Source organism: Meleagris gallopavo, chromosome 1 (assembly GCF_905368555.1).
Source record: "Meleagris gallopavo chromosome 1, MGAL_WU_HG_1.1, whole genome shotgun sequence".
In the NCBI taxonomy this organism is placed as follows: Eukaryota; Metazoa; Chordata; class Aves; order Galliformes; family Phasianidae; genus Meleagris; species Meleagris gallopavo.
This window is the reverse complement of record NC_139404.1, coordinates 169260900-169325300: the sequence shown is the minus strand read 5'-3', so window position 1 is coordinate 169325300 and position 64401 is coordinate 169260900. Positions and strand designations below refer to the sequence as shown.

The 64401-nt window shown below is 38.2% G+C and overlaps 1 long non-coding RNA gene across 5 annotated transcripts; it reads left to right on the top strand.

The window, feature by feature from the left end:
* Positions 1-4094: 4094 nt before the first annotated feature.
* On the top strand, positions 4095-43013 carry LOC109365446 (uncharacterized). 5 transcript variants are annotated; one of them, XR_014881040.1, is made up of 6 exons: positions 4095-6190; positions 6755-10696; positions 12488-12754; positions 13461-13562; positions 14172-14272; positions 37921-43013. It is a non-coding gene; the product is annotated as an uncharacterized LOC109365446 (long non-coding RNA). The 5 variants fall into 5 exon arrangements; XR_014881038.1 differs by adding an exon at positions 37419-37482 and having other exon boundaries at positions 12488-13562; positions 37921-43012; XR_014881039.1 differs by lacking the exon at positions 4095-6190 and adding an exon at positions 6487-6575 and having other exon boundaries at positions 6755-6835; positions 10564-10696; positions 12488-13562; positions 37921-43003.
* The last annotated feature ends 21388 nt before the right edge of the window (positions 43014-64401 follow it).

Genomic DNA, 64401 nt, shown 5'->3' with positions numbered 1-64401 from the left:
ATATAAACTGATTAACAAAAGGTGCTGAGTTGGTTGGTTAAAAGTTAGGCAAAGTCCTGATAAACTACAGAACACAGTTAACACATAGTCGAGATTACACAATCATGAAATATCATCAGATGTTTGCAGCTAAGTATTTTTCTTACCTTGGATTGTATATGTTTTAAATCTTGTTAAAGGCATTTGAAATCTCTTCTTTTGCATGTCTTACCACTAATTCTTATTTTATTTTACTGTGAAAATGAAAAGGACAGTCTCACTCACACTGACCAAACACCAAAACGCCAGTAGACCAGTCCTAAAACAGCTTTTCTACTTTCATACACACCAATATGATGGCTGTAATTTCTAGACCATAGAGCTGACCATGCACAAAACTATAGATTTCCTGTCATGACCTAATTGTGTGATTAAAGAGAAAACTAAGAATAATTATTGTGATCAGTTTTTGTTTTTCTTTGCATTATGACTTTCATCCAGGAAATCTATACCACTTAGTGCTTACATAATAGTCTCACAACAGAGGGTAGAGTCTCCTCTTAACTGCCATCTGTTTTGGTGTATTGCACTACCTTATAAGATGGAGGATGTTTCTCGATCACTGTAATTAAATATGATTCCTCAAACAATTGGGTTTTATATTGCACTCATACTTCTTGGTAATAAACTGAAGAATAACATCCTACTTCAAATATTCTGCTTCAATTTTCTTTGGAAATAAAGTCTATTTAATCAAATTCAGCTTTATACTTACATTTCTTTTTGTACTGTGGTATTTGTAGGAGCAGCACTATGACTACCTAATGTACTGCTACAAACCAACATGAAGAAGGAAGTCATATCTGTTCAGAGGGAAATACAGGCTAGAAGTCAGAACAGATTTAAAGAAATTTTCTCTCTTTCAATAACTCTAATGCTTCAGAACAACAAACACAATTCCCAACCATACTTTTCCCCCAACATTTCTTGCCCTCTGTAGCTGTCCAAGGAATGAGAAATGTCTTGGCTTTTTTTCTGTGTCATTCATAATTGGTTTTTACTCTTTCAGGCAATGTATGTACCTCCAGAGACAGTTTGTATTTATTGTTGTATTTGAGCTGGACAATCTGCAGTGTTAACAACCAAGACATTTACTATATTAAAACATTTATGTGCAATTTTATTATCTTATTTATTTTCAGTCCCTCAAATGACTCGTGTCAGTGATGCCCATTCTCTTAACACTTTTGATTTGTAATGAGATTTGTTCTAGAAAGGTATATCCTCACATCTTCCCATCACTGGGTACCATTTCTTCCCTCTATTCAAATGATCTCAAAATAGTAAGTTCAAATCAGTGGTTTTGTTCACCATAACATAACAAACATGCTTAGACTATGGACAGCTTCACTGTCCTTACCTGTTCTCCTCTGATTGATGGCAAAAGCTGCTGGATAATCTTCTCCCCTCTCTTTCTAGTCCCAGCTCCCTGCAGTTTCGGGGCCAGCTTGATGTGGCTGTAGCTGGCTCAAAGCTGTTCATGGCCATCTCTTACAAGGTGCCCCCTCAGCTTCCTGCTGTCAGAACCTTCCCAGCTGTGTCCATACATCTCTCTTCAAGACATTAGTTGTTTTAGCCGAAAATCTACACCATTTCATTTGTTATCTAGGAAGGAACTGCCATGGTCCCCAGTGTCATACACTACAGGTGATTTCATGTTTTAAATGGCAGCACTGGTCTCCACTGTACACCACCAGTTGCATGCATTTCCTTCCATTATCTAAGGACACAAAACAGAAATGTTGGTTTTGATATAAGGTTCTATGCTAGGTTTTATAGATACTTATAAATGCTGTAATTTATTACCATGGGTTTCTGCAAAGTATTCTCTTTGCTTGTACTTGCTCAACATAGCAAGTGAATACAGGTTGGAAAGGGCTGAAGACTTTTCAAGTTACTCTGCAGAAATATTAAACATGGCAAGTTGCTGTAACCTCTTCTCCCAAAACTGCTCACATTTTTATTAAAACACTTGGGCAGCACAAGCCAACTATTTAAAGACACTTTTGATAAGTGCTGCTATACAGCCTCTAAAAGCTATCTAAAATATTAATTTTATTGGAATTTTCTTTGTTTAGGGATTCTATTTATGTTTTGGTTTGGAGGTAATTTATTTATATATATATATCATGATACGTTAGAGATGAGTAAATGAAAGAGTCACAAAAGAAGAGGAATTATCTGTTACTGAAAAATAGCTGTAGGAAGAGTTGACATCCAGACAGTTCATATTCATATGTAGTATTAGTACATCATCAAAATGATAAAAGTGTCACTGCTAGGCTTTACTACAGAAATTAAAAACCAGATAGATCAGTCAAATCTCCCAGAAGGAGACTAAAAGAGTAAGAAAAAAAAAAAATCCTTGAAGGGAAGCGTGAACATGGTAATTACTGAAAAACAAATGAAGAGGGGAGTTACCTACCTAGCTACATGGCTAGGAAAAAATCTAATAAGCAAGGTAAATCATTCCCAGCTTGTTCACAGATCCTCTGTCTCTTCTCCATCATTCTCTCTCTAGTGCTCCTGCTCCAGCATTCTTTCCACCTGCCCTCCAAGCCTACTCCAACTGTCCTGAATCCTTTTGCTCTACCTTCCTTCTCAATTTCCTTTCCTTAAGCACCAGATGGAGGTATGGAGTAGGTGAGAAACCTGTGGATTCCCCTGGGTTTTGCATCTGCTCTTAGAGGAGCCTGAATTTGAGATGTTTTCCTGTGGCTTCAGAGAGGATAGAGCAGCTCTGAGTTGGTTTGTGGGAACTGAACTACAAAGGAAAAACAGACTGTGTGGGTATTACAGTAAAAATGTGGTGAGGATGGGAAAGTGATGTTCTAGGGACAGCACTGCACTATGTATAATGGTCTTTTGGGAGCAGTTTTGCAATGATGTGTGTTAATATAAGCCTTGCCAAAATGATCTGGAAAGCCAAATGTATCCATGCCCTCAAAAAAGATGTTCCTTGTCTGTGAATATAGAGCAGATCTAGAAGGCAGAACTGGAAAAACATTTTGTTTAAAGCAGGAAAACTTGTTTGGAGCAAAAGGAAAAAAAGCAGGTACTTTAAAACATAGTATGGAAATTCTGCATTCTTTTTCAAGTGCTTTGAGATCAATAAGCAATAAGCGTTACGTAACTGCTGTCTTGTATTCAACTATAAAATACAGCTTTTCAAACAAGCTGTCAGAACTACTGTCATATGTTACCAGTCATTGCATTATTTACATGAGAGAAAAACAAAAAAAAAGGTAAAATCAAGTTCCCCCTAAAATTAATTGTTAAACCTTAAAATGGAAAGGCAAGGTCTGATTCTGAAGCCGTTTGCTGTTGAGACAGTTGGAAATGGAAGGGCAGATGTGGCAAGGTTTGGGCAGCGGAGTCGCCTTTATGAGCAGAGCCCCTTGTCAGATCAGAGCAGCTTCAAAAGGGACTGCTGCTGCCAGAGCTGAGCCGTGACTGATACTGGTTGTGCCTCTGGGAGAACAGATTTAACTAGGGACCAAAGTCAGTGCAGAAGGAAGGCAGGAGGTACTCCAGCATGGAGCAGAAGATCCTTGCACTCCAGGAAGAGCCCATGGAGGAGCAGGATGATCCCTGCAGCCCATGGGTACCCTACAGAGCAGATGTCCACATGCAGCCGTGAAGGAGCCTTTGGTGCAGTGGTGGATGAGGCCTGAAGGCCACAGCCCATGGATACCCCCACAGTAGCACCCCAGGCCAGGGCTGCAGCACATGACCACTGACCACAGCCCCAATGCCCTGTGCCACCTGGGGGAAGGTGGTGGTAGAGGGTGGATGGTGGAGAAGGCGTAATTTGTTTTTAGTTCTCACTTCTCTAGTCTGTTTGCAATAGACAATAAATTACATTAATCTCTTCACACTTAGACTGTTTTGTGTATGATGATGAGTGATCTCTGTGTCTTTATCTTAACTCCTGAGCTCTTTTCCATTGTATTTTCTTCATCTATTTCTTTGAGGAGGAAAAGTGAGGGAATGATGTGGTGGAGTTTGCTTGGCCTTTAGTGTGATATCACCTTAATGCTTCATCTATAAGATAGGAAAACTGTTTCACCAAAAAGTATCAAATGCTGGCATGGGTTGCCAACCCTAAGCAACCTGCTCTAAATAGATCTGCTCTGAGTGGGAAGTTGGACTAGAGACCTCTGGAAGTGTTTGCCAACCTGAATTGTTCTGTGATCCTACGGTATGTTCACATTAATCTACAGTAAGTAGGACTGTGAAGGTAAATTAGCACTGATAATTATACTGTAAATCCCTGAACCACAGGAAGCAAGAAGGACAGTATATTTTTCTAAGTCCCATCACATCTCCATTCAACACAACCCAGAAGACACTCATCAAGCAGGGCTGTATGAGGAAATGGAAGAGGTAAATTATCATGAGTCTGAAAAACTCGATGCCAAGTGACACTTGGGGGGAGGAGGTAAAAGTGGGTGGATAGAGATAAAGGTGTTTTTTGTTTGCTTTTAGTTCTCACTGCTCTACACTATTAGCAATAAGGAATAAATTACATTAATCTTTCTGTGCTGTCTGTTTTTCCTTGACAGCAATTGGTGAGTGATCTCCCTGTCTTTATCTCAACCTGTAAGTTTTTAGTCCTGTCTTCTCTCCCTGTTTCATTGAGGATGGGGAGCAATAGTGGTGTAGTGGAGCTTAATTAGCCATTAGTATGAAGCCACCACAAGAAGTCTTAAAGTATTAGAGGAAAAAAGTGAATGATGATCAACAAAGGCTTGTTTAAAAAATCAGGTTGTATCTAGCCAGAACAGAACTGAATAGAACAGTTCAGATGGAAAGGACCTTGAGAGATCAAGTTTAACTGCCTGACCAAAAAATAAAGCAAGAACAATGCATGTGTAATCTGTATGTGAATAGAATGAAAATCCAGTAATAGAAGAAGCACTCAAAATGCAAGAGTCAGACCTAGGAAGAGCATTTAAGTGTACAGAGGAGGAATCTTGTGTGGACTTACCAAATTATCAGTTTTATTCCTCTGCAACTGTAAAATTGGTTTTACAGGATTGAGGTTTCACCTAATCTGATAGTAAATCACCTGTGAGAGTGAACCTTACTTATTTATTTTGGAAGACTGTTCTGTAGGCTGATAGATCTAATTTCAAGGATGTAAATGCCATTTAGATTTTGTTCTGCAGTTACTTCTAGTTATTCGGAATTATTTTGTTTCTGCATTAATTTATGTAATTTGAAACTGCTTATTTTATCCTTATGATTCAGTAGAAATAGCATGTATTAGATCATACCAGCAGAAGTTGAATTCCGAATGCCCATCAACCGATATTTTTGAAGTGTGATGGAAGTAGCATGTAACACACCAATCAGCTATAGATACTGAGCTGCTCAGCTGGGCTCAGAGGTGACTTTTTAATTTTTCAAATCTTGGCTTATCTCATGAATATGAGAAGCCTTTTGATATTAGAGTTAAGATAAAATGAAAGAACACTGTGTCCCTACTTTTGTGCTAAGTTCATTTCTGTTTCCTCTGACCATTTTGCACCTTGGAGGCATGAAGTAAATACATGCTTACAGAGTTTCTTTGTAAGGAAAGGATATCAAGATATCAGAAGTTAGAAGGAAAGACCTGGTTTGTGTAGTTCCAGTGATTTTGCTATGCAAGGTAAATATTGCTACCAAACTAATTTTGCTTTTTTTAAATTACTTTTCCTCATTCTCCAAAGCTTTTTCACTCCCACATCCTATCATCTACATTTTATTTTGTGCCACTATGAGAAGAATGGAGTTTATAAGCTATTTTTCTTTATTTAAATTATGCAATAAGACAGGAGTTGGTAAAAAAAAAAATAATACTCATGAAATCTTAAATATTTTTACTCGAAGTCTACACAATTCAGGCAGGCTTTTCTTTTCACAAAAGCATTTCTATATATTGAACATAGTTATGTTGCAAGATATGATTTCTTCATAGTTAGTAGAATATTTCTAGCAGTATTTTACCCTGCATCATCTTTTTTTTTTTTTTAATCTTTTTATTTATTTTTCAGAGGGATCTGAAAGCTTTTAAACTGTCCTCTGTTGTAGCATCCTAACTTTAACGACATAATCACCATGTTATCCATGGTATGGACTGCTAATATCTGGCTGCCAGAGACAGCAGGTACGTTGACTCAATCATCTGTCTTCTGGCTCAACTCAAGGGCTGCTAAATTACAGATCACCACACTGGTAGTTCAACCTACCCCTAAGTGCATCATGTACCTAACTTGTTAAATGCCAATGAAAACTTAATGATGTGAAAGTCTGGAATTTGGCTTCACCATTAATGTCTACAATGATCAGCCATGCAGAAGAGTGTACCTCAGAATCCTCTTATCCATTACACAGATTTGCCTTTGCTCCCTGTTGAATATCTGTAGCTGAAATAGCCTGGGAAGCTTGTCAGCAAACTAAATATAGGTCACTCTAAAATAAGACTGCCTTTTTATGAACTCTGTTGACTATATGAGTCAGATATCAAGGAGTACGGGATATCTTTTGTTCTGGTACGTGACAAGCTTCATAACCAGTGTATCTCTATAGAACTCAGGGATATACCAACAGAACTCTCAGTTTTAGAATATTATGGCAATATTCTATACCCTCAAAGCCAAATGACCAGCAACTAATAAATGATTTCCTGTTTTTTTTTCTTTGTTTGTTTGTTTGTTCTCTTTTCTTTCAGGATAAAGGAGCTCTCCTGTCAATACAAAAGTTATTTCCTTCTGACAAAACTAAGATATGCATCAGGCGCTTTTGACTTACTGTAAGTCAGAAAATGAAATTAGCACATAGGCAGCTCTACTTCACTAACTGATCAAGGAGCTGGGAGAGCATGTCAGGGAATAGTTAAGCTTTACTATGCTTATTGACACAGTGCTAAAATTGCTCTTCTTTTGCCTCAACTACAATTTTTGTATAATGATAGCTAACCTAAATTAGCTGTTTCAAAAGCAGTGTGTTTTTGTCTGCTAGTGACACAGATTAACTACAAGGTGACAGCTATTATGTACTCGGGTAAGTAGAATACTTTAATAATACATTTGCTATTACTACACAGCACATGCACTCTCTCAGGTCTGCATGAGTGATCTGACTACACTAATAAATGTTTTGTTTTGACAAAACAAGTCTTGATTTTTAAATTATTGAATAATCTCTTGGCAAACTGACTTTTACAGTTAATATGTTCGAAATATTCACATCCATTACTTTCTGGTGGCATGGAATGAAACCATGGAAGATGAGCCCAATTCTCTAATTTTCATGTATGTCAACATACAGTAGCTCTGTGTTTGAGTCAAGACCTGCTGTAATGGTGTAAAAGAGGAACAAGAAGTGTCCATCCCAGTATGCATTTACTCTCTCTGATGTATGTTTAGTCACACAGAATTCTACTTTTCCTTCTTGAGGTGAGATAATTAAATGCAATACAATCATTTGCTAATCTAAAACAAACAAACAAACAACAACAATTCACATTATTTTAATAATCACTTTTAGTACTTAGAGATGTAATAGAAAAAGGCTTTCCCTCCACAACAAAAATTAAATTTGTTCTCAGTGTTCTCTTTTCAATACAGCATCCTCTGTGTATGGTGAGCAATATGTGCATAAAATGAAAATGTTACTAGAAACCTTTGATATATAACATTTGTTAAGAATTTTTTTCTTCCATAATGAGTATTTGACTCTAGCTGCCTATGTATTCAAATAAAATCTTTCCATAGTGTTGAGGAATATAACTGGGAGAAAATGTGTTTTGGACAGTATAAAATGCCAAAGCCATTTTGTGGAAAATTCCTTCAGCCACTACAGTGTTTGCAGCAATGGCATATTTGACCTAGTCATTTTTTATAGCTAAGACATGCTTTTGTCATCTTTTGAAAATAAGCAAGAGACACTGGTTTTAGTAATAAAATTTCCAAAGGATCCATCCTTTAGCGTTATTATTTCTCGCACTAAACAGACCTTTCTGTTGCTACCCATGACGTGTTATTATACTTGGCTTTCATAAAATGTGCATGAGAGTTTCTGAGCAAGTCATTTCATTTAGATTTTTTATGTAAAGCTACAAATTACACGTTTCTCATTTTTTGTATATCTAATGTGATACACCAAGTTCTGATTTTCAGATAAAGGCAATGGCAACTGCAAATGAAGTCCTTTTGCATATGAGATGGGGTGTACAAGCCCATATGCTCTGAAAAATGAGCTTCCAATTGCCAGTTGAAAACAGTGGAAAAAAAAAAAGAATTTTCTAATTCTCTTCATACCTTGGTTCCAGAGTTATAAAACTGAGATTTTCATCACCTCTTACTACACTGAAGTTTCCCAAAAGTACTGTATTACGGCATGAATCTATCTGTATGACAATAAGAAGAAAATAAGCATAAGTACTCACTAATTTGAGCGTAGTAACTATTCACTCTTGTACAGAATGGTGACCTTTTGATAATAAATAGTCATATACTCGCAGATAAAACTGTTAAAAAGAAAATTCTGGCAGTCGTCATTTTGTTACTTCCCTGCTTTTGAATACTAAGCTTTGTGATTCTAATCTTGTTCTTTTGATGTGGGGGTTGGGTTTTTTGTTCTGCAGTTTCAGCTGCTAAGACAATAGACTCTACTTAGTATGAAGGCTCTGTTTTCATATGATGACATGCAGTAATTTTATGTCATCTTAGGACATGGTTTTATTAAGAGACAAAGAGAGAAAAAAGACTGCCTTTCTTTTTTATCCACATGGTCTGAATCATTTCCTCTGTGTTGTCCTGATAAGTGGACAGTTCTCTAGGGGAAAGTATTTCTGTCTTCACAGAATAATCCCCATTCTTTGCCCAGCCTGTATTGGTGCTTAGGACTGCCCCAACCCAAGTGCAGGACCTTGCACGTGGCCTCACTGAATTGCATGAGATTCACACAGGCCCACCTCTCAAGCCTGTCAAGGTCCATCTGGGTGGTATTTCTTCCCTCCACTGTGTCAGCTGTACCACCCAGCTGGGTCTGCATCTGCAAACTAAGAATGAACTCAATCCCACTGTCCATATCACCAACAAATATTTTAAACAGCACTGGTCTGTATACTGAGAAACGCTACTTTCCACTGGTCTCTACCTGGACATCAAGACATTGACTACAGCTCTTACAGTGCAACCATCCAGGTAATTCCTTATCCACTGAGTGGTCCACCCATCAAATCCATGTCTCTTTGATTTAGAGACAAGGATGTTGTTTGGGAGTGTCAAATGCTTTGCACAAGTCCAGGTAGGTGATGTCAGTTGGTTTTTCCTTATTAGCTAATAGCTCTATAGCTAATGCTATAACTTTGTCATAGAAGGCCTCTTAGTTAGCCAGGCTCAATTTGCCCTCAGTGAAGCCATGTTGGCTGTTACCAATCACCTCTCTGTTTTCCATGTGCACAGTTTCCAGAAGGATCTGCTCCATGATCTTGCTGAGTACAGAGGTGAAACTGACTGGCCTGTAGTTATCCAGTCCTTTCCTTATTCCAGTTTAAAAATGGAAGTTATGTTTCTCTCTTTCCAATCAGTGGGAACTTCACTGGACTGCAACAGCTTTTCTAATGTGATGGGTAGTGGTTTAGCAACTTCATCTGCCAGTTCCCTCAGGACCTGCACATCTCATCTCACCAGATCCCACGGAGCTGTGTACCTTTAGGTTCCTTAGATGGCCTTAAACCTGATTTTCTCCTACAGTGGGTGGTTCTGCATTCTCCCAGTTCGTCCCTTTGCCTTCTGAGACTTGAGTGGTGTGGCTAGAGCACTTGCCAATGAAGACTGAGGCAAAAAAGCCATTGAATACCTCAGCTTTCTCCAGATCCCTGATAACCACGTTAACCAGGTCTGCCGTTGCTTACTTAAGAGTGCTCACACTTTCCCTAGTCTTCCTTTCATCACTGAAATACTTATAGAAGCCTTTCTTATTGCTCTTGATATCCCTGGCTGGACTTAATTCTATCAGGCCTTCAGCTTTCCTAACCTGATCCCTGGCTGCTCCAACAATTTCTCTGGATTCCTCTCATGCTGTCCTTGCTTCCATCCATATTAGGCTTGCTTTTTGTGTTTGAGCTTGTGCAGGATCTCCTTGTTCATCCCCAAAGGTCTACTGGTATTTTTGCCTGTCTCTCTCTTGCAGTTTGTGTTTGTTTTTCTTGACTTTTTTTTTTTTTTTTTGGAGGGGGGGGGTTGGGGGGAGAGGACGTTGCAGTTTTTGTTGTTTGGTTGGTTAGTTTTTGTTTGTTTTATTTATGTGTTTGAGTTTATTATTCATCTTAGTCCATGCACATGGACAAACTTGTTAGTGTGGAACCTACTGTTCATACTGTTTTTTAATAATATGTTTGTGCTATAATTTACACTGTATAATGTGATCAGAAAGAAAAACAAACCCCAGTGCTTTCCTCTCCCAGGTGAGTGCTCAATGCACTGTGATTCAATTCCAACTGCTTTTCATTTATTCTTGTTCTGGTTTCAGCTGAGACAGTGTTAATAGCACACTGATGTTTCGATTGTTTCTAAGTGATGGGCAGGAGATGACACATGGCATTACCAGCAAGGCATCAGTCAGTGAGCGCCTGTACTACTGGATGGGCATTGGTTGACAAGTGGTGAGTAATTGCATCGTGGAGATATATATATATGTATATATAGTTACCATTGCATTTTCTTTCCTATTTCATATTCTGTCTCAGTAAATAATTTTTGTTTCAACCCATGAGATGTGTTTGTTTCCAGTTCCCTCCCTCAGCCCACCTCAGGTGGGGGTGTGCAAATGAGTGGCTATGTGGTACTCAGCCTCCTGGGTTAAACCTAAATGAGCTTGAAGTTCCAAGTGCTGTGAACTCTGAATTTATGGGACTAAGTTATAATTGCAATTGAGATCTCCCACTGATCAGGTCAGAGCTGTGAGAGAAATGATGAGTTCTGTGTCCTCCAGTTTTAAATGAAAGGTGAATCTGCTGCTATTTGCACTGGAGATCTTAATCTTGCTACGAAGTGTGAAGACTTTGAAAATCATCTGGTAGGTTAAGATATTACAAAAAGAAGGAGGATTTAGTTTGAAAATGAGCTAGTACTGAGGCATGCAGACGGAGCCATTCTGAACAAACATATGGCTTCACAGGACATTGAAGGAGAGCACAGGCTCTCCTAGCATTCTGCCAACATACGTATTTAAGATATATTTAAGGTATTTCCTGAGCACTGACATTTAGATTCTCCCTCAATTTTTCTCTCCCTGTCTTTTTCAGGTTTGTTGTGCTCTATTCTGTGTCATGAATTTGCATTGTTACAAGTGGGTAAACTTTCCCAGACTTACCAGGTGTAGATCAGGTTAACTGGAGACAAAATGGCAGGTCTTCAACAAACTTTGCTGACTTTGTTGACTCTGGTAACCTAGACAAGCTGGAGATTGGGCTGTGAATCTAGGAGCCAGGAGCAGTTACAGCGTGTAAACAAAACATGTTATCTTTGTGTTAACTTAATTCTTGTTGGTTGGTCCATGTAGTCATAGTCCCTGTAGTATAGCAACATAAGTACAGCTGCATTTTGTCTAGCTGGCAGTATAACTCTTGAGACTACCTACTTAATCAAGTATTTGTTACTTTGCAGTGGTCTTTATCAAACAGCACATTTTTTAACCCTAGCTGAGATACATTTTCAAGACATCCCAAGTTTATAAGAATTGCTTGCAACTCTGAACTGCTTGAACTCTTGTTTATTTTGCATGTAGTAGTCATGGTTTTTTGGTCCCTTCTTTCAACACATAGCGTAAAATGCTGCATTCACAACTTAAAGACTGAATTTAGGAGAGTCCAGTGTTGCTAACTGGAATCCTAATGTACACACACAAAAATCATTAACTGAATTTTATTCTAGATAGTGAGTGCTTTCAATCTCAAATATTCAGGATTTACTGGTATCCTAGATACAAATGCAGTTTAATGATGTTAATCACAGTTCATGTTGAATCTTTCCATGTAAAACCCACACAAACAGGAAATAAAAATCCTATATTCACCAGACTCATTTCAGAAAGAAAATAATAATATAATGGATGTCTGATAAATACATTTCAGAAAATGCAGCCAGAGGTGTAATTTCTTCAAATTAATGCCTTCTACCTTGTTCCTTATTGGGGGCGGGGTGCGGGGGGGTAGATTTTACACTCAAAGTCATTGTACTAAAATTCCACGTCATTGAAAAAACATTGCTTTTAAATCAGTTGGTTTCAGTCCCACACATGAACCCCATCAGTCTTATTTTTTTGGTAGGTATAATCAATTTTGAATGTGCATTATGCTAAATAAATTGTATGACGTCTTATGCTTTATAGGAATTTGTACCCATCTACCATTCATACTTTGTTTCTTTCTTTTTTTTTTTTTTTTTTCCTCTAGAGTGATATGTTAAGCCATCCTAAGGAGAGGAGAAAAGACCAAGAGAAACACCAATGTCTGCAAAGTAAAATTTCTTTATTAAAATAACAGTGAGCCACAAATTTCTGGCAGTAATTGGAGATATTTGACAGTGGAGCCTGAGAGGGAGAGCTTCAGGCATTTGGTAACAGCCCAGAGAAGAGAGCATTTTAAAGAAGAAGTGCTGAAGCAAGCTATTACTGAATGTCTGGGTTTCTGTTTGCCCAAATTCTCATTACTTATTAGGAGGTGAGAAGCTTGAGGAGAACTGAGAGAGGTTGTCCTTAAGAAGACAGAAGCCTGAATTTATTTTTAAGACTAACCAGCTAAACAGCCTACTTTTAAATTTAAAAAGCAAATTTTTAGATGTTATTAAGCTTATCTCTGCCATACCTTTGACAAATTTGTCTGATGGTAATGCCCCAAAGAACATCAAATACAGAAGCTCACAAAAGTTGAAATACACCTGGAATTAATATTCTAACTCAGATTCAGATTGAATTTGTCTTCAACACCTAAATACCCAAAATATAATTCATCTTGCTTCCTGTAAGTGTACTGGCAATAAAAATCATATCAGTGCTTCATATGCTATCCTGTAAACACCATAAGAAACCTGCTTTGTTCTTCTAAAAAGAATTTCAAAGAAATTGTGACTCACAGAAAATATCAACTTTACAGTCTTTTTACAAAACTGAAATTTAAACGCAGCTCAAGCCTGTTGACTTATCTATGTCTTTACACCACTGCACATTCCACTAAAATTAATGAGATTAAATGTTGTGTGTATAGTTAAGAGCATGTTAAAATCTTCGTTACGTCAAAGACGTGTTCATTTATTTATTTATTTATTTTAGACTACTCTGTCACTTTTTTGAAAGAAGAGGTTTTAAACAGGGGGTTGTGGGGTTTTTTTGTTGTTGTTGTTATTTGTTTGTTTTTCTTTTGTACACAGATTTAAAGCAGATGTATCACACAATGGTTTAGGTTGGAAGGAACCACTGCAGAACATGTGATCCAGTCCCTGCCCCAGCAGAATGCCCAGGGCCATGTCCAGGTGACTCTGAGAGATCCCCAAGGAGGAGGCTCCACAGTCTCTGGGGCAGCCTATGTCAGTGCTTTGTCACTGCACAGCACCAAAGTACTTCTGGTGTTCAGAGGGAATGTTCCATTCTCCACTTTGTGCCAGTTGCCTCTGATCCTGCCAATGGACACCACTGACAGGAGCCTGGCTCCATCCTTCATGTACACTGATAAGATCCACCCCTGGAAAAAACAGACTAAATAGTTCCAACCCTCTCAGTCTCTTCTATAGAAGAGATGCTCCAGCCTCTTGATCATTTTGGTGGCAAAAATGGATCTGTTGGATCTGCTTCATTATATCCATGTATCCCTTGTGCTGGGGGGCCCAGAAGTGTACATATTATTCCAATTGTGTTCTCACCAGCGCTGAGTGGAGGTAAGGATCACCTACCTCCACCTGCTGACAGTGCTTTGCCTCATTCAGCCCAGGTTACTGTTGGTTCCTTTACCACAGGGGCACACTGCTGACTTTTACTCAACTTGGTGCCTACCAAGACCCCCAGGTCTTCTACTGCAAAGCCATTTTCCAACCAAGGGTGCCCCAGCATAGCTATGTTTTCACACTAGATTTCTTCCTCCCCAGGTACAAGACTTTGCATTTCTCCTCGTTGACCTTCTTGAGGCTTCTGCCATCCCATCTCTCCAGCCAGTTGAGGTCTGTCTGGATGGCAATATGGCCCTCTGGTGAGTCAGCCACTCTCCCCAATTTTGGATCATCTGAAAATGTACTGAGGGTGCACTCTACCCTATTGTCTAGGTCATTGAAGGAAATCAATGGTAATGATCCTGTATAATACAGGATTGGATCCATTGTTGATCCCCGGGGAACAGCACTCATTACTGACCTTCAGTTTAACTTTGAACCTGTGACCATCACTCTCTGGGCCTGGCAGTTCACCCAGCTTTTGATCCACTTTGTCTGATTATCAAGTCCTTTCATCAACAGCTTCTCGATGAAGGTATTATGGGAGACAGTCTCAAAGACCTAAGCCTGGAAAGAATCTAGTAAAGGCTGAGTCAAAGAAGGCATTCAGTACTTTTTCATTGTTATCAGAAACCAGATCTACCATTTCCTCCAGCAGAGGCCCAACGTTGGGAAATACAGGGCAGCAATCACAGCTATACTGTGGCATGGTTGGTGCCCTGGCTGATTACACCTGGGACAGTCAGGAGAGGAGATGGTTCTTCTCCTCCTTTTCTCTCACCTTTGTTAGAGCACAACTTGGGACATGGCCAAGCAGTGAGTGCCTGCTGGTCACACTTCCTTTCCACAAGCTTCCAGCCATGCTGGTCTTCATCTTGCTTGTAGTGGGTGAGGATTCCTGCAAATAGCACAGTTTCCCACTGGTGAATCAGTGCTCTGCCAGAACATCACAAGCTCTTTACTTTTTTTCCCTCCTGTATGTTGGTTTTCCTACACTGTGTGATATGTATCTGCTCATATTTAACTCCTCTGCTTCTGCATGGGAGATCTGCTCACAGATAGAAGGGATAAAGAACTGTTAATGCCAGAATCCTTTATACTCTGCATATGCTTTTTGGTTGGTTGGTGGTTTTGTTGCTTTTATTTGTTTTGTTTTGTTTTGTTGGCCATTGTTTTTGTTTGCTTTTCACTGAATCGCAGAATCATAGAACTAGAAAGGATCAACCCTTCTGCTAAAGCAGATACCCTACAGTAGCTGCACAGGAAAGGTGCCAGGGTTGTTTTGAATATCTCCAGAGAAGAAGACTTCACAACCTCTCTGGGCAGCTTATTCCAGTGCTCTGTCACCATCATAGTAAAGAATTTTTTTCTCATGTTTTCTTCCTTTTTTCCCCAGTTGTTCCCATCTTGTAAAGCTCAGAACAGTTCGCTTTCACAAGTACAGGAAGAGGTAACTGGCTGAAAAAAAATCATACAGGAACATTGAACTGAAATTACTTTCCTTTATGATAATATTTGAATTGATTCTAATAGAACTACTGCAAAAAAGGGACAATTTTCCTCGCATAAATGCCAGAGTTACTTATAACATTTTCAGTCTGATGATGTACTTAACTTTTTTTGAGGCTCTATTGAATGTGAGAATGTCTGCAAAGCAAGAGATCAGTAAGACCTGACCTTAATGTGCTACAATGCACTGTAAAAAATAAAGTGATTTAAGTTACTGTTACCAGAGTTACAGCTATTAGTTTGGACAATAGGCTTGGAATTGCTTCTATTCTCAGGACAAGTAATTTAAAATATCTGAGGAAAGGTTAATGATCCCAGGTAAGGATTCAACAATGAAAATAAAGAAGAACAGGCAGCTCCTGCAAAAGACATTCTGGAGGCAGGAATAGGTAACAAAGAAGAAAAGAACTGTTTTGGTGGAATTGTCAGTAAAAAGCTGCGTAGAAGACAAAATTTTACAAATTGGTCAGATGTACTGAGATGGTACCTTTGCTTGCATAGAAATTCCTTCTTTCAAACAAAATTCATCTATTTTCCTTAATTAATCTGAATTTATTTATTGTATTTAGAGGGAAATGCACAGTCCTTTCAGCTGGTATACTGCTGGTATGAGTCAGTCACAATGTCTCTAGAGATTCCATTGCTGCATAATCCCACTGCAGCCCTCCTCTGTAAACAAGATCTTTGCATAAGAGCTGCAGCAGAGCTATTCTTTAATGTTTTTGTAAGGAAATGTTTAAGGAAATGTGCACTGACATCTGGGTAATATATATCCTCTCAGCCATCTGTATGAAGGGACTAGTAAGTCATTTCCACTGTTAACATCTCATTTCACACTTTTATATACAGATAACTAAGATTCAGAAAGACACGCATCGTCTTAGTTTTTGTCAGAGTGGGTATTTCTTTCAAACAACACAGTCAGTAATGTTCCATGTAATGTTCTACAAGACTGTTCTTTCATTTTACTCTTAATTCTAACATATCTGCTTTTTATTTAGTATCCAGAGAGAACCCTTGTTCCCTACAACAGGCAACAATCCTATTCCTATATTTGATGAGAAACTTGTTAAGAGCAAATAGCAAAGAAAAAGCTGATGGATTTGGAAATTCATGGCTTTCTGAGAATTAGCAATAGAAGAGCTGCAGATGAAGCCCCTTGTGTAAGGGAAATCAGCTGGATAACTTGTGGCTAAGAAAGAAATGAGAGGGGTGAAGGATGAATCAGAAAAGCCAGGAAGTGGTAGAGTTGGTATTAGATAGACTGGTATTTGGAGGATGAAGTGTCCTTGGATTCAGCTTTAAATTAATACCTGAAAGATTGAGATCAAAGCCAAATATTGATCCAAAGCCAAACATCCGTATGTACCGCCTTTATGAAAGCATAAAGGCTTTAAGCAGTACTGCAGCAAGCTTCCAAGAAATACTTAATAGAGAATGATAGATAGACTGGCTCAAGTCTGTTCTCACTTTTGCCTAAGAGCAGAGAGAAAATGTAATCCCCAGTCTGGTATTCTCTCTTCTCTTTAAATGTATGATATAAATTTAAGCATAAGAAAAAATGGTTCTAAAATAAAAATTGTTACAGATACATGTTAAAAAAATAAAAAAAAGCTGGATTTCATTTTAGTTTAATTTAAAATAACCTTGACGTTACTAGACATATTTGAAGTTATGAAAAATGATGTATCCCAAACCAGTGATGTATGTACTACTTGATTTCTCATTTGATAACTTCCATCCTAGTAATTTCAAAAATCACTTTAAAAGATAGACACTTATCTTGAAATGCCAATATTAATGACTAATTTACGTCTATAATATAAAGTGAAATATATTGGAGGATTCAGTTCAAATGCTCTCACAGTGCCATCTGCTGAAAGGAAACTAAGACTGAAAAGAAACTAAAAAGCATTTAGCAATTCCTTCTTGCTAGAAGATCTGTAAATTCTTCGTCTCTCCTGGGTACTTTTCAGTCTTTATGCCCTTCAGTATCACTACAAAAAATTTGAAGCCCCAGAAAAGGAGGAGCTATAAACACAATATTTATCTATATCAATAAGTGTCAGTGGTTTCACTGATTTATCAAAGTGTCCTAAGTAACAGGAAACTAGAGATGCTTAATGTTTCCACTGGGTTAAGTGTATGACTGCTCAAGGTTTCGATATAAAGATCAGGATTTTTACCTTTTGTCAGGTTGCCTCTGATAAGAAAATGTCAGCCTGAATTTATTAAATTCTACTATATCAAAGAAGACATAGGCTGAAATATGTTGCCTAATATACTTTTAAATTCAATTCACAAGTCTAGAAATACTTCTCAAGCATATGAATAATCATTTTAAAACAAACAAGTCAGATTGCATGGATTAAAGTAAGCGTTTGTAGCCTGAATTTGGAGAACGAGTTAGCAGTGACAGCAGCCGATTGGTCTGAAATCAAAGATCATTTATTTATGTTTTAGAAATCATCAGTTGGACTGAGTTTCAGAATGGTTCTTAATTGTAACTGAGTACTTTTGTGTTATCTGCTGTGTTAAGAAAACTCAGGCTTCATTCTTTTTGCATTTATTTATAAATACTTATCACTTCTCAGTCCACTATGATTCATGTTTTCAACATGTCTCAGCTAAGGTCTGCTTAATAGCTCAAAGCACCGCTGCTGCACTTCCACCCGAATTCCAGCCACAGTTTGGTGTACACATATTTGTACTGTTTCCTCCCAGTGAAAATCAAGATTTCTTCCCACCCCTATGTGATAACTGCAAATACATTGTATTTGGCATCATTCTCCTGCTGGAAGTGTCTGCAGTGGGCATTTTGAGATGAGAAGAAACAAATAATATTCTAGCAATTAATCACAAATTCTGATTTGTGGCACTGCCACAATGGACATTTCATAACCAAGAGGCTGAAATTCATTTTCATTAAGTTCTTCCATGAATAATTTAGACTTGTAAAAGCGAAGTCATTCAGTAGCTCACTGAAAGAGGAGGGATGAATTTCTGTTAACCCTGTCAGCCAGCATGACTAATTCTTCCTGCAATTAATCCTATGCAGAATATGCACTGTTTTCTCATCAGTGCTGAGTAATGTCTCAGGATCTAGAATGTAACAGCATTCGTAAGTGCTTGTATGATTCTTTTTCTCGTAAGTAATTTTGGGTCTGAATTGCCCAACTTAAGCAAAACTTGCAAAGATGCAGAAAGTAAGGTTCTGTCTTCCTTCTTTTCTTTATTTGGGATTTAAATTCACGTGTAACTTGGGATTCAGAAACCTAAGTAAATCCCACTAAATTCTTCTAATGAGAACCATGCTGAGATATTCCAGCTGGTAAGTCAAAACTTCTGAATTTTAACTCCAACTTGTGTTCTGAAAGCCTCTCTCCCTCCTTCTCTCCATTTATCTCTCTTTAGAAGAAATAAATATAGGTAGATTAGTTTTCAGAGGCTGATGTTAAGTTGTATGAATGCACTTCCAAAATCATTTCCCCATGTCTTTCTCTGCTTAAAATTCTGATAAATAGCACAGTGATAAAAAAAGAAAAGACAGTAAGGTACAAAGAGGCACTGAGCTAAATGTTTCTTGTCTGTCTTATTACAGACTCTTTCAGCAACTACAGACTTTCCCGTTGAAAAGAATAATCAGAAAAACACGGGGAAAATTCAAGAGACATGTGCAAGTATCTAGATGGTTTCGAAAAAATTGACAGATGCAAATGTCCATGTTTACCTTCTAGATTGGAAGTTTTCACAAAATTTAGTTCTGATTCAGGAGGAAATATGTTTTACAGAACAGAGCACTGTCTTCAGTACACGGAACGACATCACCAAGGAGACTTTTGGTCACATTGATCTGCTTGCTGAAGGAGATAGCAGGGGTTCTGATTGTTGGTTTAGAGGTCTTTAATCAGTTCACTCTGTTTATTAGCCACACCCTAAAAGAAGATGACTGGGCTTCTAAACAAGTAGCTGGTGGACAGAGCATGTACATGCTGTGGGAGCTTTCTAAGGACTGAGAATTAACTGTGTGGTGGCAGCCAGTCCTGTCTTGCTCCTATATTTTCCTTCTTGTAAAAATAGATGATTTATAATCGGCCTTGTTTTGAAAAATTCCTTGACTTTTGTGTTATTGTTCCAAGGAAAGTAACGAGAGCAAGCTTGGCTGCCTATTTCGGCTCAGAGAAACAACAGAATTGTAATTAAACTACTGGAGAAAAAGCAGCAAACTCTGAAACCTCCCAGAACATTGTGGTATCTAAAGATCAAAGAACACAAATACTACCAAGGGCGATCACCATTGCTTAATGTAGTGTCGGAGCTCTGCCATTTACTCTCATTTAAATTTAGTTATTTTCAAACAATTTTAGGGCAATATTTGAAATCCACCAAAATTATTTGGATCAGATCCTGTTCTATTCAGTTACTACTCTACAATGATCACAAAGAACTGTATTTGGCTGTGTTCCAAAACAATTGGAAATCTTCATTTTGGGTGCTCACTATAAGGTACTGCAGAAACTTTTGATTTTCACTCAACAGTCCTCTTTGAAGAAGAAATGGTCAGGTAGTTAAATTATTGGTTTGAAATGCTGGGGACCCAAGTTCAGTGCTGTGCTCTTAGTAAGGTTCCTGCTCTATTTGTTTAACTCATTAATGTGTTACTAAACATGTTAAACTTGGACTTGAGGATCCTTGTGATTCCCTTCCAACCCAAGATATTATTTGATTCTATGATTAATTATTGTAAAGTCTTTTGACTCTACATTGTGGAGGCTGATGTTCAGTGTTACTTACGTGTAACTTTTCATACAAACTGCAAAGAAAGAATTTTGGAATAGTCAGTTCTTTTGTAGCTATACTTCTATGAGCAGTGAAGAAGAGTATGGATCTTTGTGCATCATATGGGTAGTTCCTCCATTCCCTTTTCAAATGGTGCAATAGTCTTCACTATCTCTAAATAAATAAATACATACATACATACATACATACATAGAAGCAGTGCCTGAAGAATACATTGATATTTGTGAGTAGTTACTGTCTACAGTAGGTTGCCTCAAATGTTCTTTAACAAGCAGTCAATCTCCACCTATATTTCAAGAGATTAATGCAGCACAATCTATCGGTAGGTAGGAAAAAGCATTTCAACTTAAGTCTCACCAGAATTTATTGTTCTATAAAGAGAACATTATAGAGAAAATCTTTTAAGAAGTACTTTGGAGATAGTCTCCTTGAAGAAGTTTACAAGTGTTTTCAGCCGCAGGCGATAGGTTTCTTGAACAAACAAATGTCTTTGTCATTATTTTTGGAAGTGTATTCAGTGCTGCTGTACACCACAAAAGAGCTCAGGCATTATTTATATGCACTATGTCAGCTGCCTTCAAGACATGCAATGTTCTTACAATTCTCAGTCAGCTCTTCCCCTGAATTCACACAAATACACAACCTTCAGGCTGGCTTCAGGAAGATGGATAATGAGGGCTGAACCCTCCCCTGCCACTTTTCAAAGAGGCTGATTTAATCCTCATTGCGGAATTTCAGATACTTGCATTCAATCCGGCAGTATCAGTTTTAGAAAAGACACTCAACTCAGTTTCTCAAGACATCATCCTCCTCCTTTTTTGTTTTTGTTTTTTTGTGAGACTAGAAGGCAGAGAAACAGCATGCTTGAAAAAATCACTTGAAAGTTCCCCAAATTGCACTCCTGATTGTACTTAAGAAATTAGAACTCCATTACTGTTCTAAATACTGAAACCAGTGATTTTCTAGTGCTGTACAAAAAAATAAATAAATCATCAAAAGAAAATGGGAGTTATTTTTAAGTATCAAGATTCTCCAGGACACTGCATTCTGTGCCATGTATTTAGGCTATGCAGACTATAACAGACCAGAGAGAAAGAAAAAAAGCACAGATTAAATATAGTTTCTACTTCAAGGTTTTGGCGTGTCCCATTTTGACTGAGAGAATAATGTTCAGAAGAAAATGTGCAAAAGCAAGGGCATGTGGTACATGTGTAAGAAGTGAACATCTGTAATAAGCCATCCTTGTAAATCACTGTCACTCCATTCTTTCCTTTGCCTTCCCTCACTCTTAGCTTTCTTTCCAGTGAGAAGCTATTGATATTTGCCTAAGGCAAGTTTAGCAGGAGCTGCAATATCTTTTTAAAGGCTTAACAAAACAGGAAGAAAAGATAATCTCTCAGGTATGCCTTTCCTTCCTTGACTATGTATCCAAAAGCCTATGTATCCTCATACAAACTGGAAAGTTTTGTTAAAAGACAGTTTTCCCCACCTTGATACAGGGGGGAAAAAAAAAAAAAAAAAAAAAAGTGAATCATTATCAGGAACAAAGATTTTTATAACCTGCTTTAGGCTTCATTTATGTATGTTTTTGTTGTTCATACAAACTTACAGATTCACTGAAATATGTCTAGTTAGTCGACAGGGATTTATACCAAGCCAGATAAATAACTGGCACCCTCGAGCATTCACTCTGATGATGTATTTTGGGATCCTATTGGCGAAGAATTCAGCTGGGCTTTGGGTACAGTCCATGGCTCCTCAGCATAGAGAAGAATGAACTAATCAAAGGTCCATGACCTTTGAAAGGCTAAGAGGATCACAGAATTTATGGCTGGGTCTTTCTCTTGATGTGTGTGAACTTTTATAAACCTGAACCCCCCACTTTTGCTTATTTTTAAAGTAAAGTTACTTAGGTTAAGATTTCCCAGAAAAGACTTTCCATTAGCAACAGCCTGCTGTGTACATCCGCGTGGTGTCCTAATGTTACAGTCCCAGACTGTATTTTTTTCTGCTCCTTCTCATTTATCTTATGCAGTGTAAAACTAGAGCATGCCTAAATAAAATACTGCTTTCTGCTCCAGGGCAAAAAGAGTAAAATTTAACTAAGAAATTGTGAGAGCTAATTTTTAAAATTAGCCCTCAGCCCTGGAACTGAGCTCTCTGCTGAAGCACTGAAGAAAACGCTACTTCTCTATATCATCATAGATTTAACTGAAAACATCAAAGGTCGGGTTGGGTATCAGGAAAAGGTTCTTCACCAAAGGACAGTGGGCACCGTACAGGCTCATCAGGGATGTAGACATGGCCCTGAGCTGCCTATGTTTAAGGAGCATTTGTATAGAGCTCTCAGACATAGTTTTCGAATGTTGGGTGCTGTTGTGTAGAGCCAGGAGTTGGACTCAGTGACCCTTGTGAGCCCCTTCCAACTCAGGATATGTTATAACTCTATGAAATCCGAAGCTACACCAATGAGTATTCACAGCAGCTCCAGTTACTGCTTCTCCCAAGTCCTCTTGTCCTGATTTCAGTGCAGTTTAATGACATTTCAGTGCTAATGAGTTACTTAAATATTCTGCAGAAATAGAATCTCAGCTTCAATTGCAGATTCTGTATATAGTGACAAAAAAAAACCAACAACAACAACAAAAAAAACCCCACCAGATTCCTTCTCCTTCTTAAGTCATAAGGTATGTAGTCTCATTTTGGATATAGTCTTAGCAGTAATATATATATTTATGAGGTGATGGTGTTCTTTGGGGTGTTAAAATAAGATAAATATGGTCTGGCTAATTTCAGTCCCTAAAAACTGAGCATATTTTTCCAACCCTTCGGGAGCATATTAAGCAGTTTTACATAATACTTTGCTCTCTATATTAACCTAAAGAGATGTGTATCAAAGCAAAATAAAAGGTAAGATCTGATCATTACTAGCTCACAACACTGAATTGGAGTGATGGTTCTGTATAATAAACTTTAGGACCTTGCTGCCAAACATCTAAATTAATAAAATTAATAGAAACAAAAATATCTCAGTGTATATGCATTTAATGCATTTGTAAGTAGTGTATTTTGCACTCTGTTTCTCACATTTGTATGTATTTTTCAGCTCCTCATACATTTTTACAACAGCAATACTTAGCACTGTTGTAACAGCTTATGTTTATCTGGCTGCATGCATTACTGATGTGCATCCATATTGACACAAATTGGACCCACATGTAGCTTTGTCATGCACATACAATTTCTCTGTCATTTAATCTGTTATAAACGACAACTTAGGAATTCTCTGCCTCCCTAAATCTGCATTTCTCTTTGAATTCAAATGTATCTCAAATCTATAAATAACTGCATCAATCCTGAATATTGCATTCAATTACTGAGAGTTTGCTGCTGTTCACATGGCATTCATGCTGGGCTTGCATGCTGTTTGCATTAGCAAACCTCTTCTTTCTGTAACAGCCTCCTGTATTCATGATTAACAACTCACTCTGAGGCTAATTTTTTTTTTAAGCTTTTCTCTAAAATCTCTATTACAGTAACTTTTTTAAGAAGGTAAGACCAGTGGCCTGTAGCTATAACTCGATGATTGTTCTTTTAAACAAGGCTTTATGTGGATTCCCAGTGGTTAGAAATGAGTTTGAACAGCAGCAGCTTATAATTGTGAGAGTAATTTTGTCTCATTACCAAAAGACAATGTGTGCAGGTGCACAGCAAGAGAGGGCCAGGTTGTGAGATGCTTATTTTGGGCAGCTGCTTCTCCACTGGTAGCAAAACTGGATTCATGGATTGCACTTACGATGCTGTTATGGAGTGGCCCCGATGTAGGACCATCACCATGTAGGATGAATTTGCTGGTTCATCTCTGCTGGTAGAAGCAACGCCAGGTCTGCCTCAATACTGTGAGGAAACCTCCAATAACTACTGCTTAATGTTATTTATTTGATAATAGATGAAGAGAAAGAGCTGAAAAATATCAGACGTGAGCACTGCTTTATGTGAGCACAGACAATTTTATGGAGGAGCATGGACATGCTGGAAAGTGTTTTGAAGACCTGCCAAATCCACTTTGTGATAAAGGTCTGCAACATTCATTTAGATCTTATTCTCACTCACCAGTGCCTCATTAGTGCAGATTCCCACCTTGATAAATGTGTATATGTTCATGGTAGCCCATTGCCACTTCATTTTCACGGGAAGATAAATAATAAATTAAAACCTTATTGTGACTGAGTGAAATGAACAGAGAGATCCCTCAGCTCCATTCATTTTTTCAGTGTTTTCTTTGGATCAGAATTTCTTTGGATCAGCTGTTTCTAAGAGGCATACTTGGATTTTTTGGTGGAGAGAGAAATGCACAGCCCCATGCGCAGTCCACATTTTGCCTTATGCCTGTTCCAAAAGCATTGATGGGCCCAGATCTATCACTAGCTTTCTTTCATAGCAGTGAAATTCACCTCTGTGTGAGGAAGGGCAAACACGGCCCAACTTAGAAATATCCTCAACTTAAGGATTAACTTAGAAAAATTCTTATACTCTAAAATGAGAGTAAAAAAAAGAGAAGTGCTGTGAGAAGCGTGCTTCTCAGTGCACTGTTCCCATAATGATTTATTAAAAATTGTCTAATTTACGACAAGTGTGCTGTGTATCTCCTAAAAGTAATTAAAAGATATAATTGCTGTCATGATTATTGAAAATACATGACAAGGAAAATAACAAATACATAATAGTCACAGCTGCCCCATATGACTACTAAATGCAGTAATGGAAGAGCTATATTTTTAAAGTGAAACAAAATAATGTAGTGACAGTGGGACAAGAGCATAAAATCCTCAGAAAATAGCTTGCTGTGCTAAAGAGTAAGAAAATAAGTCTGAAGGGTAGAAAATAATGGTGAGTGGTACTGAGTGAGAAAATAAAATATTGATAAGAGAGCAACTTCAAATGCTCAAGGCAGTGTGAGCAGTGTGATTATCCACAATGATTACTGAGCTTTCTTCTAAATCTTCACAATGCCAGAAGCATTTAATTTCTTCCTAAGGCCAGCAGAGCATTGCAAAGGAAGAGTGATCAGCCAGTAGGATAACTGGAGTAAGGAGAGGTGAGTTCCTGTACTGCCTTCAGACACCTCCCTTGCAGGAATTTCATGATGCATATAATTAAGCTGTGCAGGAATGTGTCTTCAGTACAGACTTTAAGGTACAATAGGAGGGACTCTTAACAAACTCTAAAATCCTCCCTTTCCCATAATATCATTTATTTTTAACATTTTCCTTCTCTTTTTCTTTATGGACTCTTTTGTGAAATTTATTTCTTTTCTGCTAAATGAGAACTTCTGACTTGAAAACACCTTTATATTTCCAATTACAACATAAATGTTTTTTTTTCCACTTAGCATTTTGTGTTGTAAAATGGTGTGTGTGTTTTTTTTTAACATAGCGTGTCACCCATGGATTAGCAGGCTGATCTCCAGCTGGTCTAGTATTAAATGTTGAGGTTGGTGGCCCTGCCTGTGACAGGAGGGTTGGAGATTCATGATCCTTGAGGTCCCTTCCAACCCTGTGATTCTGTGTACCTGCGCTATCAAATACTGAGCAAAAGAAAACTTGATGGTGAGATTGTTAATCTACTAGCTAGTTGTAAATATTATTGTATGTTATTTTTATGCTGCTAGAAGAGTTCTGACTCACACAATCAAAATCTTTGAAATAACAAGGGCAAGAGGCATTTATACCTCATGATGATTTCCAGCTGTTCCATTTTCCTTTTCAATGAATGTACATATATGTGAGTTCTCTGAATTCAGAGAATTACCAATTTAGAGCCAGATAAGAAACAACCAAATGATGCTCATATTGTTTTTCCTCCCTTCCTCAAGCCTTGTGCATGCTACTACTGCCACATCATTTTATTTTTGGTGTGTTTTTTTTTCTGTCCCAGAGAAAGGTATACAGATACCAAATACAAACTCTTATAACACTCCGGATATCACCAGATAATGACTATTTCCATCATGTGAGATTTTCTTTTAAATTTATTTAAATTATTTATTTAATTTAATGAATTCTTGTTGGAATAGAGCAATTAGAATCAGGATCCATCCTATTTTCAAACTAGGAACAGGAAAAAAAAAAAACAAAAAAACCTGAATTTTCTAGTCCTGCAGACTCATAATAACTTCTATAGCTTCCATTTTGTGAGTGTGTGTAAGGGCAGCACTCTGCTTTGGTTTTGGAAAAGTGGAGACTTGTCCAGAAGCCTTAAATATTACACAGCAGAAAGTTTATGGGAAAAGCTGCTGAAAATGTGAAGGCTTTGATTCTGCAGAGGTTCATACCACTGATTGCTGGCTTTCAGATGCATCAGTTCCACATTTCACTGCCAAGTCAAAACAAACCCAAAATTCCTATGGACTTTATTTCTCTCACCTTCCTCCTAATACCATCTCAAGCAGCTCTGACATTTGTTTTCATTTCAGAAAGAAACTTTCATGTGCTGTTGGTGAGAGCACTGTTTGTGAACCTATATGTTTGCATCTTATAACTCCTATGAAAACGTCTAAGTTTTCCATAGGCTGCAAAAGTAGCTTCCCCCAAAAAATTATATCTAAAAGATACAGGGTTTCCTGTGTTTCATAACATAATGCACATGCAGTGCAAAGAATTCAGACATGGTAAAAATAAGTTAATTTAATAAACTGAAAAAATATGCTGTGTTGGGATAAACAATAGTCGTAGTATTGCAAAGAAACCCTCCAGTCAAGTGATACATTCCATGTGCTATGCACCAGCTCAAGTTACATAGACACAATTACATTTTTCATGGTACCAACTGAATCGTGGAATGACAGAATGGCTTGGGTTGGAAGGGACCTTAAAGCCCACCCAGTCCCAACCCCCTGCCACAGGCAGTGCCACCCAGCAGCTCAGGCTGCCCAGGGCCCCATCCAACCTGGCCTCGAGTGCCTCCAAGCATGGGACATCCACAGCTTCTCTGGGCAGCTGTGGCAGTGCCTCACCACCCTCATGTTGAAAAACTTCCCCCTGACATCTAACCCGAAGACAAAAACATCTTCTAAACAAATCTTTTAGAAAAATTATAGAAAAAAAAAATCTTGAAAAAAACACCAAACATATTTTATCATATTCAAAAAGGAAAACAATACAACCTGGAATTTTCAAACCTCACTCAAAAACAGCACAAATAACAGCCTTCAGTCAACTGTAATTCAGTTCATCATCCTAACGCAGAATTAGGAGTTAGGTTCTGATACTAATATTCATTTAAGAGACAAAAGATCACATAAAAGCCTTGTCATTCAGGCTAGTTCCTTAGGAACATAAGTTGTGTCTGTTCCCTCTGAAGATCAGGACTAGAACAAACCCTCAGTCAGATTTCTCAGTTTCTAAGACTAATTAAAAACATATATGCAAAATATCTGAGGCTAGGAGCTTATAGGTTGTGCAGACTGCCCTTCCTCTAAGTGCCCTTGTCCATTATACATGCTCCTGTCATGTTTGTGACATTAAACAAAACCCCAAAGAAGAACAACTGACCTACAAGGTAAAATAGCAAAAACAGCGATAGTGACTGATAAAGATCGTGGCACAGAGTTTTCAGTCTGGTATAAAGCAACACAAAAATAACAGGCTGTCATGTGAGTATGTCAAAGAATCAGAGATGAGACAGCAACTACAGGAGTGATGACAAGGAGAAGCCTTGGAGGCCTGAGTCTGTAATCAATGCTTCAAAGAGGGGAGCGCAGGAGTCAAGGGAGATTTTCACTCTGCTTTTCAGAGTATGAAGCACATGAAAACGTGAATGTGATAAAGACAAAAACAGTGAGGTTGAATACCAGCCTCCATGGCCCTGGGGGAGAGTAGAGGACTGCAACAGAGGTCACTGAATCTAAGGCCCCCAAGCAGCATCTGGTCTGTAACACATAGCTTGCACTGCAATCCCTCTTACCCTTGGGAAAGTGGCAACAGACACAAGTATTAGCTTCAGGAAGTCTTGCATTCACTGTGGTAAAGGTCTGACATAAAGAAATGTAAAGGCTCATTCTCCAAACATGAGAGGAATTATGTCACTTTGGCCCTGGGCTTCTATACTGGCACAGACTCTGCCGTGATGGAGCATTTTAGGTCCAGTATGTTACTGATTTACAACCTATAGGCTGGTCTGTGAGCTCTCTGAAGTAACTCATGTTTTCTTCAACTATAGTTATTCTCAGTGAATTAAGCAAATCTAGCGAGAAAGGAGAATAATTATAGTAAAGCATGTAATGGTAGTAATATATCTTTGTCTTGAGTTTGACATGCCATATTTTTTGTTTTCTGTTTTTTTTTTTTGTTTTTTTTTTAATTGTTGTTATTTATTTGTTCATTTGAAAACTTTTATTTTTCTACTTTTCTTCTAAGAAAAGAGGTTTTTTTAAAATGTTTTTAAATGGAAGTAAAATGATTCAAAAAGAAGAAAAAATTGCTTCCATGACAAGCATCTCTTCCCTGTTATATAAGCAAGTTACATTCTTATTCTTGGTGCATCACACAGCTGGCCTCAGCCCAGCTTGACTTCTTACTGCCCTTATCATCTTTTCACTGCAGCTTCTGATTGACTGTAATTTTTTTATCTTCCTCTCTCTCTCTTTTGCTTGCATCGCTCCTCTCTGCTTCCAGGACAGGAGATTTCTTTTTGCCCTTTTACTTTTGAACAATCCCCTCATGAATACATATTAGATGTGTTTTTATCCTGATGCTTTTTTTTTTCTTTTTTTTTTTTTCTGACAAGTGGTCGTCTCTTCAGTCAATCACTTCTGTGAGACAGATCCTTAGCAAGCAAAAACATGCACAGCTCCACTGTCCTGACTGGGATCACTCTGATTTATATTAATACAGGATCTGGCTTAAAATATCAAGATGATTTCTGTGCAATACCTCAAGAGCAGTGTTCTTACCTTCTCTCTCCAATTTAAAATCTTGTATTTAAGGAAAGACACTTTTGTACTTATATAGCATCTTTTAATTAGCACAAGCATATAGCTTTTAAAAGGAAAAATATATTTTACAAAATATGTCAGGTCCAGATCACTTATGGTGTCACATTTATACTTGGTAAGGTCTACAGAGACTTTAGATAGAAAATAAAATGAAAATACGCACTCTAATTCAAACAGTCCTCGTGGCTTATGAAATCAATAGATTGAAAAATCTGTCAGATCACAGCAATGTTGTTCATGAGTTCAGCTGAGTTTCTGCTGCTTTATACCTTCATACTGTCAAAAAATACTGTACAGATACAAAGCACAGTCTAGAACTGGAAGCAAATGCTCATTACAAGTGGGCTGAAAAGTGCTTTTGAACCTTCTGGAAAAGGTGACAGTTGAGATCACCCCTCTATTACACATCAGGGTTTCAGCAACTGCACTAGCACTTCCCAAGTTATATTTGAGATGGAAAAACCAATTTTCCAATTGAATTCAGTATTGCTGCAAATACAAAAGCCTTTCTAGTGACAATAATAAGCCTCTTCATGGCATAAAGAGTTACAAGAGATCTGTGCAGCTTTGTACAGAGGCACTGCGAGACCAAGGTTCTCATTCGCTGTCATTTAGGGGGCATATCATTAATAGGGGAAAAGTCTTTGAAAGCCTGTCCAGCCTTTTCCTATTAAGGGTATATAGAAACTGTAGGGAGATCAGCTCAGTCCCAGAGGAATAGAGTGTATTCAAATATACTGGAGAAAGGAGTTCACATACTCACTACTCTATTGAGTTGCACTCAAGGTAAAATTTTTAGCTTTGCCTGTACTTACCAGATTGTTTTTTGAACTTGGAGAGTAGTAGCACAGCACATGTGTTCATAAGAATAAATCCTGTCTCCACAAAAGTTCAAGAGTTGTTATATTTTCAATTTTAGCAAGATTCAAAATAAAATATAAGCAAACCAAATCTGGATTTGACCAACAGAATACCACAATGTACTAACAATAACAACATACAGCAGTTCTTCCATTTAGGACTGGATTGGAAGATGTTGAATGGTAATAATACATTTCTTTAAAAAATCTTCATCACCAAGAGTTGGTTTCTTACCTGGCAATTCATCAACTAGGTATTTTATTCAGGCTGAAAGATAAAATGAAACAAGAATGATAGGGACTTCCACCTAAGGTGCAGGACCACCCCATGATCCTTCAATAGTCTGTTAGGCTTAAATTTTAATCTGCTGAACATCCTCAGAACTGAACCCAGTAATTGATCAATGACAATTGCCATTAGTGTTCTGCAGTACAATACAGCAGAAACTCATGTAATATGGGACTTAATGAAAGCTGAGAGCCTTTCAATAAAATAATATAACTTTTTTCAATCTTATCTGTCTTAGTCACGTTAGTCATGTTGCTGTAGAATATGCATTTTTACATTGCGGCATCAAGTGTCCTAATTAAACGAACAAACAAACAAAAAAACCTTTTTTTCTTCTAATGTTTGTAAACTGCTAGCAATCATAAGTTTTCTACTGATCTCACCAAATTCAGATAAATTTACTGGAAAGGATTTCCTAGTATTAGATTGGAATTGTCTTTATTTCAGTATCCTCAATTTTTTAACATTTTAGTGGTAGTACATTTTTTCTAAATAATAGGTTGATACCTTGTACAATAGTCAAGAAATTTGCATCCTTGACCAAGTGCTCACGGGAAGTAAGTTACTCATATTTCTAGTGCCAAAGCAAAGCAAGCTCCTGAGATGCTTGGGTCAGCTGTGTCATGTTAGGTAAAAGTAAGAAATAGAGTATATTCTGCAAAACTAATAGAACTTATCCTGAATATACTGTAGGAAGGATTTTGTCAGATTCATCTGTTTGGCATTCTCTCTGGTCTTTCTGTAAAGGATTTTAAACCCCATCATTACTTAATTCAAACAGACATAGCCTTATGCCCAAACTGAAATGCACCACAACAGTTCTGTGGACATGCTTGGGCATATATTATACATTATATAATCTTACACCAGTGAAGCTTCTTTCATGCTAAGATTCATTAATACCCATCAGCCACAATTGGCTTTGGCCTGTCTGGGCAATATTTGCAGGGACTAAGCTCTTCCCAGCATTTGCAGCTGCATTCCTTGGATGCCAGATTGGAGGCTGGCTGGGCAGCAGTCAGGTCAGTGCTTTGTCAGCTGAAGGACCATGGCCAGATAAATAAGACAAAGGCGAAGCCTGACCTTGAAAGACTTTGAGACCCTGGAGCATGTCCAGAGAAGGTCAACGAAGCTGAAAAGGGTCTGGAGCACAAGTCTTATGAGAAACAGCTGAGGGAACTGAGATTATTCAGTCTGGAGAAGAGGGAGCTCAGGGGAGACCTTATCAGTCTCTACAACTGCGTGAATGCTGTCGTAGCAAGGTAGAGGTCAACTCCTTCTCCCAGGTAACAGTGATAGAAGGAGAGGTAATGGCCCAAAATTGCATAGGGGAGGTTCAGGTTGGATATTAGGAAAAAAATACTGTCTGAAAGAGTGGTAATGCATTGGAATTGGCTGCCCACGGTGGCAGTGGAGTCACTGTACATTGGAGGTCTTCAAGAACCCTGTAGATGTTGCACTGAGGGAGGGGTCTTGTGGGCATCGTGGTGATGGGTTGACAATTGGACTAGATGATCTTAGAGGCCTTATTCAGCCTTAATAATTCTTTGATTCTATGACCTGCCACTCTCATGGTACGAAGAATGAGGCCTGAGGCACACTTATTCATCTCGATATCAAACAATAAACAAATTCTGTACTGCATAGGCAAAACTGTCTGTATCTTGTCACTTTCTTTCCACAGGCTGTCATAATCAGGGCAAATCAAGCAGAGCAGTAAGTACACATGTGCTTCAATGACCAATATTATCCATAGGCTACATAAATATTCAGCATGTCCTCCTTCTCCTATGTGTTCTGTTCAGTTTGGGTAGGAGGACCAAAGTGAAAAAGCTATCTCAGTGTGTTTTGTACTCTGAGGAAAACGAGAAGAGTTTACCAGCTCTAAGGTCCATGAAAAAGAAAGCTAAATATTGGAACTTTGTATTTTTAGGTAGAAGGTGAGAGTACACAGATACTGGGACTACACTGCAAAAATCTGACCACCTCAGAATTTTCCCCAGTGTACCAGATTAAAGGAATGGAATGACTGTCAACCCATCTGTCACCACACGATGGAGGTGGCACTGCTCACATAACCTCTGTGACACGCAGCACTGAGGCTGACATCCCAACACAAGATGCAACACAGGACTGTTCTCTCACCTGAGGACTGTCTGACATCAGCACTGCTGAAACAAGTCCCAAATATGTCTGAAATTTGTGACACAGTCAGGGCTTTGTCACATCAAGTGTCACTTCAGTGCTGCACCTGAACCTAGCCTGTTTATAGAAGTTATTTCTCCAAACAATTGCAGAACCATGACAGTCAATAGGGAACAGGGATCCATTTTCATTTGATAAAGTCAGTAACGTTTTAGTTGACACGTGTTTTGATATATGAGTCTTATTTATGGCCCATATAGTCTGAATCAGCTCATTATTCATTAAATTTTTAACCGTGAAGTGAATAGATATCAACTGTTTTCTATATCCTTCAAGACCTCTCAGGTTATATTCATAACTTTTTAAATCAATGTTTCTTATTGCTCTTGGTTGTGTCACTGTGAGAGGAAGCTACTTCCTTTCCTTTTCACAACTGCACTTTAAATATTTGTCCCTTAGTTAGTGCTCCTGTAGTTGGCACTTTATTTTCCCCTTCTGAGATCCCAGTTACTTAGGAATGAGCACAACTGCTTAGGATGCCAGCTGACATAAACTAGTCTTGATTTCACAGCAACTATGATTTCTTACACTGATGAATCTGAAGGCCTCATTTTTCACCAGTGGTCAAAATCACATCCTGATAGAAACTGGGGAAAAAAATTTGCTGATTTCATTGAAAATTGCATTGAAAGTGAAACCTCATAGGGAAATTCAATATGTTGCATGATAAAATATCTGCCAATGTGTATGGTTTCCTATTTTATCACACATTAAGTCTTGTCTGATCTGCTGACCACCATCGCTTCCAGATTCTTCTCTCTATTAAAGTAGAATTGTACTCTTAAATAGGAAGTATGGTGGAAATATACTCCTTTCTTTATAAAAGGACGCACAACTAGAAAAGGATGCACAACTAGAAAACCAGCCTCACGGTCTCTCTTGGCAGATACTATCTTCTCACTGAAATTAGAGATTATATATGATTCCAGTGAAAATCACCATGGGAACCTCTCGTTATTTGTGTCTGTGGCAAGTTGGGGGAGGTGGCTTAGCCCTCAAAGCGTGCCTGAGTATTACAAAATCTTAAGCACTGTAAAATTCTCTTTTATTATGTTAGAATATAAAGGTCAAATCTGAGTTTAAAATGATAAATTTCATCTTCATTATAACTCTCTGGAACTGCATGAAAAAGAATAAATGAAGGAGGAAGACTTTTAAGGGAAAGAAATCTAACTGAAGCATAGCAAAGTACTTTCGCTATATAAGAGCTATTGGATTTCATTGTATAGAAGTTTCACATACTGATTACATTTTATTATGTCGTTTAACTTGTTAGACTCCTTTTCTGACAAGACAATGAAAATTTGTAACATCTAAAACTATGAAATACAATCTAGTATTTATATATTGAGTATATTTTGTTAAATTAATATAAACAACAAATGATAATATTCCAAGCTGTTATGAAGACACTATATTTAAAGTAAATACATTTTTCTGCCAAATTCTTTCTTATAAATGTACCATTTATCACACATATGGAGGCAATTTCTACTTTAACAGCAAAAAAAAAAAAAAAAAAAAAAGCTCCACAGTTGTAGTAAAGTTGCTGGAGTGTAAAAGTCAGTCTGAAGCATTAAATATTTTATTTTTAACACAGAATCTGGGCCTGTTTCTCTGCTGTCTTGTGATCTTAGTCGTTTATATGCATTTGAAATGGCTGCAAAATATTAACAAATTGAGGTAATTATTTCCAGTTCACCACACTGGGCTGGCTGCTTTCTGCACATGTGTGTGATACTTGGTACAGGTGAAGCTAGTATAACTACAAACTGTTGCCTCCCAACACATATATTGTTTCCTAAAACCACTAAATAGTTTTCAGCAGATTGGTTAGGTATTACATTTACTAAGTCTCTTAAGATACCGTTTTCTTTACTGTATATTTTACATAACTGCTGATGGAAGCATTTAGAAATTATGTGAGGAAATATTTACAATGTTCATGCACTGGATACTCACAGAGTACATATGAAAACTAGTTGCTGACTGCCTTTCATGCTTGCATTGCTCAGCATTATCTATCTGTCTCTGTATCTATTGGCCTATCCATTTATTAAGAGTTTGGTTTTGGTCGGAGAACTGTAACAGTCAGCTCATTACAAAAATATTTTTATATTCCCACTACTGAATGCAATAATTACAGTGAAAAATTGAAGGTTTTCAAAATATGTCAGAAATTTCTTTCCCAGTCATTTGCCTGTCTGATAATACTTAGGTACAGCCTATCCTGGTCCTCCCTTTTGATTACTGCTAGTAGCACACACATTGTCAGAGATTTTGATCTGCAGAGAACAGAGTCCTAGCGTACTGCTGCATAAGCCTGGTTTTCAGCAGGATGGAATAGTCTGATTCCTGAAAACACATTGAATTTAGGACTTGCACAAAAGGTCAGTCTTTCTGCCAAAGACAAGAGCCTGGTTCTGGGAATGACCTTTGAGTGCCAACCTGATAGTAAAACAAAGTAGCACAACGTGCACTTTTACTTGTTTCTTAACATCACTGGGTATTTGGTTGGTTGGTTGGTTCCTCAGTGGCTTTTTCCCATAATTAATGTTTTTTTTTTTTCCATTTCTCTGAAATCTATACTTTTAAATTAGACATATCACCTTTTTTTTTTTTTTTTCAAACTAAAATGTACAGCTGCTGTACTGTGTGCCTAAACATGTTCTTCTCATGACTTAATTAATTTCTCCATGTTTACAACACTTTGTTTCCTAGTGAGATGGCTGATGCCCCGTGCCTGGCGGTGTTCAAAAGGCAGCTGGACAATGTACTCACTAATGTCTTTTAACTTTTGGTTAACTAATGGTTAGCCCTCACAAGGTCAATAAGTTGGACTTTATGATCTTTGTAGGTCCCTTCAGACTGAAATATTCTGCTCTATAGACCAAAAATGTTTTTGACCATCTATACTATACTACTATACTATACTATACTGACCATCTGCACCCTATGTCAGTAATGGCCTACAGTCTCAGAAAATCAGATTCTGCCTACATTAAATTAAAAAAAAAAGGCTCCCTCAGAACACTATTAGCATTCTAAAAACAGATGAGATTTGAGCACAGGAAAGGTAGTTTCATGGCTTCAAATTTTTGATGGGCTATAATAGCTGATAGTATGAAATGACTGAAGTGCTCGTCTGTTGGCTATTAGAAACAATCAGGCTTTTAGAGTGTCCAGCTGTGCATATAAATGGGCTTTAATTTTGTTATTGATGAGACTGGGGTAAGAGCAGTGCAGCTACACTAAAGGAAGCCTTCTGAATGTGTTGCTGAGTTTCTCTGCAGAGAGCAGCAGGTTTTAATGTGATCAGAGATTTGTGCCTGGCTTTGAGCATGAACTCAAAACCACAGGCATTCACTCTGCTACAGCACATAGAGGTACAGAGTTCAGAAACCATCTGCACTGGGGGAGGTAAAAAATAGGTTTCAGGCCAGAGCTGCAGAACTGGATAGCAACAGAGCAAAACTACTCGGCTATTTAGAACCACTGCTTATGCATTGCTTAGACATAGTTTTTACTCACGAGTTGAAGAATTTTGCCTCTTGACTCATGTTAAGAGCACAGGGTCCTTAAAGCATTTAAATCTAAGTTACACTTTCTGTCCTTGTCTTGTGCTTCTTGGACCATGCATCCCCTCTGTAGTGTTCTCTCCTTCTGCAAGCAGGTAGGTTTCTGCAGGCCCTAGAGAGGAGCATCTGGCATTAATCTCCTTCTGCCAGATGCTCACACTGTCCAGTGACAAGGATCACAGTGTGTCCAAGTTGATTGCACACACAGGAAAGAAGGACTGTGGTCTGCTGAAAGCAACATCCAAAGCTAAGTGAAGGAGTTGGCACCAAGACTTTATGGCAACATCCATGATGCTAAATTAATTTATACACTTTAATAAGTGGTTATTGAGCATAAGATTAAGGGCTATGGATGGTTGTAACCCTTCTAAATTAGACTGACCATATCCATTCTGCGAAGGATTTGGCTTTGCATCTCCTCTGGGTCCCATCTGATGCTCTTTCATCCCAAAGATAAAGCTTTTTCTACGTATGTGTTTTGTTCAGAACATCTAACATAATATCACAGGTGTATTCCCCAGCTCACCAAACTGGAGCAGCTTGGAAAGGCTGTGCAGAGCAAGGAGAGCCTGACCTGCTTGCATGGCATGGTAAGGGCTGGTGGATTCCCAACAGGGTGGAACCAGGGCAGCCCCAGACCCAGACATTAGGGTTTGGTGCACTGAGTCCTCTGCAGTTTTATCCACATTGCTTTTGGAAAGGTGAGTTAAGCTCTGCTGGGAACCATGCTCAGCGTTTAAACCCTGCACTCGAGCAGCTGCGCTGTTGCCAGAAGGGCTGCAGAGCAAATGGGCATTTCTCAGTCTGGTTCCAAAGGAAGCTACTGGCCACGCTATCTCACTGTTTCACTATCTACTCCTTCCAATTTCCTGAGTAATCTGGAATTATCTATCTGTATTTTTTATGAATTTCTTCTAAAACGTTTTGATGTAGTTATGATTGCCACGGAATGACAATGCTGTTGGAGAGGCTGTCATTGTTCCCTGTCCTTCAGAAGACTGGCAGGCCATGCTGCTCATAAATCTTTGTACTTTTTGTGAATGTTAAGAGGCATACACCAGCTTGGGAGATAACATCTATCCCATTTACTGATGTAAAACTGCCACGTAGCTGAGACTGGGAGGACAAGGTGGAGTCTATTTGAAGTCTTGATGTTGCCTTTTTTCACAGGATGGTGATGAAGTTGTCTATATCTGATAAGAATAATTTTCCAGGATCCCATGCAAGTGATGAGGTACTATTTCTGTATTCATCATCACAGATAAAGATGTGCTTCAGCAACCCTGCTAGATCCCCAACACAAACAGTATGTCTGGGCCACTGTTCTGGCAGGACTGGCTGCCAGCCACCTGCTCAAACACTTAACTTAGCAGGCAGAGATACTAATGAAAGCAGTAGCAATAGCTTCTGGTATTAAATGCATTCTGAGTCCTACATTTTGGAAAAGTGTGAAATAAGGTGTTATTCTCTACGCTGGCTCTACTCTATTTCTTTATCCCCACATGTGCATAATTCAGTCACAGAGAAGATACAAGCAACTACACTGGGAGAGATGCTATCTGTTTCTCCTAATGTGGTGGGCCATCCTGAACATGTGGGTTTCTCTGTGCTTTGCAGAGGCTTTGCATCAGGAAGGAAGCATTTCTCACTTTTTTTAAATTTCTCTTCACAGGAATAGGGAAAAATTGAAATTGGGTAAGGAAGCAGCTGGCATGAAGATTCCCTCCATGGAAGATAGAAGAGCCAGGAACAAATTGCCCACCAGTGACTGAGCACTAGTGAGAAGAGCTTTTTGGCAACAAGCCTTTGCAGAAGGAAATTGAAATTAAGAAGCTTTTTGGTCTGTCTCATTTGAAGTAGAACTTCCCTGTTCAACTCGTGCAGAGGCAAAAGTGTCTGCAGTGCTCACAGAACAGAATCTAATCATTTTTCGTACAATCAGATAAAAGAAGATACTGTACATTTTATAATCTCTGAAGCCTTACTGATTACTGATTAATCAGACTAAGATTCTTAATTGATAATTACTACTAATTTAGACTGGCTGTTTCTTTTGGAGAGTAATCTTTACCACTTGATATATTTTGCATGGTCTTGCAAGCACAGAGAGCCTTCCTGTATGTTTGCCTAGCTCTCTGCAGACCTCATTTTGCTTATTTCAGCTGAACGTTATTTGGACTTCAGGAGGAAAATCAATCCCTCTCTTGTATTTTCCTGTATCCTATGTCATTACCATAGAATCCTAAAAATGCGGAATGGCTCTGGTTGGTGGAGAACTTAAAGCCCATCAGTTCCAACACCACGCCATGGGCAGTGCCACCCAGCAGCTCAGGCTGTCCATGGCCCCATCCAGCCTGGCCTTGAGTGCATCCAGGGATGGGGCACCCACAACTTCTCTGGGCAGCTGTGCCAGGGCTTCACTCCCCTCTGAGAGCAAAATATTTTTCTAACAACTAACCTAATTTTCCGCTTTTTATTTTAAAGCCATTGCCACTTGTCCTATCACTTGTCCCACTCCTGCTTGTAAGCACCCTTCAAGTACTTGAAGGCCTAAATGAGGTCTCTCCCAGAGCCATCTTCAAGCTGAACAAACCCAGCTCCCTCAGCCTTTCTTCGTAGCAGAGGTGCTCCAGATCTTTGATCATCTTTGTGGTCCTCTTCTGGACCCGCTCCAACAGCTACACATCCTTCTTGTGTTGGAAACCCCAGGCCTGGATGCTGTACTCCAGATGGGGCCTCACAAGTGCAGAGTAAAGGAGAAACAATCCCCTCCTTCTCCCTGATAGTTACTCCTCTTTTAATGCAGCCCAAGACGCTGTTGGCTCTTTAAAGAACCTGTCCCTGTAGCTACAATGTTTTGTTTTCATTGTCATCTTCATGCCGTATTTTGCTTCAGACTTCCCTGAAAATGAATCCTGGCACTAATAACTTAGGAACATTTTAGCAAGAACTGAATATTCTTTGCATTTTCACTAAGACCATCAGAAATACTGCTAATATTGAATGGAATAATGAAGAAAGAGCTGATTTTAAACAAACAAATGCTATTTTCAGTGTCCTAATTTTGGAAACAATTGTCCTAGATGTCTAAATATGAGATCTTTTGTCAGATCATTGACGGCAAATATCATCTTCCAACCTCAGTGATTCCATAGTTCTCATGTAATCACATTGCAGGAGAGCACTGACAGGAGCTTGATGCTGTTATTGCACAAATTTAGGTCTTTGGGAATTTTTGAGGTCAGACAGAATATACCTCTGCTTCAGGCAAAACTGGACAGCCACTAGCTGGGGAGATTTGGAGATTACTTTTCAGATTTTGGGACTCAGTTCCTCTCAAATGTGGTTTTATTAAACAGTACTGCTGTGGTGCTATGAAGTAGATAGCATTCACCTAGGTAACTAAGTTCATCATTGTAATGGTAATGACAGTGATGATATCATAGCTAATTTGAATCAGTAATTATCTTTATCTGCTGACAACCTTCAGAGCTACAATAGAAATTTAATTTTGGTGTTGGGGCTTTGAGGCACAGGATAAATTATTTTACTGAAGAAGGAAGTCTGCAACAGCCATTCACGAAATCAACTACTTGAGATGTTTCACACACTTTGGATTCATCTAAGCTCCCATCTTTTGCTGTAGACTAAGGCACCAAACTTTGGAAATGTGTAACAGTAATCTGTTTTCCTGAGCTACAATTTCACATTATTTACCTGCAAGAGAAATAGTGAAGAAAGTCCTAGCTCTGTGACCTTAGCACTATGCATCTCTCAGCCCTGCTGTGTAAAGCTGGTTTTCAAATAGCTGTGTCTGCATTTTCCTATGTGAAATATTCAGACCTAGTGATTCTAGATGTGAGAAGCATCACATCAAAATATGCCATGTTGCCAGCTATACTGAGCAGTATATGTTATTATTTTTCATTCAAATAACAGGTTTCAGTATCAAAATTATGAAGGGTTTCTATAAACAGAATGGGATTTTCTAATTGTATGAAATGGCCCCAGTTTTATCAGAAGAAGATTCATTAAGAGGACTAAGGGGACATTAAAAACCTTTTTTTTCACTTCCTATCTGTATTAATCCATAATGACAGCTCTTCACTACTGGATGACATAACTGCACAGTGCATCTCATTCATTTTGAAGCTGTGCTCAGCCCTGCTGTACTGAAGCAGAGCACAGCTATGGACCAGCTGCCCATAAAGTACTAAAAGCTTCCTGTTAGCATTCATCAGTTACACCCGGGCTCTGAAAAGAGATCAGACCTCACCAGAACTTCTCTGATTCACCCTATTTCTATCTTAGAATGTGCTAAGAAACTATATCATAATCATAGGATTGGGCATGTAGCACCAATAGGCAGCAGCTTTAGTTCGTCAGCACTTCTATTTCTCAAACAGTTGGAGATCAAACTTGTTGTCAAGTGATCTTTTTCAAAGACAAACAACACTCACAATTTTTTGCTGTGATAGATGCTAAAAATGGACATTAATGTGCACTTAACACGATATTTCCTTTTTCCTTTTTGCCTAGAGTAGGGGAATGTGAATAATACAAAGCAATCCTTTGTTGGAAAATGATAGCTTACCATTACATGACTTACAGTACTATAATTGCAAAGATTGCAGCACTGGACATGAGCAAGAATTACTTCGTGCAGCTGGGAATTCTCTGTGTTTTGTTCAGCTGGGAGTCCAGAGGAGAATGAGCCATACAATATGTTTTTAACAATTTTTGAACAGAGAAAGAAAATTAAAATTTTGTTGCTGAGGAATAAATGAGATCTGAGGATTTAAAATTTTAAAATACATCTAAGTATTTTGTTCACTTCAGGCTTTTTTCAAAACACAGGCTTAGCTGGCTTAGGGATGGTGAAGGTCCTGCTCTGGAAGTTGGAGATATGTGCAGGTGCACATGTTAAAACTTGGCATTGAAATCGTAGCCTCAGCTGTGCCTTTATCTTGCCTAATAAAAGACAATTGCAACTGAGCAGTCTTTTATTTTTCTTCATCTCCATCATTAAGAATGATGAGTGTTTAAACAAGAGTTTGAAATAGTCCCTTACAGGCAGAAGAGTGGAAAAATTTATTCTCACAAGGAGCAGTGAGGCACTGCAACAGGCTGCCCAGGGGTGTGGTGTTCTGTCCTTGGAGGTGTTGAAGAAATACACAGATGTGGCACTGAGGGACCTGGTCATTGCGCATGATGGGCATGTGCTGATGGTTGGACTAGATGATCTTAGAGATCTTCTCCAATCTTAGTGATCCTATGTAGCTAAAGGATCATCAGTGACAGAAGCAGCTCAGCAAAGGAGGATCCAGGCAGGTATGGGTTTTTCAGCCCCCTCTCTCCATGCCCTGCATATCTATATAGCAGCACAGGGAGAGTACACACTTAGGGCTCATGGCCTTTCAGAACGGAAGAGTTAAAACCTAGCAGCTATACATTTGTATCCAGTTGTGCTGCCTCCAATGGTGAATGGGAAAAAAAAAAAAAAAAAGAAAGAAAAAGAAAAAGATCAAGACTACAGCATCTTCAGCATATCTGAATATCACATTTACCCAGCAGAACTTTTGGCAAGAATGCCACAACAGAAGAATCCATTTCAGCTCAGCCTTCTCCCAGTACTCCTTCAGTCTCTCCAGATTCACGCCAGGTGGCTTTGTCACAAGCATGGTGCTATGCATGAGCTGGCCATGGGATTAATCCTCAGGGCATGCTTCAAGACTCAATAATGCAGAAAGAGCTTGGTGGATCCCTGAGATATGGCTGTTAAATCCTGACTTTCTGTACAAACGTTTTTCTCCCACTGTTCTCATCTAGAATTCCCTCTCTTCCTCCATTTAATTATGTAAGATGCTTTTTTCTTCTAGAGATTTCACATGTCATTGTAAAACTTGACAGGGAATGGAGCTTCCACAGTTAATTACTTTAAGGGAGGAAATACTAGAAACACACAAAAATTCCTTTAACTTTGCACAGCTTCAGCTATGACAGTACATGAGCACACTCTGTTGGATAGCTCTGATAATAACTCTGCACAAGAGATGGTTGCATTGTTTAAAAGACTTGAAATATCTGTTCACAAGGAAACTCAAGCAGTCTCCTTCAGACAAGTATAAACTAGTCCTTGAATGAAATGTATTGCAGGATACAAGGTTCTGAAAAAAGCATAAAATTCAGAAATGACACATTATTGCTATTATTTACAATAAAGACATCAAAAAAAGCCAGCCAACAATCTTGGTAGTAGCCAAAAATCATATTGCTGTGAATGTCAGAGAATTACAAGAGAAGTACTGCATTGTTCCATTTTGAAGCCTCTGTTGGTTTCCACATACTGACAAATGGTTTTCACAATGGGCGCTCTAAGCTGATGAATAAAACAGTTTGCTATAACAAACATTTCCTTCTTTTGCCCTCAGGACCAAGTTCTGTTAAAATGTGTACATAACGGAGGCAGACAATTAATCTAATTCATCCTGCTTGATCCTCTCCAATATATGGAAATTAGAACAGGGGATATTCAGATACAGAAGGCCAGATAATGAAATCCAAGTTGGTCATGTGGTGAATTTACACGAGTGCTGCTCCAAAGGTAATGCCTAATTTTTAATTATATTTTCCTGTGACATCAAAGGAAGATGTTGGTGACGCGACAGTAGAGGTTGAACCTTCCTACTAATATTGCATTACATTTTATTGCTGTATGGCAGATGGCAGAAAAGGGACAGTCTGACAGAATGGCAACTGGCATGGAAGTGCATATGAAACAAAGGTGTGTCTCTGAATTTCTCCATACAGAAAAAATTGCACCCACTGATAATCATCTGCACTTGCTGAACATTTATGGAGACCAAATAGTGAATGTAAGCACAGTGAGGTGGTGGGTGGTGTGTTTCAACAGTGATGACAGTGACATGAAAGGCAAGCCATGTTCTGAATAGCCATATAGATTGTTATGAGAGCAGCATGCAGGCTCTTGCTCTTCGCTGGCAAAAATGCATAGCTCACGGTGGTGACTATGTTGAAAAATAGTGTTTTGTAGCTGAAAATCTACTCTATCAAGCAGTGTTATTGTATTTTTTTTGTATCTGTTGTAGTTTCTATGGTAATAAGGAGGTTGACAGCTGGACTAGGTGATCTTACTAGATGGTCTTTTCCAACCTCAGTGATTCTATGATTCTATAAAAATACGAGGCATTACTTACTGAGTAATCTACGTACAAGTAGTCAAAGTGAGGTCACCTACAACCCTACAGGTTTCGTGTGATTACTCTGAATGTGTTTAAAGACTGGTTCTTCGAGATCACTCAACTTTCTCTGAATTTATACTACTGCAAATGAAAATGTCTTGCTGAATAAAGGTAGGATTTAAGTTCTTCATGCTTGAACACTTAATAGATTGCATTGATAGAACAAAAGAGGCCCAGCAATACCCAGAATAAACTTTAATTAGACATGATATTGCAGTATAGTGCCTCATGTACTATACTTGCAGAGCCTTTAATAGTCACAATTTTACTTCAATTAACAGTAATCCAGTTTGGGAAAGATTTCCAGCATGCACTTTTCTTAAGCACTTTAGGCTCAGTAATTATAATAGTAACCATTAATAAATTTCTGGACATGGTTTTGTTTTTAAAATATATTTAAATTAGGATTATTTAATTTCTTTAAGGTGAAACCCAATGTATCTCATTAAATTTGAATACCATATTGCATATGACCTTGCCAGCAAGGACTGTAACAAATGTGACCCAGCACAACTCTGCTGCAAGATAGCTATGCTCATTTGCATATCTGCTGAAATAACTTATTAACATTTTCTGTATTAGTGATCAGTTCATACATTTTCTGTGGACCTGGAGAGAGAATCGACTCCTGTTGGCATGGGCAAAAATAGGACCTGAGTATTCTCCAGCTACAACCTGATCCTAACACAGTGAGTAAGAATAAATGTGTACTAGTGGTTTGGTTCATTTATTCTCTTATGCTTTATTTAAGCTCTTAAAAAAGTACTTTCTTTCACAAGGCTGTCTGGTCCACTCTATCATCAAGGAAGTTCAGATATACAGCTGAGATAAACAGAGCACACTGCTCTCTATCAAAGACAAATGAGCTGTAGGGCATATATATATTTATATATTTACACATCCATAACAGGAGATAGTGATACCCAAGCATCTCATGTAGATGCACGTTCATATTTCAGTGAGGACATCGAGGAAGAACCATCTCTCATCATGCATCTAAACTCCTTTGTTTCCCATGAAAGGTAAAAATTCAACTCAGATCCCCAAGGAGGAGAACAGAAATCAAATTGAAAACTGCATTTTCATCTTGTAGTGCCATAGGTATGGATGTCAACATGCTTCTTGGCAGAGATGGCACACATCTAGCAAAGAGACAACCCTCCTCACTCCCAAGGCTCAGAGATAGCTGCCTTGGCAGAAAACTGTTCTCATATTAAAAAGCTGAGAACAGTGTGAGTGGTATAAAGAAGAACACAGTGCAATATAGTATTGTAACAAATGTCTGTACTAAGATGCACATGTAATATGGAAGACAGAGAAAAGAAACCAGTGGTTTGGAACTTATTTTGGTTTAGTCCAGAGAAGGTTACTTATAAGCCGGCAGATAGTTAGTGAGATCCATTACTGTGGCCACCACTGCACATGAAAGAGTTATTGCAGTACTTTTATTTATACATTATAAATCAGTACTGAATGTAGTTTTCCACCACCCCATACAAACTCCCAACTCTTTTACAGCGCTCTTGAGAGAGTCAAACTAAAACCTCTGTGAACTGTGTCCTGATAGAGACTGACAGCCCCAATTCTACAAACAGGGATTTTAACAAGGTGGGAAACGAGCTGTGCTGAGGCCTTCCTGCTTTTTCTGAATGTGAGTCTCTTGTTACAGAGAAGGGCCTTTAAAGTCTTGTTATAGGGTTACTCTCTTTTAAAATGTTTTCAATCTGCCTCCTTGTGCAGCTGTGTCAGAATCAAAGCAAAGAAATATGCTGCTGTTGATATCTCCAACTATTTTGACTTTAATTAAAAAAAAAATCAAGAAAAATATCTTTAGTTTACTACTACAGGAATTAATCTTCCTAGATTTTCACTGGAAGTGTATTACTGTATTAAAAAACCATAATATACCGCTTAATAATGTTGATTACCTTTGTCAATGCAATAAATAAATAAATAAATAAATAAAAGAACATTTTCATTCATTTTTAATGTAGATTATATATGCACATTCATACTGCTAGCCAGTTTCTCCTAATTAAAAAAGGAAAAGGAAGATTTGCATTTTTCTTCTGACAGAGAAATTGCTATGGCAATGACTGCCTGTGATAAGTCCGCTGTCCTAGGAGAGATGTGTAACAGTTCAAATGTTCCTTGAAAGGTGCAACTCCATCTCTGTTAACCCAGTAAATGGTCCCACTTCCTACATCAGAAGAAATGGTCTCACTCCTTACATCAGAAGGAACTGGATTCATTTCTAAGCAGACGACACAGAAATCTGAACTGACATTTTTTATGCTTGCTTTAAACAGCAAGTAATCAATCACTTTTTATCACAGAATCATAGAATCATAGAATGGCTGGGTTAGAAGGGACGTCAAGGATGATCGAGCTCCACCCCACCACAAGCAGGGCCACCAACCTCCACATTTAGTACTAGACCAAGTTGCCCAGGTCCTCATCCAACCTGGCTTTGAAAACCTCCAGGGACAGGGCATCCTCTCTGGGCAGCCTCTTCCAGCACCTCACCACCCTCTCTGTAAAGGACTTCCCCCTGATAGTCAACATAAATCTTCCCTCCTTCAACTTAAAACCATTTCTCCTTGTCCTGATACTATCTACCCTTTCAAAGAGTTGACTCCCCTCCTGTTTGTACGTACACGTAAGGTACTGAAAGGCTGCAATGAGGTCACCCCGCAGCCTTCTCTTCTCCAGGCTGAACAAGCCCAGCTCCCTCAGGATTTGTAGGGGAGGTGCTCCAATCCCCCAGTCATCTTTGTGGGTCTCCTCCGGACCCTCTCCAACAAATCCCTGTCTTTCTTGTATTGAGGGCCCCAGACCTGAATGTAGGACTCCAGATGGGGCTTCACAAAGGCAGAGTAGAGAGGGACAATCACCTCCTGCTCTTTGCTGGCTACCCCTCTTCTGATGGAGCCCAGGATACCATTTGCTTTTACAAGAGCACACTGCTGTCTCATCTTAAGTTTTTCATCCACCAGGACCCCCCAGGTCCTACTCTCAAGGACTGCTCCTTCCAGTCTGTAAAATGTATTTTAAAATGTATTAATCTTCATAAGATATAAATCCATTTTAAAAGTTTGAGACAGTTTTATCTTCCTTGATTATGCACTTGCCTGCAGTTGTCCCACAGTATGTCATTTGTCTTCCTTTCTGCAATGATGGTGAATATATCAGCCAGTACTGACAGACAGCAGAAATTTCAATTTCAACTGACATTACAGGAATTAAATTTTCTGTTATATTCAGTCATTTTAAAATGATACCTACTTCATTATGAGAGATTCTCTTCCTCTAATCATTACAAAGTTATTGTAATTATGAACATTGCTTGCTTCAGATCCAGCACCACAAGCTGATCTTCAAATCATGTGTGCTATATACATGTTAAGAAGGAAATTTGACTCATCTGTATTTCTAACAAAAGTTGATGAATTCTTACTGCTGACAAAGCTGGTGAGAAGTATGATTTTCACAGACTTGCAAAAACTAAACTAAATAAAATAAAATGCTCAAACCTACCTAAGAAGAAGGATTAAAGCTAAATCTCATCTGTCTTGGAAAAAGAAACATCAGTAACCTCATTTCTTTTCCTGGAGACAGGAAATCTATCAGAAAAAAAAAAAAAGCAAAATAAGAATACAAATTTAAAAAATAATAATAATAAAAAAGACATTTACCTATTCCTGACCTTGATAAGTTATCAGCAGGAATCAGTCTTTCAAAAGCTGAAGTTTAATTTGGATTTCAACTCGTTTGGTGGGATAATAATAGAAGAGTGTTTTCTTGTTAGAACATCAAACCTTCTTGCTCAGGTTTCAGAAACAAAAAATGCACTTTTCCTTAACAAGAAGCTCCTGCATTTTTATCTGCATTTAAGGCACTTTATGTCATTTTGTTACCAGTATACAAGTATCTAAATTCTGTATTTACTGGTGTAGTGCCTTGAAACTGGTCCCATATAATTTTTTTTTTTAGAAAGCAGTTTTTAAAACAGATGTCTGTGGCAATATTCATCCAACAGTAAAGATTTTATTCCGTTTATGTTTAGACACAATTCTGCGGATTCTGGTTTAAGTGTACAGTTTTAGTAAAAGTTGTTTTGGGGAAAAAGGAAGGCACTGAGAAACTGCTAATGCATTTATGGATGCAGATGTAATGCCTTCCCTTTGGTTTTTATACTCACAGAGTTTTCAAATGCTTTTTTCAAGAGGCCTTGAACAGTTTTCTTCCATCTTCTTTAAAAATAAAGCCCCTTTGAGAAAGCCTTGTGTAGAACACCTACAAAGTAGATCATAAAATTGTGTTTCATGACAGAAAACATGGCCTAAATAACGAACTCCTTAATGAAGCCATTCCTGGATATTACTAAGGTGAGATGTCATTGCTATGCCCACAGATCAGGATTCTGCATCTGGTGTCAAAGCAGAATTGAACCCCAGGCACACATTTTAGCAAGAGAGAAGCTGTTTCTGGGATGAAAACCAGACTATTAACACTGCCCAAAGCGTTAATGCACATTCACAGGCCATGGAGTAAATGCATGAGTAAATGACTTTCTAATCAGTACCTCTGTGAAATTGCCACTAAATGGTGAGCCTGTTTACCACATACAATTAGCAGGATGTGCATCTGCAGACAAAATGAAGCATCAGGGAACTGAACGTTTTAAATCTAATAATGCACGCACAGATATTTGGAATTTAGGAATTTATGCTTCTTTTCAGTAATGTCTGAAAAATTACGTTGATACACAACAAAAGGGTATTGCCTTAAATCAAATATGTCTCTCAGCATTTGATACTGAACATCCTCTACATACACTGATACCAAGACACACACAGTTCAGCCACCATAGGCCAATTTACTGCACTTTCATTCAGTGCCTGGATCCAGGGTCACTTGTGTTCCTTCTATTAAGAAAAGTAAGAATAAGTAGTGTCCTACAGAGATAGAACTTTATTCTGATCTATGAACATCAGCTATCTCACGACTCTCCCTTTATTTGCTATAGATAGAGATGCAAGTTAGCTTTAAAAAAATTCTTTCTGTAAGGACCCATCATCCTATGGTTTGTTTCTTGCTCTTTTTGGATTCACCACATGACTTTTACGGGAGTGAGATGGCATTTACAATCTCAAAAGTCTATGATAAATCTATGATATTTAGAATTATTTTCTAGCTTATCTGGAGCTCAGAAATGCCACCAATTCTGCAGTTCTGAAGGTATCAGTATTATGTGTCTGGACATGTCTACAATTGCCATAGTCTCAAAAGGAACTAAATTGTCCACATAACTAAAGATAATTAATGAGTTCTGATTCAATTTTGAAAGAAAGTAGAATTGTACACTCATACTTAAAGAGAAAGTTCTGAATATGTAATCCAAGTGTGGATATGTCTTCTTTGTCCTCACGGGAAAGAAGGCAAATGCAAAGGATTTTCATATTCTTTGAAGTCACTTCTGTAACTACTCCTGGTCCGAACGGTCTAAACTTTCTCACTGATGACCCAAGCCCAGGGTTCAAGCATGCAAATGGTTCTGTGGGGCTAAGGAGGGCCGTGTCAGGATCACAGCTACAAGCTGTGCAGTCTACCTTCCTCCATGGCTTTGGCCACAAGTGCTCATGACCATCTCTGACACAGCATGGTTGTGACCTTGGATCCAACCACTGGGAAAAAGCTGGGAGGAACTTTGGGCTCTGTGTTCCTCTTGTTTGAGTTCCAAGGAACACGGCCTTTAGAGGACCTCTGCCCTGCCTGCCTCATTGCTTCAGGCCCCTCACCTTTCCTTGCAGAGCAGACACATTCCTTCAATTTCTTGACAGGCTCTAAGGGGAATTCAGGTCTACCTCCTCACTATATAAAATACTTTTAAAAACCTCAAAATTCAAAAAAAATTACTGCTCAGTGGTATTTTTAAACTGTTAAGCTCCAAACTAATAGCAGCATACACATGCACTAATCATGTAAATATTCAGTACCAATTTCCAGGCCTATTAATGCCAACAGCTTAAACCAGAATAAAAGTAATTACCATCTAGATTTCATTTAGATTTGTTTAGAGGCACTTTGACCTCCAGGATGTTATCACATCTCAAGTGTTTCTGTTACAAAACAGGAACTATGTGGGCATGTACAAATGCTAATGAGCTCGAACATGAAAAGGTGGTAATTAAATCTGATCTCTGCTTTCTTTTTATATCCTTCCTAAGACATAAAAAGAACAAAGGCATAGTGCTCTTGATAGGCGTTAATGAAGTGTAATAGTATATGTCAGATAATTTGCAAATTTAGTTTCCAGAGTTGTTCTTGTCACTTTTAATCTTCGCTTATTTGTTTTGAACACTGCCATGCCTTGTTCTGTAAAGCTTCTTTGCTTTCATTAAACAAAAAAGTATCTGAAACTGAAGTTATGATGGATATAAGAATTCCTGTATTTGCTACATTCTGTCAAATCAAGACTTGGACCTTTAACCAAAATATTCAGAATACTTTGTAAAGCATAAGCCTAAGTCTCTCCAAAAATAGTGGAATAAGCAGAGGACTTTTTGTGATGTCACCAAGAAATTAATTTGAAAAACTTCAGAGAAATTAAGTTTCTACAGATCTTTCAATTTTTGTACAGTTCTAAAGTGCCAATTTATTTTGGTCTAAAATGCTTTGAACATCTCTAATTTCTACGAAGGTCTTGGTAGGTTTTCTGTAAGGTCTTCTGTATAATTTGATATAATATATCTTGGAGAAAAAAATCAATTTTTTCTTTGTATTTGCTCCTGAAGATTCAAGTTGTACTTTAGCTGAAGTATTTAGATTTCTGAATAGTTCAGAAAGTGAAGGTAAGGAATTTGGTTGAATCTGATTTGTTAAACTTTGTGAGAGCAGAGAGAGATTATTACTGTTCTGCAAGAGAGAGAATCCACCTTTCTTTACAATGTATGATGGCAAGTAATTTCTAATCTGTCTTCTTTGCTGTGGTTTGTAGCTGTTCTGAGATGAAAATTACAATATATTTGGACACCTCACAGTAAAGCTTCAATTTTTTTTCACATCATTTACAGACTGCAAGATCTCAGCACATGAACTGTGAACATCTATAAAAAGTTAATGACAAGGATCTGTTAATATGTAAGAATATGGTGAAAAAGGGAAGAACTTAGAAGAAGTTGTTTTCCTGACTTCATTTTTGCTAATGTGCTTCGCAGACTGGTTGGAATTACATGCCTCTAAAGCTATCTCTAAACAATATCCCACAGCTTTCTTTCACCTGTTGTGAAGATGCTTTGCATGAATATATCTCCTCTTCTACTTGAATTCAGTAATGTGCTCAGGTAACACAACTTTCCTAAACACCCAAGGAATCACATATCTTGTGATCTTCAGAGAGGACGGGTCGAGTACATATGAGATTTAGAAGGTAAGTCTACCAGACTATTTAATTATTCACTAAAATGAAGTAAAATTTCAGTGAGTAAGTCTTCTAGCCATCTTCTTTCTATTTCATGTTATCATATAATAAGGGTATAGCAGTAAATGACAATAAATTTGAGTTAAAATACATTGTGATTACAGAGAGCCAAAAGTGATAATCCCTAAACGCTGACACAATTGTCAGTAAACAGACACAAAGAACAAGGCCAATCTGCTACTGCCCAAGACAAAGAAGGAATTGGATTTCTGATGTGATTATGTTAAAGAACTGGATTTTATGGACAGATGCAACCCATGGGGAAGAGAATCAGTGACGATCTAGCAGAACTGTAGTTAAATTTTTTAAGGAACCTAGGAGATAGAGATGATATTGAGATAAGAAATAACCTTTTAAAATCAGTGGAGTGTAGCATAATTAAACAAAACTTGAAAGCCAAGTTCAAAATAATAAACCATTAAAATATGCCAAAATTAGACATTGATCTGAAAACTCATTCAGATCATTACTGTTCTTAACTAGCTGCTTGCTTGCAAATAATTTTATCTTTTTTCACCATTTTCCCTCAAAGTGCAAATAATTTCTATTCAGGTAAAAATACGTTTTTAATGACTAAAGTTGCTAATCCGGCCCTTCATAATATACTTGTGCAGTGAATGCTTATTAAATAAGCTGAAGGTTCATCAGGAATATATAGGCATAATTTTCCAACAATCAGTTGCAAATAGTCCGAAACATAACCTAATAGCACATAACCTGGGGACATGGTTCAGTTCCATAATATTTCCCTCATCATAATAATCTTGAGCACAGAGGATTATGTTTCTGAAGTAAATCCAAGGTTCACCTTATGTTTGCTATTAATGCCCCCTTTTTCTGGGCTCCATCAGAAGAGGGGTGGCCAGTAGGGTAAGGGAGGTGATTGTCCCATTGTACTCTACCTTCATGAGGCCCCATCTGGAGTATTGCTTCCAGATCTGGGGTCCTCGACACAGAAAGGGTGTGGAGCTTTTGTAGAGCATCCAGAGGAGGGCCACAAAGATGATCAGAGGGCTGGAGCACCTCCCCTATGAAGACAGGCTGAAGGAGATGGGTTTGTTCAGCCTGGAGAAGAGAAGGCTGAGAGGAGACTTCATTGCAGCCTTCCAGTATTTATAAGAAGATTATAAAGAAGATGGGAAACAGCTTTTTACAAGGTTAGACAGTGATAGGACAAGGGGGAATGGTTTTAAGCATTAAGTTTAGGTTGGATGTCAGGGGGAAGATCTTTACAGAGAGAGTGGTGAGGTGCTGGAACAGGCTGCCCAGAGAGGCTGTGGATGCCCTGTCCCTGGAGGTGTTCAAGACCAGGTTGGATGGGGCCCTGGGCAATCTGGTCTAGTACCAGATCTGGAGGTTGGTGGCCCTGCCTGTGTAGGGGGCGTTGGAACTTGATGATGCTTGGGGACCCTTCCAATACAAGCCATTCTTTTATTCTGTGATTCCATGAAAACCAATAAAATTGTTCATTCACATTGGCATAGGTTTGGTCTATCTTATTGCGTTGACTACCAACAAAAGTATTCTGGAGCTATAGGATGGTGCTTAATCTACCTAAAATACAGATCTAATTGCAATAATTAGTGTCAGGGAGTCTGTCCTTATACCATAGAGAAAGGTAAATGCTTCCAGAGGTACTTAGCAACACCTAAACTTAGATACACAAAACTAAATACTGTGATTGTTTACCTGAACTCCAAAAGGCCAAGCACCAAAGAGGACTACTTGTTTATTTTTTAACATCTATTTTGCCTGAAGAGGACAATGATTTATAAATATGACCAGCAGAGGGAAGTATCTCTCTATGTTGTTGAAGTGTCTTTTGAACAAGGTGGTCTGAGTTCACACTCTAAAGCTGTTGCACCACTGAAATTAAATTAAGTTAGGGAAACGAACTGAAAGAGCTTTCATACTGTTTGCCTATGCTCTGCAATGGAGCAGGAGACAGAGCAGTATGTATACTATTTTAGGTTTGCATATGCACTCTTTAAAATGTCGTAGGCTTGTCTTTGTGGCTGGAGCTCGGAAGGGCAAAGCAGTGCCTTTTTTTCTCTCTCTACCATCATTGCTGTGAGGAACAGCTTAAAGGCAGTGATCCAGTTAAGTTGGCCATCCAGTTATGCAGGGTTATAAAGATATCAATTCTCCGTGATAGGTTTTCAGTCTTGAACATAAGATGCAGACAGCTCCTTGACAGGCCAGTAGGAGTCTACAAAACTGTGCTGATGACAGGAGGTGGTGGATGCAAATGACAGCCTGTTCTCAGCTTTCCAGGAAGATCAGAGCAATGGCAAATTTCAGCTACTGAGATAAAAGAGGGTGTTGAAGTTGTACTTCAATGCTTGTTGATTTCATTTACAGTTTTTCTCTACTTCTTCTTCTAAGTCACTACTCTTGCACCTCCAAACAGAAGGGGAGGTAGCTGGGATTTGGCCAGAGTATTATCTCTGACTTGACAAATGTTTTTCCATCCTATTGGCTCTTTTGAAACCACAGTCAGGCTACCACCACCACCACCAACAACAACAACAACAATCAAAAAATCAAAAAAGCAGAAAACTAACCAGAAGCCACCAAACAAACAATCAGTCAACTAAAACACTATTGACCACTATTAACCATCTTTATTTGTAATAGCTAGTCAGAAGTGTATTTACTGAATGGACAAACTATTCCTGCTCCAATTTTGCAAGTATCCTGCTGTCAACTATACCTACTCTGACTTAGTTCTACCACTGCGTGTGATTTTAGGCTGGAAAACATTTGAATGGCTGAAGAATATGGAGGAATACTCTTTGCCTCCATGTGTACAGCAATAACCTATGCCTGGAAGTTATCTGCCAAAGACAGGCACCAATCAACAAAAGTAAGTGGTGGAGAATTACAAAACATTCCTATGCCTTGACTGATCATAAGCTATTTTCTCTATTCTTGAAGACATAACAAAGGCAGTATTATAAAATTTCATTTGTCACATTTGCCTCCCATTGCCAATCTTTTCTTCAGAATCAAAATGTTTATTTACACAAAATAATTCTTTTTAAATAAAAGAAATTCTTATACATTACATGGAGTCTGCACTGGTGACCTTTCCTTATCACCATGTAATTGCAGCATTATCTTTCCCTGTGAGACACACACTTCCTTGCATCAAAGGAATGGAGCTTTACTTTGCATTTAACTTGGAGGGGAGTGATATTTAGCAATCTCATGCTTACATGAACAATTAACTAATAGTTCTTAGGATATGGTCAAGTTATGAACTATGTTTCTGGAGCCCAAGCTCTTCAAAAGAAACCAGCAGCAAAGTGAGGCTTAAATTGTCACTCATCAAATAGATAATGACACTTCAGCAAGACTCTGTCATTTGATCCCTAGTCCTTGTATTAGTTCTATCAAGTACTACTTTGGCCAAGTGTCGGGTTTAGCAAACACTGTGTAATTTAAATCTTCCAAGCTGATTGTACAGGAATGCACACCAACTAATCAGTGCTAGGAGAATGAGAAGAAAAAAACCTTGACTAGGTGTTGGATTTCAGCCACCTATTACTATCACTGACACAGTCTTTGTTCTGTAGATGAGGAATATTTACACAGACTGTATCTGAAAACTGGGATGTGATGGCTTATCACTGTTAGATCTAACTGTTCTGTTTCTTTTGATCAAATATGTACTCTTGAATCTTCTGAACTGGTTTGCAGCAGTTTCAAATGCTTTGTGACATTTTTGATTTATGGAGACTTTTACTAAGTCATAAGGGAGGTCATGACTCAGGGAAAAGGACCATCGGAGACAATGAGATCCAAAGATTGGAGATAAGTAGATAAAAGCTTTTAAAGTGGTCCTATCTGTCTCAGAGAGAAGTGAAGATATCTTCCTGGGAGTGTCACCTCTACTGTTTGTAATGTTGATAAAAGAAGTCTCTTCAGAAAGATATACCTAAGGTGGAGTAACCAAACCAGGCCCACAGCAAAATTAGTGCCTCTATCTGCACAAAAAGAGCTGCACTGAACAGATATAATTCAAGATGTGAGAAAAACATATATTGACCATTTAAGAATATAATAAGTAGCAAAGATTTCTGAGCCTCTGGCACTTGTTGTCTGGCACAAAACTCTACTACAAGAGCAAATAAAAGCTTTACACCAAATGATCTGTCCCTGCTCTGTGCCTGTACAGAACTGCCTTTGTCACAGGCAATGATTTTTCTGATTGTAACAGAGACTGAACAGCCTGGAGCACTCCTGCACTTAAGAATTCTCTTTCCTAGGAAGAAAAAACTGTCACCTCTGAGTAGTTTGATTATTTTTTCCCCATAAAATTCAGTCATGTAAGTTAGTATAGCACAGATTTATCCAATATCTGTAACAGAAAATAATTTGCAACAGAAAAATTTTATTTTAAAGCTTCCTTAAAGCCCTTACATCTAATGTAAATCTTCCATTCATGTTTAACACAATGTGCAATATATCTTCTAGTTTCTAGGAAGAATACTTTCAGTAAGGTGATGTACAGAGCATGGACAACAGCTTTCATTCTTCCAGTTCATGCTAAACATGAAGTCATAGGTTATATCCCAGCTGGCTGCTGCAGAAATGAACGTCAGAAATTTTCTTCATGAGAAGATCCAAGACAGAGTGCAGCTGGTTTGTGTGGTCACCAGAAAGCATAACTTGGCACAAATCACCTTATCAGAAGTCAGAGAAACAGCTTTCATATGAAGCAAATCTCATGCTAGGAAGATGACAATTAGTATTGAAGACATTATCAATCTCCCTGCTGTGAAGCTTACTGGGTAATAGCAAGACAGCTCACCAGTGTTATCATTAAATACACCCTCATGTTCCTCTCAATTTTAAGAACTACTTCTGACCCTGAGATTCAGAGTTCATCCTTCATTTCATGTTGGAGAGATCTACGTTGGAGAATCACATTTGTGCTAAAGAGGCATGTCAATTTTGTTTGAAATTGAAAATAGTGAGATTGCTCTTTTGAGGGTGGGGAAGTCATGTGCATGTGAAGGAGGAGGCTGAGTTGGTCTGTACTCTGAGCCCTGTGTTGTTCAGGACATGGATTTCCATCATGATGGGAGACAAACCTAATCCAGCATCATCAGTGGAAAGTGTTTGGTTTCAGCACCACCTCCTCTATTGCAGCAGCTGGAGACTGACACAAGTGGGACAACATCATGTTTTCTGCATTCTACACAATCTGGGCAGAAAATGTTTTACGGAAAATTTCAAGTCATAATTCAGATCTGTTCTGCATTCTGGGAATCAGTCCAGGGATGCAAGCTTTGAAATCTGCACTTTCACAGTATGTAACAAGGAGCAAAAAATTCTCTCACGATAAATTTTAGTTTGTTAATCCATAATTTTTCCAAGACGTGCACCTGTGTTATACATAACTGCTCATCTCTGATATTTTTGTGCTTTGTTTTTGGTACAAACCTCTGTGATAAACACTTTCCACGTAGCCCTCTTTCACACTTGTATCAGAAGGTGATGTGGGGATTTGCAGACCTGGATTTGGTTCTACCTTTGCGAACAGCACACTGGAGATGAGATGATAGGTGTTAGCTAAGCCACTGGAAGTAGATATCGTGATTTTCTATCTCAGTCATGCTAGGATGCTTGAGTTGGTGACAGGCATTTCCAGGCAGCAGTGTGGAGGAAGTTCCTCCTAAATTACAGTTCATGCTATTATTACAGCATGTAGCACTCTTCTCTCTGGCATTTTATATATGCATAGTCACTGCTACCAGTCTTCAGTGCTTTTCTAAACCTAGATCTTAAGAATGAAGCCCTCCAACATTTGGAAATGTTGGACTACATTAGTCCATCATATATCTGATAATGGAAAACACAATGTTGCTGCAAGAAGCTGCCCTGCCCTAAGCTGTGTAACGCTGTTGACTCCTTTGTGCTAACAGTCATGATGGTGCTGCTGGATGTAGGGAGCTGGATCAGAGTGATAATCCTGGAGAAAAGTCACTAGGAGAGGAAAGCAAATTGACCTCCTGGCTGTGCAGCCACGCACTGCTGCAGCTGGGGTGAAAAGGGTTCACAACACAAAGCAAATGAAGGGAGGAAAGAACCCTTACGCTGCCCTTTTAGTCTGTGACTCACTTACATTGGTCATGAACCTGCATCCTGAGTCTCAACGTGTGTGTCTAACACCCAGCTCTAAACTGAGTTACTATTTTCTCTGCTGAAATACTGGAAAAATAATACACTTTTAACCATCAAAATGAAGGCCTGCTTGTTAATCAACACTTTTTATCTACTTGGAAAGAAGATGCTGTAAAGTTTGGTAATTTTTTTATACCAGTGTGAGGCAATCCTTCAAATGATGTCTGTGTTAATTGCAGCAACAAGAAAACTCTCCAAGACAATGCATTATTTTCATAAATGACCACATCATAGTTTCCTTCTCAAGTCTAAGTCCAAATGTAGCATGGGAACTAAAAGTAATATCACAATTTTGTTGCCCAGATTACTGTAATGCTGAACAGCTCCTAGGGCAATTCCTCTTAATCACGTGTAGGTTCTCTATATTCAGCCTTTTTCAAAATTTGAAGAAAAGCACGGCCTTTTTCAAAGGCACCTTGTTTAACTTAGTACAGCAGTACTGGCTTCTCTGAAAGTGTCAAGGTGAGGTCAGTTCATACCACTGCAAGGAGTATTTAGTCTTGAAATCAGAATAGCATAATAGTATGTATTGAATTGCTACTAAAAGCCTCTTAACAGCTTTTAATGCTTTTCTTTTCATCTAAATTCACAAAAGTTTTTTTTTTTTTTTAAGATAGAATTACATAAAGATGGACATGTCGAAGACTTTGTTATAAAAGGAACAGAACTGTAAAATAATTGCTTTACAGAACTTTATTGAAGTGTCACTTAAAGTAAATTAATTTCTTGCCAAGGTGCCAAGATTGTTCTTTGGTTTCAGCCTACATTTATTTCAAGATATACATTGCACTACCATAGATGTGTGACTTTGTTGCAATTAATCATACTTTGCATATACAGTATTGTCCAAGCCATTTACTGTTTTGGAGGTATTGTCAAAATGAGTTACTCTTTGATTACTGATGTTTCCAGTGGAATTATTCAGTTACCACATTATATTGACAAAAATATTCATTATTTGACAGATAGTTAGTGAGATCTTTTATCACTCCTGCAGCTGTCATGCACTGCCGTAACCTCTTACTGTAACCCATCCTATTTTTGGGCAAAGACTCTTACAAGACAAAGACAACAGTTGCAAGGTTTTCCAATTCCATGGAATCCATTTTTCATATATTTGAATTTCTTCTTTTGTCAAAGCATATACTGCATTTTAAAAGTTATGCCTTCTTCAAGAAGAATGTAACTTCTTCACACGTGTCTCAGGTTGCAGAGAAACAAGAGGTGGAATGTTTCCATTGTGAATGAAAGATTTGTAGACTAAATTAGGCCTTGGCATGACTGGTTATATCTTTTGTAAAGCCAGATCCAGATGTAATGTAAAGCCTGTTTAACCTCTGAATACTGCCAGCAATAAAAGATCATTCTCTATAATCAATAACTGTTTCTTTTGTTCTTACTTTTCATGTGGTGTTTGGGAGCACTCCAGACTGGAACATGAGGATGGGTTTAGGGTGTTAATGTGACTTGCTCGTCTGGCGTGTATCGCTAATACTACAGCTATTCTTCAGATGGTATCCTCTCTCTGTTACCAATAACCACTTTCAGGGTGTTATTTCCTCACTAGACTTTCACCACAAGTAGCATTTTTTTTCATAAGTTTCAAGGCACCATAATACTGGGCCATTGCTTGAACTTTCTAGCCATTTGGAAAGCAAAAATTTTTAGAGACGTACCAAATCATATGATAATCCTTGCTTTGTGGTAAAATTGTAATTTATCCTTTCTAATAGGCATGAGAGATATGATGCAGAGATATTTAGGTATCTAAATCCACACTGATATAATGGGAGTTCATGTGTATATGGACAAAGTTATCAAAATAATCAACAGTCTCAAATGGCTCCTCGGTGTGCTGTTCAGGAATGCCCAAACTCTCTACCATGGACATCAGAATCAGAACTGTCATCTGTCCAGCATGGAGAACAATCAGTGGAGTTCATGTCTGCTCACCACTCATGGAAAAGACGTCACTCTCACGCAACCATCAATGTCTGTGCTGATATTTCCTTTGCCCTTGTGCATTTGCTTTCAAATGTTCTCAGCCAGAAGCAAGTACAATTTGTAGTCCCATCTGAAAGTGCCGATAAAACTAAAATGTAAAAAGGCAATGGTTTGTTAGGAAATGAGGAATTGCTGAAGGAAAGCAGGCATGATGCTGTTCTAGCTTGTTTGCAAACATTGTTCAGCCGGAAGTTCTATTTCTGCCAACATTCAAACAGTCAAATATGAGAGTTGTAATGCAGCAGAAAAAGGATCAACGTGTTGTGTTTTTACCTTAAAAAGATACCTGAAAAATACGAGGCAAACTGCGGTTTTGTATGCTGCAGTGGAGAGAGAGCAGTTAACCAATATCAAGCTATGTCCTATACATAGCTTGTCTATTGAGACATGATTCTGGAACTGGAGATGTATCTATAGAAGAGAAGCTATAGGAAAACAAATGTTGATAGCATCATACTCCCTCTAAAACTTAAAGTATCTCACTGACCACATGAATGGCACTCAACTGCTTCTGGAACAACCCAGTTGGTTCCAAGAATATTTTGGTTTCAGGGATATTTTGGTCCCTTCAACAATACACTGAGAACACTGAATCAAAGAATGATTTGGGTTGGAAGATCATCTATTTCCAACCTCCTGCTATAGGCAGGAATATCTCCCTTTAGACCAGGCTGCTCAAAGACCCATCTTGAACAAGTCCAGGGTGGGAGCATCTGTAACCTCTATGGGCAACCTGTACTAGTGTCACTAACTGCCCTTTATAAAAAGTCCCTCCCTGGTTTTCCTGCAGGCCCCCTCCAGGCACTGGAAGGCCACTATAATGTCTCACCAGAGCCTTCTCCAGGCTGAAAAGCCCTGGCTCTCTCAGCTTATCCTCGTAAGGGAAGTGCTCCAGCCTTCTGATCATCTTCATGACCTTTCTCTGGACTTGCTGCAACAGCTTCATGTCCTTCTTGTGTTGGGGCCCCCAGAGCTAGATGCAGTACTCCAGGTGGAATTTCACAAGAGCAGAGTTGAGGGGCAGAATGGATGATATGAAATGTATATCAAATTTTGTCTCATACTTTTTTATCAGAGTATCCTCACTCTCACTAATAACTTAGGGAATCTGGTGTACGGTTGCAGGTATTATTAAAGCAGAAATATAAAAAATATGCTGTTAAATACATATAATTTTGTAACAGTTTCATCACAGAAAGGTGAATATTTCATGGTAGTCTTGAGTCAAAAACTGAGTAGAAAAAAATAGTAATTCTAATAGAGATATTGCTGTGAGAACAAATGTGACAATTTGTCGTGCCTTTTTTGAAGTAATATGTTAACTTCCTCTGTTAACTATTAGATTTCTTGATCTCTGCTTTATTTGTCAGAATACGGGTATGTTATGTTCTATCTTTAGACTTTAAAGCCCCAAATTTTATTAATGAAAAGCAATAAAGAAGTGACACTAACTAGTTGACATTCACTTCATCACTATCCCATCTCAGCCATATTCAGCCAAGTGCACAGTCTCACAGGGCTGACCCTGTGGGAAGCACTCTGGCTCCCCCACAGACCAGGTGGAATCAGAGGGGCTGAGAGCCAGTAACTGAAACATTTGCCAACTAAATTTGCAGCTGATGATTCCCATAACACCATGTTTGCTTTGAAATTTTGTTATGAGCAGGTGTTACTGAAGGACTTTGGCCCCCTGTGAAATACTTTTTTTTTCCTGCTTTTATATCATGTATTTTCTACTACTTCTATATTTGGTGCTTAGAAATGTCAGAAAATATATTTTCAAACAAAAATCTTTGAGGAATTCACAGGATTCCAAAGGAAAATATGCCCCACAGGAAAAGACATCCCATATTAGTGCCAGCATGCCTCTCAGCAATGCATAGCACTGAATGCTTTCACATTTCATTTTGTAGATGCCAGCAGTACAGCCCTGCATGTTTGCTCTTCAGGACAACATTTCCAGATCCCTTCTTTCTGCCCACCTGGTTATTTCATTTTCTCTATAGAAAACTATATATATTTGAGCAACATTTTATACCCACTCTGCACAGTTAGAAGATGCTTCATGAGTTGAAAAATACACTGGAATTATACCCTAAAGGATGTAAATTTTCCAAAAAAAAAACAAGTTAGAAACCAACTCATCGAGGGATATCGTGGAGGATTGGATAAGCGATTAAATGGCATAATTATTTAATTACAAAGCACGTCCAACATTTAAGGAAGAATCTTTCAGGTACAGAAATACTTTTACAGAACTCCCACAGTGTCTGCAAAAATAGTATTATGTAACTTTCTTATTCCTTCTAATGCCATTTTCTAATGAACACCACAAACCAAGTCTGGGTGGATTTAGAGCCAGCACATGGGTTCTCCACTGACACTTTCCCCTCCCACATCTAGATACTGTTTGAGGAGCAGGACGTTTCCCCAGTCTTCCTGCTTAAAGCAACCCAGTCACATCTTCTGTTCAGACTAATCAGCTTGTTCTGGACACACTCCCGCTCACTCTGTGGGGCTCATACAAGAAGAATTACACATTCTGGAGGCAACATGGGAATGCTCTGCCCATGCTGATCAGATGGTAAAACTAATGGTGTTATAAACACACTGCATCCCAAATCCCAAGTCACAGTAACACAGTAATACAACTCAGCAACAACTTCAGAAGTGCTGCTTGGTCTTGAGAAAAGAAAACAGTGATTTTGGGGAGATGGGGGGTGTTGAGCAGACATATGGAGATAGTAGTAGTGAAAGAAGGCAAAAACATCTCTTATGGGACGGGAGTGAAAAAGCAAAAGCCTGTTACTGCTTAATAGTGCTAATTCTCAGGACCAAGTCTGCAGCTATGTTATTGTGGCTGAGGAAGTGTACTTGCTTCTAAAAGGCAAGTAAAAAAGGAAATGAATTGCAAGATTTTACATTTCTAAATTATAGTTGAATACCTCTGATCTAATCCACGTGTTATTAGGAATAAAGTTCCCTATCAAGAGCACAAGACTAATACACAGCCCTGTGAAAACATCAAGGCAGAAACAATGGACAACAGACACCCAGTGGGTGTAAGACAATGACTTTATCTTCTTCCCACATGTAAGGGAATTTAAAATACAAACAAATTTGCAAACATGTAACAATAATATGTAAGAAATGTATTCTCCATTGAATATTAGTTTCCCGTTGCTTAAGATCACAAGGTAGATCAATTATTATAGATAAAGAAGCAAGACCAGCCCTTAAACAAAATCTACAATAAATTTCAGAATGGATTTCACATTCTCTTCTTTATCATAATGTCACATTCACAATGGTGCAGCACAGGGAACAGCCCTCTACTTCGCACCCCCCCCAGAAGCACAGCATGAGGCAGAGCATCAGGATCAGGAGATCATTGATGGTTTAAGTTAGAACTGTACATAAGTTGTTAATGCAAAAATATATTTTGTTATTATTATGATTATAAATTAGCTTCTTATTTGCTTAAATGTTATCTTCAGAAGTCCATGAAAAGAAATTCTCATTTGCTATAAGAGCATGGTTATCTCTCATACATGCATGCTCTTGTCTTCATGAACAACACAGATTTTTTCAAGCAGATACATTTCCATATTTAAGTAAGTCAAGCTGAAAAACTTCATAAACTGTCTTAAGTGAGCTGCTCAGATTTGAAGTCTTGAGGGTTGTCTGTGTTTGCTATGTGAAAAGGACACTTCCTATCCTGGGGAAGATATATGACAAAAAACAAGCAATAGTTAGAAATCTAGTACTGCCTTTTATGCGCAACAAACATAGAAATTTTGTAAGGATTTGTGTATGTCAGTTTAACAGCTTCTCTATGTGGCTGGTGGGGGTCTACACTTAATATTTACTAAAGCCAGAAGGTGGCATCAAAGGCTGTCAAAAAGCTGAAGTAGGAAGGCCTGAAAGGCCACAGTGTAGGAGTGCAGGGTAGAAAACTTTTATTTTAGTTAGCACATTAAACAGCGTAAACGTGGAGAATCACCGCTCCTTTATTAATTAGGATCAAATCTTAAGTAGATTTCTGGGAATGTGTCCAGAGATGGAATCTAAAGTATCGTGTCTCACTCAACTCAGATCAATTATTTTTTGTGAATCGTTATAAATGAATCAGTTTGCTCAGGATTAGTAACGGTATAATTCTCTCCTAACATCAGTTTAACTCATCTAACGTGACATTTATTATCCATAAGAGTATAGGTTCTCATTTTGGTAAATGTGATATTGCATAATTTATCAATGTATATTGTGATTAATTAATGATGCCTATCCTGGCTAATATTTCTTTTATTACTCTTCTTCTCTGCCACAGTCCTGGACAACACTGAAGGGCAAAGTGCCCTCTCTATAGCTGCATCTAGTCAAACTAACATGAAGTTATTACAAGCTATACTAGAAGCAAACTGAATTGATGGAATTTGGGGAAATTGATAAGACTGTTGAAATCTAGAGATATGGGAAGGGGTAGAAACATGGATCAAGGAGTACTGGTGGGTTGACTTGCTTACACGTGCCACAGAGTGAGGAGAAAGATAATGGGAGCCATGTGAAGATTTGTTAATTTTGTTTAAAAATGGTGGTGGTGTTTAAAAGTTGGCAGAAGGTGTGGAGAAAACAGTTGTGTAAAACAAGTCTACTAGAGTTCATACAACATATAGGGCCTTAATTTTTTTCTGAAAGTAATGTTCTGCGAAGTAGAAGAAAAAATATTATTTTCTTTAAGAATACAAAAGATATAGAAGTCTGCATTTTTAATTTTAACCTATTTTCTTACATCTGGGTGTTTTGATTCTTTGCTTTTTGCAGTACTTCAAATGTTCATGGCATCTCATTCTGAAATAATATTCTTGACTGGACAACTTTACTGCAGCACTGTTAAATGTGTTCCCAAGTCAGTATCTCTCTGGCTGAAGATGCTTTGAGCAATGCATTTATATGGCCAGAGTTGCATTTCCCTGCTCTGGGAGACAAGAAATTTGCTGTCCAATAGAAATACTCAAATATGTTCAACAAAACTAGTTAAACTACTATTTAAGTTCCTCCTGTTATTTTTTCTTCATGATAAAGCAGCCTGTTCATCTTCCTAGCACAGAAAAATAGAGTACATTGCAGCTATTGTGCTCAAGAAACCCTATAGGCTTTCTCTTCTGGTATTTTACATGGCTCATCTTCTTTTATAGTTATGGTTGTGATT